Source organism: Enhydra lutris, unplaced genomic scaffold, assembly GCF_002288905.1.
Source record: "Enhydra lutris kenyoni isolate GAN:26980312 unplaced genomic scaffold, ASM228890v2 scaffoldscaffold86, whole genome shotgun sequence".
Lineage (NCBI taxonomy): Eukaryota > Metazoa > Chordata > Mammalia > Carnivora > Mustelidae > Enhydra > Enhydra lutris.
In genome coordinates this window covers 3,621,238-3,687,504 of record NW_019154170.1, presented here as the reverse complement: position 1 = coordinate 3,687,504, position 66,267 = coordinate 3,621,238, and the positions used below count along the sequence as shown (strand labels likewise).

The 66,267-nt window shown below is 60.0% G+C and overlaps 5 protein-coding genes across 6 annotated transcripts in view; 1 reads left to right on the top strand and 4 right to left on the bottom strand.

Moving 5' to 3' along the window:
• LOC111161883 (amyloid beta precursor protein binding family A member 3) overlaps window positions 1–4,307 on the bottom strand; it is a 7,790-nt gene extending 3,483 nt beyond the window's left edge. The window contains exons 1-3 of the mRNA XM_022525938.1: window positions 4,174–4,307; window positions 2,923–3,525; window positions 2,795–2,834 (exon numbers count right to left, since the gene is read on the bottom strand). Coding sequence (XP_022381646.1) covers window positions 2,795–2,834; window positions 2,923–3,498 — 616 coding nt within the window. The 5' untranslated portion in view covers window positions 3,499–3,525; window positions 4,174–4,307. The remainder of the gene's footprint in view (window positions 1–2,794; window positions 2,835–2,922; window positions 3,526–4,173) is intronic.
• Window positions 4,308–5,058: 751 nt separating this feature from the next.
• On the top strand, window positions 5,059–8,350 carry LOC111161878 (mitochondrial ribosomal protein L54). The gene is made up of 3 exons (XM_022525926.1): window positions 5,059–5,198; window positions 5,830–5,995; window positions 6,657–8,350. Exons 1-3 carry the CDS (start codon window positions 5,081–5,083, stop codon window positions 6,787–6,789), a joined length of 417 nt encoding a protein of 138 aa, XP_022381634.1. The 5' UTR covers window positions 5,059–5,080; the 3' UTR covers window positions 6,790–8,350.
• Window positions 8,351–8,362: 12 nt separating this feature from the next.
• On the bottom strand, window positions 8,363–10,589 carry LOC111161879 (retina and anterior neural fold homeobox 2). The gene is made up of 2 exons (XM_022525927.1): window positions 10,170–10,589; window positions 8,363–9,452 (listed from the first exon to the last, which is right to left on the bottom strand). Exons 1-2 carry the CDS (start codon window positions 10,383–10,385, stop codon window positions 9,114–9,116), a joined length of 555 nt encoding a protein of 184 aa, XP_022381635.1. The 5' UTR covers window positions 10,386–10,589; the 3' UTR covers window positions 8,363–9,113.
• A 3,112-nt stretch (window positions 10,590–13,701) lies between these two features.
• LOC111161736 (megakaryocyte-associated tyrosine kinase) lies at window positions 13,702–19,329 on the bottom strand. Of its 2 annotated transcripts, none has more exons than XM_022525632.1 (12): window positions 19,270–19,329; window positions 18,811–18,924; window positions 18,591–18,706; window positions 18,268–18,487; window positions 17,593–17,686; window positions 16,287–16,352; window positions 15,459–15,558; window positions 15,290–15,374; window positions 15,128–15,201; window positions 14,830–15,025; window positions 14,347–14,433; window positions 13,702–14,253 (listed from the first exon to the last, which is right to left on the bottom strand). In XM_022525632.1, exons 1-12 carry the CDS (start codon window positions 19,276–19,278, stop codon window positions 14,014–14,016), a joined length of 1,401 nt encoding a protein of 466 aa, XP_022381340.1. In that variant the 5' UTR covers window positions 19,279–19,329; the 3' UTR covers window positions 13,702–14,013. The 2 variants fall into 2 exon arrangements, with proteins under 2 accessions (XP_022381340.1, XP_022381339.1); XM_022525631.1 differs by having other exon boundaries at window positions 16,299–16,352; window positions 19,270–19,326.
• A 14,145-nt stretch (window positions 19,330–33,474) lies between these two features.
• LOC111161647 (zinc finger RNA binding protein 2) lies at window positions 33,475–65,152 on the bottom strand. Its single transcript, XM_022525411.1, has 19 exons — window positions 65,049–65,152; window positions 54,125–54,338; window positions 53,093–53,210; window positions 52,444–52,668; window positions 52,051–52,340; window positions 49,027–49,209; window positions 47,437–47,665; window positions 46,219–46,376; window positions 45,250–45,369; window positions 43,774–43,898; window positions 43,012–43,144; window positions 42,143–42,333; window positions 39,584–39,755; window positions 37,121–37,259; window positions 36,176–36,273; window positions 35,632–35,727; window positions 34,869–34,980; window positions 34,240–34,337; window positions 33,475–33,654 (listed from the first exon to the last, which is right to left on the bottom strand). Exons 1-19 carry the CDS (start codon window positions 65,150–65,152, stop codon window positions 33,475–33,477), a joined length of 2,985 nt encoding a protein of 994 aa, XP_022381119.1.
• Window positions 65,153–66,267: the final 1,115 nt, after the last annotated feature.

Below are 66,267 nucleotides of genomic sequence, written 5' to 3'. Positions count from 1 at the left end.
CTGCTCTCGACGGTTCAGGAGTCCCCTGAATCAATCTGGAGCCAGTCAGCTTTGCCCACTGTTCGAGAACTCTCCCTTCTCAGCCCAGGACTGCAGGCAACTCCACGGTTCTAGAACTCCCCAATCAGAGCAGGAAGAGACAACTTCCCCCATGTCTAAAATTCTCACACTATCCAGAACCCCAAATGGCTCCTCGTGGTTCCAGAGCTTTCCCACAGGTCCCACCCCACAGGATTCTGCAGGGTCTAGAAATCAGCACCCCTCCAGAACCACATTTTCCCACTCCATGACTCTGTAACTTCCTAATCATGATGGCATTGGCTAGCTCTTCCTATGGTTCTAGAACATCCTCAAATGGTCGAAACACCTCGGCTGTCCCCAGCGAGCCTAAGAATGATCTGAGTAGTCCAGAAAAGAGCAACTCTGCACGTAGTTCTAGAATTCCACCAACCTAGCCCAGCACTGCACGGGAACTCTGCAGTCAAGGTTCCGTGATTCCTGAGCAATCCAGAACCAGATAGTTCTAGAATGTCCTAACAAGGAGCGGTTGCTTTTCTGGTTTAGAACTGCGGGTGAAGGCCCCAGCTCTGGACGACCCAAAGTGAGTTTTATCTAAAGCCCCTTCTGCCCACTATCTTTTGGGATCTAAGCATTCTGGAAAAACAAACAGGTCCACTCAGGGTTTCTAGAACCACACCACCTAGTATGCTAGCAGCCACACACGTTTAGGGATTATGCACCTCAGAAATGCAAACTGGATTTTGGAAATTTAGTATGAAAAAAAAGGTAAAATAATTGTTAAGATGTTGATTATACAAAGAAATGACACCTTAGCTCTCCTGAGTTATTTAAAATGTTATTACTTGGGGCGCCTGGGTGGCTCAGTGGGTTAAGCCGCTGCCTTCGGCTCAGGTCATGATCTCAGGGTCCTGGGATCGAGCCCTGCATCGGGCTCTCTGCTCAGCAGGGAGCCTGCTTCCTCCTCTCGCTCTGCCTGCCTCTCTGCCTGCTTGTGATCTCTGTCAAATAAATAAATAAAATCTTTAAAAAAAAAAAATGTTATTACTTTTTCTGTTTTTTTTTTTTTTAAGTTTTTGCTTTTTATTTAAGCAATCTCTACACCCAACACGGGGATCGAAATCATGACTGTGAGATCAAGAGTCGCACGTCCTCTGACCAAGCCAGTCAGGTGCCCCGTGTTTATTTTTGTTAAAGCAGATAACTAGGAAATTCAAAGTCACACATAGGGGCACCTAGCTGGCTCAGCTGGTTGAACATCTGACTCTTGATTCTGGCTCAGGTCCTGATCTCAGGATCATAGGGTCGAGCCCTGTATCGGGTCCCGCATTGAGTGAGGAGTCTGCTCAGGGTTTTCTTTTTTAATATTTCATTTGTTTATTTGAGAGAGAGAAAGAGTGAGCACAAGCAGAGGGAGCAGCAGAGGGGAAGGGAGTGGTGGGGAGCCCAACGTGGGGCTCGATCCCAGGACCCTGAGATCATGATCTGAGCCAAGGGCAGATGCTTAACTGACTAAGCCTCCCAGGCACCCCTGGCTGGGACTTTCCTTTCCCTCTGCCTCTGCCCCTCTACCGGCTAACATGCACACACTCCCTCTCACACTAAATACTATTTTTTTAAAAAAGTCACACATCACTCACGTTATGATTCTATTATAGCACAACTCTAGAACTTTCTGATTACTCTGGAACCAGACAGCCCTATCCACAGGCCTAGAACACCCCCTGGTCTAGAACTGTAAGCAGATAAGCTCTACTCACTCCATGATTACAAAACTCCCCAGTCTAAACAGCTCTGTTCACCATTCTAGAACACAATCAAGCCCAGGTTCTTTTAAATCTAGAACCACAGCAAAATGCCAAGTTCTGGAACTCCCAAGGTAAGTCATTGCTCCACCCATGATTCCAGCACCTTCTTGGAACTCTAAGTCCAAACGAGCTTCACCTTCCAACAACCATAAAACTTGCTCTTTGACTTGCAGCCCCAGTCTGGGGGGAAATCCTAGAACATTCTAGGTGCCCAGAACTGATTCTTTCCATGTTTTCAGGGCAGAGATTGACAAATTTTTTCTTTCTTTCTTTCTTTTTTTTTTTAAAGCACACCCTGGAGCCTCCACATCTAGCCAGGAGCCCAACGCGGGGCTTGAACTCACAGCCCGGAGATCAAGGCCTGAGCTGAGCTCGAGTGGGACGCTTCAGCGACTGAGCCATCCAGGCATCCCAGGATTGACAAACTTTCTATGCAGGGGGTCAAACTGCAGACAGTCTGTCTCTGTGGGCCAGTCGGTCTACACTGCAACTACTCAACCTGCCCGTTGTAACAGGAAAACCACCGTAGACAATATGTAAATGAATGGGCATGACTGTGTCTCAATAAAACTTTATTTGTGGACACGGAAATGGGAGTTGCATATCATTTTCACACATTGAGAAATGCTGCTCTGTTTTTCTCCAACCACTTAAAGACATAAAAGCCCCTGTTAGCTCATGAGACAAGCCCAAACGGGCGGGTTGGATCTGACCCATAGACGGTAAATTGCCAGCCCCTGCTCTAAAACCCAGCGCTATGAATGCCACGCCTGCCCCTCCTGCCCCCATCCATTCTAGAACATTCTCAACACTCTCTCCCAGACCATCTGGAATCTACTCAACCAACCTTCGAGACTCTCTAGAAGCAACTCCTTACTGGTAAGCTTTGTGCCGTTTTTGGGAGGAACCTGATTGGGGTGATTCTGAAATTGCTAAATCTCTGGGGCCAGGGTGGGCAGGACACTCACCCTCCTGGAGGGCAGGGTATGGCACCGGGGTCTTGGGGCTCTGGAAGAAGATAGAAGAGGGGCAGGACTGAGTGCCCTGGCTTGGTTCCTGGCAGCAGAGGTGGCCTGGGGGGCAGGACAGGCTCTACCTGGGTACTGGCACGTGGTTCTTCGGGAGCAACCAGAGGAATTGTCTCCAGCCAGGGTTCCGGGGAGCTGCTGGAGCTCCTGCTGCCACCCTGCTCGGCAGAAGCTCCCTCCACCCATTCCGGGGCGCTTGTATCTCCGTCTGGGTCCTCAGGAGGCTGTAGCGGGCGAGGGGCAGGGTCCGGAGGCTCCTTGGGACAAGACTGGGAAGGAGGGCATTCCTGGCAGTGCAAAAGGCTCAGCAGGTCGTCCCGGCCGGCCTCGGCAGACAAGAGCCCATGGCCATCAGCAATGTCCCCAGAGGCCAGGCCGTGGCCCGTGGCCACGTGCAAAGGGCAGGGAGGTCCATCCGGGGACAAGCCCATCAGATCACCAGGCAGAGCCTCAAACTGGGGTACCAGGTCCTCAATACTTGGCCCATCGAGTTCCATCTGTCCCAGGCTGCCAGAGCCTCTCAGCACCGGGTCCCACTGGCAGCTGGGGGGGACGTCCTGAGAGGGTGAAAGTGTGTCCCTGGGCTCCTCCAAATCCATAGCTGGAGGGCGCATGGGAGACTGGGAAACTGTCAGGAATTCCATGCCTGGACCCCAGGCTCAGGCCAGCATCTGCAAGAGAGATTCAACGTTAAGACTTCTCGAGTGCCAGCATGGTGTCAAGCTCCAGGTGGGTGCTGTTTGTGTAGAACACAGACTCTAGCCCCCACCACACCCTGCAAGTACGGGTCCATTATGGTCTCCAATTCACAGCTGAGGAAATCGAGATGCCAAATAGGCAGTGGTAAGAGAGTGGCTTCATCCGAGTGGCTCGGAACCCGGGCGTACGCCCCTGGACCTGTCAGCCCAGGCCTCTCTCCACCCGTGGACCCTGTTCCCCCAGACTTGGTTCTTCCAAGTCTTCCCTACCACGACCTGTAACCCAGGCTGAAGACACTGCCTGACTACACAGACCCGTTGGGTGCAGGTCCCCGACACCTCGCACTCAGGACCTCAGCCTAAGACTAGATCCAGGACCCCAGACTCAACATTAGAAATCCAAGACGCCAGAAAGCAGAGCCTAGTCTCAAAACCTCCAAGGCCACGCTCAAGACCAACCCCGGACTCTGACCCGGACCTCAGAATCCAGCCTGAAAACGTAACTCCACCTAAAGCTACGAGTGAAGCCCCCGGTCCCCTCGAGGACCCCAGCCTCAAGATTTCAGACCCTCTTCCCCAGCCGCCGCCTCCAGACCCCGCTCTGCCCACCGAGGCACTCACTTCCTAAACCAGGTGGCCTCGGACCTCGAGGCCCCCCAGATTGTCCCCGGCCTGACAGTCCTCCAGCGGCCGCCGCTCCCGGATTCCCGGTTGCGGCGCCGCCAGGTCTGTCCCGGCAGCGCTCGCACCCACTGGGCTTGCGCGCGCGTGCGGAGCCTGCTGGGAAATGTAGTTCGCCCAGCCAGCCTCGCCGCGCGGGAGCCCTGGGTCCCGGAACCAAGGGTTCGAATCCCGGGCCTCTTTATGCAGAGCGGAAGTCGGGCTGGCCTCTGGACTGGTTTCTTCAATTACAAATTGGGGTTAGTGATCACTGCCTGCCATATACGGCTGTGGGCATTATTCCAATGGATGGCAGATGGGAAGAAATAGGACCGGGAAGTATCAGAGTGAGAGGAGGTCTCTTTCGACCCCAGGGACACCGGAAGCAGCGCAGGGACCCTATTGTAGACGGACTTCCGGTTTCGCTCCCAGTTGGGAGGCGGAGGGCACGTCCTGACATAACTTTCCGTCCCTGAAGCTGGAGCTAATAATAGTACCTACCTCCTACTTGTGAGGACTAAAGGAGATCGCGCTGGGAACGGATTTGGCAAAAGGTCTGGAATATAATGAGTCTTAGGTATTAGCTACTTTTAGGCTTTCAGTAATGGCCCATTAAATAGAATCGGGAATGTATAAAGCGTGACCTTAAAGTGATAACTGAAGAAGGACAATAAGTCAATGAAATATTTTTTGAAAGTCCCCTCTTATCAGTAACAGGGTATCTATAAAAGATTAAAGAAGGTACCGTGGACGCCCAAGACTGGAATACTACATTTCCCAGAAATCTGTAGGAGCCTACAACTCCCAAGCACCCCTTGGCCGCTGTCGTCTCCCGGAAAAGTGCACGTGCCGGCAGTCAGCATACGTCATGGCGGCCAGACGCCTCTTTGGGGCTACGTGGACCTGGGCCGGCTGGCGGACCCGGGAGCTCCCGGTCCCTGCCGAGCCTGGAAGATTCCTTATACGGGGCTATGCCAAGAGACCGGGTGAGCTGGGTTGAGAGGGACCCAGAGGAGAGAAGTTTGGGACACTGGGGAAATAGTGCGCAGGCGCTGGATTGGGAGGGGCTTTCTAGAATCATTGCGCAAGCGCAAAGAGGCAGGCGCTGAGCGCTGTGCGCAGGCGCAGTGTGCGATCCCTGGGAGGGGGATTGCACTCAACTGCGCAGGTGCGGGGTGTTTTTCTTGCTGAGGGGTGGGGTTGTCATGATCTTGGGTCCCAGTCCTGTTTGTGGCCTTAACGGCACTGTGTGATCTTGAGCAAATCGCCACCGGAAGTTTGAGGACGACTGGGGCCCATCCGAGCATTAGGCGCTTGAAACAAAGGCAAAACCTCCCGGGTATGGCCTGGCCTGCTCTGTGTTGGGAGGAGGGAGCTGACGAGGGGTTGGGCCTTCAGGACGCGTGCCACCCCTTCTCTGTGAGATGAACAGAGCTGGAGAGCAGTGATCGGTCCCTCCAAGCGTCAGTGTTCGATGCAGGCCATGTCCCACTTAAAATGGTCTTGGGTGCAGCAGACGGTCTAGTCGGGGTGGGGGGCACCAGCGGTAAGAGGGGCAGAAGGGAAGGCAGGCCTCCCGCGGCCGCAGGTGACAGAAATGACTCTCCCACCCCGCAGTCATGAAGGGGGGCAAAGGCGGCAAAGGTGGTGTGGCCAGTGAGGCCCTGAAGGACCCAGACGTGTGCACAGACCCTGTCCGACTCACCACCCATGCCATGGGTGTCAACATCTACAAGGAGGGCCAGGACGTGGTCCTGAAGCCAGATGCAGAGTACCCTGAGTGGTGAGTGAGCCAGGCTGGAGAGCCCAGAGAGCGCGTGAGGGGGTGAAGAGGGTCTGGCTGATCAAATCTGAGGTTTCTGTGGGTCCTCCCTGGAGGAGGGAGGCAGGACTCAAGACCCCAGTGGGTGGAAGGAGCTTTAAAGGTGGAGGGAATAGTCAGTGCAAAGGCCCTGGGGCAGGACTGCACCTGGTTTGTTAGAACAGCAGGAAGTGAAGGCGTCGCATAGAGGGAGATGAGGCGGGGAGGTGATGGATCTCGGCCCTCACAGGGCTACGGGGGATGCAGGGAAGACTTTGCTCTTGGTCCCAGGACCAGTAGCAGGACATAGAAGCCATTGACTGTGCTGATCCTTAAAGCTTAGGGACAGTTCAGAAATGTTGAGTGAGTGGGTGGGGTCTGTACTGCAGAAGTACAGACAGTGACCAGGAGGCAGAAGACTCTGGGCGTCCCCACCTCAGATACCAGCGCTACTGGGATGGGGCAGCTTTTTCCCCAGCCAGGATCCCAGCTCGGGGTGGGGAGGTCATGCCCAGGGAGGTCACCACCGCCACCATGTGGCTGGGCTGCGGGGCCCAGGCTGCTGCCACCTCTGCCCACGGCGCCCCGGGTGGGGGGCCCTCTGGGGGCGTGCCTTGCCTGATAACTGCCCACGCCACGGCAGGCTGTTCCAGATGAGCGTGGGCCCCCCCAAGAAGCTGGAGGAGCTGGACCCCGAGACTCGGGAGTACTGGCGGCTGCTGCGGAAACACAACATCTGGCGTCACAACCGCCTGAGCAAGAACCGGAAGTTCTAGCGGGCCAGCAGCCGGCCGCCCGGAGTGCTGGGACCTTGCCAGGCCCCGGGGGAGGACCCCGCGGCACGCCTCGGCTTCTCCACCTGGCCTCCACGGGAGACTTTATCTTCCTGGAGAAAACGGGGTTTTCTGAGGACAGAGGAGACCCCTGAGCTGGTGCGCATTTGGTCCCCACGGCAAGGCTGGATCAGGGCCCTGGGGGCGTCCCTGGCAGGCCCTGGATGCTGCTGGTGCTGTCTCGGGCGGGTGGGCAGGGTGGCAGGCCCAGGGGCTGGGGGGTGAGGGGGTGCCTCAGGCCCGCGGCTCCAGGGGGAGGCTTTTCTAGACACCTCTCAGTTGTAGGGGACTCAACGCTGTTCCCAACTCTGCGACCATGGGAGAGAGACTGAAGCGTCTGGGGCGGGCTCTCCCTTCGGGTGTGCTGGGCTCGGGGGTTCCGGTATCCAGATGGCCTGCTCCCTCTGGCTCTGGGTCCTTGTCGCCCCAGTGGGTAGTTCCTGGACGGGGGTAGCTCCAGGACTCCTGGCGGACACCCCCTACCTGGTTTAGCAAGCCCAGCCAGAGGGATGGGACTTCCTTCTCCTTCCTACTAAGGTCACGCGTTCTCTGCATTGGCCATTTGAGCCCCGGGACCTAGGTCTACCCACCGTCCTCCTGTCACCCCACTCGTGCCCGGGGCTCAACCTCTCCTGCGCCCACCCCACCAGGAAATGCATCGGGAGTCTTGCATTGGGCCCGTGAACCTGGCCCACAGCCTCAGTGAGAACCAGCTCCGAGCGGTCCCACTTCTGTCCTGCCTGGCTAGGGGCAGGGGCTCCAGGGCCAGGCCGGAGAGGGTGTGTGATTGCAGGGGTGGAGTGGCGGATTCGGGTACCACCGGGGGGGCTGAACCAGGGCCCTCCAGGCCCCTCTGTGCTGTCTTGTCTAGCGGGGTGGGCAGGGCTGGGGGCTAGTTCTGCCTCCTCCCAGGAAACCCAGAGCCCTCATCCGCTTAGGAGGACCGCGCCAAGCAGATTACCTGCCCGCCCTGGTGGCCCGTCTAGAGCAGGTCCCAACCCTCCCGCCCGGGGAGCTCCACGACTCTCAGGGTAGAAACAGTTGTAATGGTCACAAAGCCGGACCAGACCTGCCTCCTGTCACCTCCCTGCCCGCGCCTTGCTCATTGATCAGCCCCAGGGACCTCCTCCTGGTGGTTCCTCCCACGCAGTGGGCCCAGTCCTGCCCCAGGGCGTTTGGACGTGCCGTTCCCTCTGCCTGGGTGGCTCTTCCCCCAGGTGTCCCCATGGCTCGCTCTTTTACCTCCTCCAGTTCCCTGATGTCACCTCCAAGAGGCCCACAACTGCCCTGTTAAACGTCAGTCCTGCCACACATTCGATTGCCTCTTGTCTTGCCTTCCCTCAGCACTTAAAGCCAGCGGGCGCTTGGCGTACGTGTGTTTATTCAGTTGTGTTGCTGGTCTCCAGCGGGGCTCCGTCAGGCCAGGGGTTTTTATCTGTTCGCCAGCGTGTCTGCACTGCATGGCGGGTGGATGGTTGGGTGGGTAGATGGATGGATGGTTGGTGGGTGGGTGGGTGGCGGCTGGTTGGGCAGGTGAGCGGCCCAGCTGCCACAAAGCAAAGAACGCGCGGCCATGGGACTTATGTATGAGATGCCAGCTGAGCTGAGCTGAGCAGACCAGCTTGAACCCCAGCGGGTATGTGCTGGCGTGAGGACCCAGCAGTGAGCCTGTGGTCCCTTCACAGACCAAGCTCAGACAGGGCGCTGGTCGCCTGCAGCTTCTGCCCTTGAGCCCCTCCCCTCCGTCGTGACCCCTGCTGCCGCGTCCCATGGGGAGGTCCCCTGTCGTGCTGACGCTAGGCAGCCCCAAGCCTGATCACATCCTGTTCCTTGCCCTCCATGGCCTCCTTGTCCTGGGGTCCATCTGAGTTCTGGGGAGGCTGGTCGACAAGCCTGGCCTCTCTGGGCCTCAGTTTCCTCACCCACAAAGCAGCTGTGTGAGGGGTGCAGCGACGGGCCCCGGTGGACGCACGGAGTAAAAGCAGGGGTTTCTCTGCGAGCAGGAGGCCCAAGGGCTGGGGCTCAGCTGTGAAGGACGAGCGCGGGCAGGGGACATGGGTGCAGGAGTGCAGCTTGCGATGGCCTCACTGTCCCAGAGCCTCACCGTGCACCCCACGCCAGTCTGGCAGATGGGGAGGCCGAGGCCCCGGGCCAGGCCATCTCGTTCCTGAGATGGTGCCAGTCTCCCTGCAGGGCCGGCTGGGGGTGGGGGCTCCAGCATGGGTGGCCACGGACAGGCAGAGAAGAGAGGGCTGGGTGGGCCCCACTCAGGCTGGGGGCCAAGCCCTGTCCAGAACCTGTGCGTGCTCCTTGGCCAGCAGCCGCAAGGATGCCTCCTCCAGGGGGAAGCCCTCCGTGAAGGCTGGACCAAAGGCATGGGGCCCAAAGGGTGACTGCAGCCCTGGGCCCGGGCCCAGGAGGCGCGGGAGGCCTGGCACAGCCGGGGGCCCGGGGCCCAGCCAGGGCTCAAGGGGCAGTGGCATGGCTGGGGGGCGGGCAAACGGCAGTCCTGGGGCCTCAGGGAGCCTTGGGGCTGCCACAGCCCCGGAGCCTGACTCCAGACGCTCCTGGCGGCGCCACTTAGCCCGGCGGTTCTGGAACCACACCTGGAGGTAGCGAGAGGGGTGCTCCCAGTTGATGACCCGAGAGGAGGAGCCAGCCCTCTCTTCCCCACCCCGCTGTGTCCTTCGGGGCTCCCAGCTCTGCAGGGTTCTGCCTGCTGTCTGGCTTGACTCCCACCTGCTGCAGTGCCGACATACCGTTACCTGTCTCGAAGGGTCCCCCAAGCCCCCCACCAAATCAGCCCCAAGTCTTCCGAAACTAAGCCCTCCTCGCCACTCCGCCGAGCCCCTCAGGCTCCGCAGCCTCCTTGGCCCTGGGCACCGGGTCCAAGCCGCTCGGCTTGGCAGTGGACGCCCTTCACAAGCTCTGTCTCAGCCGCGCTCTGCCTCCACGGCCACCGGCTCTGCACCAGCGGGAAGTGTCCCCAGTGCAACCTGTCCCACAGCTCAGCTTGCGCTCCTGGATGCCTAGAGATCACCCATTCTCCTTTCTTTCTATTTTATTTTAACGTAATCTCTACACCCAGTGTGGGGCTCGAACTCACAACCTTGAGGTCAGGAGTCACATGCTCCAGTAGCCAAGCCAGCCAGACATCCCAGTCTTTTCTCCTTTCTAACTGGAAAACTCCTACTCAAACGCTAAGGTCCCAGTCCCACTTCCCCTCCTCTGGGAAGTCTTCCCAGCTTCGAGATCTCAGGCCTACACACCAGGAGGGTCCCAGTGCTGCTCTGGCCCCCTCCCGGGGCCGTGGCCGCCCTCACCTGCACGCGCACCTCGGGCAGGTGCACCTTGGCCGCCAGCTCCTCGCGGCTGTAAACGTCTGGGTAGTGGGAGGCCTCGAAGGCCCTCTCCAGCTGGTGCAGCTGGTACGTGGTGAAGGTCGTGCGGTTCCTCCGGTGCTTCTTCTTGGGGGCCTCCTCGCCCGGGCCCGGCCCCCCACCCTCCGCCGCCGGCCCCTCGCCGGGGCTCAGGAACATGGCTTCTCCTCGCCCCACCTGGCCGGGCGGCAGCAGGACAAAAGGTGGTGAGACAGCAGCAGGGACTGCCAGCCAGGGAGGGCAGGGGAGCCCCCGGCATCCGCTGGGCCTGGGGTCAGATGCACCTTCCTTCCGCCTCCCCGCCCCCCTGGCCCTCGGGTTGCTCTCGCTGTCCGTCCGTCTCCTCTCTGTGTGTCTGTCCTTCCACCTCTAGTCCCACTTCCCCACTCGAGCCCTCCCTGACGGCCTCCATCGACCTACAGCTCAGCTTTGGTCGGTCTGTCTGTCCATCCCTCCGTGTGCCTGGGACCCCCAGGAAGGCAGGAGGCTGCCCCCACAGTCCTCCGTCCTGGGGTGGGGGCCTCACTGGACCTCCAGCTGCCACTGCGCCCACCTGCCCTGTACTCACCACCCCCAGCAGCCCGGCAATGGCCCCAGTATCCACGCAGCTCCGGCCCCAGCGGGCCCAGCACCCCGTCTGCTGCTGGCCTGGCCCTGCCCGATGGGGCGGGGAGCGGGCTGGGGTCCAGTGAGGGGAAGATTAGCGCGAGGTGATTAATTGAGGCGGCCCCTCCCGCCCGGGCACTGGCTGCTCTGAGCTGCAGAGGGCGGGCACGGGGGAGGAAGGCTGGTGTGTGTGTGGGGGGTGACCACGGGCCTGGGTCCACTTCCCCTCACAGGACACCAGCAAGGGTCTCCCCTTCTCGGGGCCTCAGTTTCCCTAGCTGTAGAAGGGTGACATCAGGACTTCCCTGATGGGGCTCTCCTGGGGCGAGGAGGGACGCCAAGTAGAGAGCATTGCACAGCAACTGGCACACAGCAGGTGCTCAGAGCCCTCCACTACTATTTTTATCAGCTGGGGCCACAGAAATTTCCTCCCAGACACACAGATGGTGACAGGGGTGGGGGAAGCCAAGGTCCTGACAGGGGAAGGCCATTCCAGTTGGCTCCCTGAGACGCCGAGCTGACCAGGGAGTAGGGGTCATTTTCGCTGGGTTTTGAGGAATGAATAGAAGTTCACTCTTCATTCATTCAGTGAATGCTACTGAGCACTTACTGTATCCTGGGTACTGTTCATAGCAGTGAACAGAACACATCTTGGAGCTGACATGCCAGTAGGGGAGACAGACAATCCGCAAAGAAGACAGAGCATGTCAGGTGCTCCCAAGGCCAGTGAGAAAACCCCAGCAGGGGAGGGAGGGGGAACAGAGGGGGGATTGCTCTTTTAGAGAAAGTCAGCAGAATGGGGGGTGGAGGTCAAGGCTGAGATGGGAGACACAGCTCTGCATGAAGGGGAGGTCACCAGGGAACCACGGAACGTTGTGGAGCAGGGCGGGAGGCATTCAGATGGACGCATCTATTGTGAGCAAGATGGGAGGCTGGGAGGTGGGCAAGGGCTCTGGGGACGGACATGGTGGGGAGAGGGGGGCACAGGAACAATCCTCCGGGAGAAAGTTGGGGAACAGGGAGGAACTGGTGATACCCAGACCCCCATTTTGGGGACAGGGGGATGACAAGATTGTCCCAGAGGCAGTGGCCCAAGAGCCAGAGCAGGTCCCAGGGGAAGGCCCTGAGGCTGGTTTGCCCACCCCAGCCCCCACCCACCCAAAGAGCCTGGTGCCCAAGAGGAGGGGAATCTGGGGTTGGGGGGTTAAGGTGAGGCCAACGAAAGTGTCTGATGGATTCAGAGACACGGAGGACGGGAGGGAGACTGTCTCTGCGGAGGGAGGCAGGAGGCCCAGGCCCGTGTACGGGCCAGGAAGCAAGTGCGAGGAAGACAGGGCCCCTGCCCGGATGTTGGCTCTGTAGGGAGAGGGGCGCAGGAAGGAGAGACAGACTTGTGGGCACCCCCGTGAACGGGGCACCAGGCCCCGGAGGAGTGGGTCCACCTGCGCGCACTAATGGCCTTGGATGAGGAACCAGCTGTGGCTCCTGCTGAGGGCCAGGAACAGGGGTCGGGCCTCAGTGCCCAGCAGTGGGGGAAGCCGGGCAGGGGGCCCCAGCCATCCTCAGCCCAGGCGGGAGGGGTGGCTGGTGCTTCCCAAGGCTCCCTGGGGCCCCGTGAGCCCAGCTGCCCTGTCTGGAGCCCTGAGGTGGGCTCCAGGCTCTGGAGCGGGGGGGCACGAGGCCTGCAGTAGAGGGCGGGTGCGGGGGGGGGGTCCCTAAGTCTGTAATTGCTTCATTACTAACGAGCTGCTCTGTTCTCAGGCTCCAATTAACTAATTGGCCCCGGGTGGGTTAAGAGGCTGCAGGAGGGATCTGGGCCTTAGGCGCTGGGGCTTTGGTGGCTTAGCGGACTGGGCTGAAGGTGCAGACGCTGTGTCAGCTTAGAGGACAGGATTAGGGGCGGGGTGGGGCGGGGCCATGCAACCCCTCCAGCTGGATTGGGTGGGGGTCAGGCCACGCTCAGCCCCACTGGCCTCCCTTCCTTGTTTCTCCCCCAGGAAGAATCCTGAAGCCCCTTCAGGTGCTGGTGGGGAAACTGAGGCCAGAGGATGGGCAGGGTTTCTGGGGGGCACCACAGGCATTCAGTGTGACCTTGTGAAAGTCCTGGAGCCTCAGCTGGAGGTGGGCCAGCCAAAGGGGGAGGGTGTGCCGTGGTCTGGCGATCCCTCCCCAGCCCTAGCTTGGGGGTTCCTGGGGTGAAGACCACCCCAGCCTGGCCAGAGACCCCTCCAGACATCCTAGAAGCTTGGCTGGATGGAAACACCAGTTGAGCTGGGGGGTGACGGTCAGTCACAGCAGTAACTGAGCCTGTGTGCGTGGAGCCCTGGGCTGGTGTGAGCCTTCAGATCCCCACTGCTACCCCGAAAAGATGCCTGCTCATGGAGGGGCTGCTGGAGCCCAGGCTGGGGGACCCCTTCCCCTGCTCACCAGATGCACTAACGTATAGCACTAACGTCCCCCTCATCCTGGAAATGCTCTCAGGTCGGATGGTTGGTCACCACAGGTCAGGGCCACAAAGCTCAGAACCTGGGGGTCCAAGCCCGAGTACCAAATTCTGTGTGGTGTGTGGACAAGAGGGGCAGGGCCACACTTGGCAGCCAGTCTCCCCCGGAGTCACTGGTCTAGAAGCACCACGAGGGCAGACCCTCCCCGGCTCCCTCTTGCCCACCCTGAGGGGCAAGGGCTGGGGCAGAGGCGGCAGAGGCATCACCCCAATACGGCGGTGGGGGTACCACAGTGGGAATCATGGTCCTAAGTAGGTCCGCGGGGGTGGCCGTGATACGGGCCTGGGGGGGGGGTCTCCGGCTCCATCCCTGGGGACCTGTGTCCCTGCGGTGGCTGCAGGATCCCAGCTGGGCAGGGCCCTCAGTGGGTAGACACCGGGCAGCCGGATGGCCGCGGGCTGAGCGATGGTGGCGGGGGGTCCCATGGGGTGCAGGACGCCAAGGGCCGCAGAGAGACTCAGACACCGGCCGTCCTTGGAAAGCAGTCTTTATGGAGGGCTGACCCCTCGCCTCCCCGGTCCGCGGTGCCCACGGGCTGCCTAGAGTCCCCTGCAGGCACCTGCCCCTGCTGCGAGCCAGACGGGCCGCTCACTGGTCCTGACCCTCTTCAGGCCTGGCCGTACCCCCACCCCGTGCCCTTCATTCTCCTCTGGGGCCTGAGGCCCCAATGGGCAGGGTCAGGGCTCCTGGCTTCGGGGCAAGGGACAACTGTCCGCGTCCTGGCCCCCGACCGGGGCCGAGGCGCCTACGCTGCGCAGTTCCCGGGCCAGCTTCTCTGCCAGTTTCCGGAAGGGCGGCCGGCGGGCAGGCTCAGCCTCCCAGCAGCTGCCCATGATGGCATGGATGGGGCCCGGGCAGCCCTCAGGGGGCTCCATGCGGTACCCCTTCTCCACGGCCTCAGACACCTCCTTCAGCGACTGTGGGCAGAGGGCACGACGGCGTGGCTAGGGTCAGGGCCACAGTCGTCAGACCCGCAGGGAGCCCAGAGCCTCCCCCCAGGCCCCACTCACCATCTTGGGGTATGGAGCCCGGCCGTATGAGAACACCTCCCACAGAAGCACCCCAAAACTCCACACATCCGACTTGCTGGAGAACTTCTATGGGGCCCAGGATCAGGGTGAGGAGGGGCCCCAGCTTCCTCCAGGAAGTCCTCCTGGGCTCACCTTCACTCTCTGGTCTCCTCCCAACAGACCACTCCCTCTGAACCTCCCCCAGCCAAGGGGGACTCAGACCCAGTGCAGGGAAGGGTCCTTGGTATTCTCGGGCCCAGGACAGAGCCTGTCTGTTTCAGAAATGGGGAAACCCGGGCCCAGAGAGGTTCACACAAGGGAGAGGCCAAACGCGCTAAAAGGGGACGACCGTGGGTCAAGTGCTCACTGGGGCGGTAGAGCCATTCCCTTAAGAGAGGTCCAGAGAAAATGAGAGCTGTGCCCAGGGTCACAGAGCAGGTGGGACCAGGGCTTTGAGGGTCCCAGGGGCGGTGGGGGGCTCACCCCGTGTTTGAGAGCCTCGGGCGCCGTCCACTTGACGGGCAGCCGGCTTGCGTCCAGCCCCTTCCGCTCGGCTTTGGCCAGGCCAAAGTCGCTGACCTTGGCCACCAGGTCCTCGGAAATGAGGATGTTGCGGGCGGCAAGGTCTCGGTGCACCAGCTTCTTGCTCTCCAGGTATTCCATGCCCTCGGCCACGTGCCTGGGGAGGGGGCGGAGCCCGAGGCGGGGGTGGCTCCGAGCCTCAGTGTCCCCTTGACCCTGGAGGCCCCCCACTCCACCCTGCCCCGGGAGCCCCACTCACAAGGAAAACTGGAGGAGCTGGGGGGTGCTCACGAGGGCCCGGCCCCGTGTGCGCAGAAAGTTCACCAGGTTGCCCTGCGGGGGAGGGAGATGGGCCTGGGGGGCTCGAGGCTGCTCGGCGGCGCCCCCCAGGCCCCGAGGGCACCTCAGGCCTCACCCCCACCTTGCTCACGTGCTCCATGACGATGTAGAGCCCCTGGTGCAGGATAACGCCCAGCAGACGCACCAGGTTCTTATGCTGCATCTTCCTGGGGGGGCCGGCAGGTGGGCGTGAGGGCTCGGCCGAGACCCCGCCCCCACGACGCCCCGCCCCCGCCCCGCCCCCAACTCACGTCATCACTGCCGTCTCGTCCAGGAAGGCCTGGGCGGTCACATCACACTTGATATTCTTCACGGCCACCTTCTGGCCCAGGTACTCACCCTGCAGGACCGCTGTGGGGAGAACGGGCGTAGGAATGCCCACCTACCCCGACCCCCACGCACCCCAACACCGCTGCGGGGCCCCAGGCCCCGAAACCCTTCATGCCTACAAGCTGATCCGAGACAAGCACGAAGCATTTGCCGCTCGGGGGCCAAATTTTCAGAGGGCACCCCGCTTCTGCCGGGCCCCCAAGTTCAGGGACGCCTGGGTGGCTCAGTCGGTTAAGGCCCCTAAGTTCTGGTGGTTTTTAGAGTTTTAAATATTTGGGGGAAAAAATCAAAAGAAGAATACTACTTTGCAACAAAGGAAAATTACAAGGCGCTCCCATGTCAGCGGCCGCAAATAAAGTTTTATTGGTACACGGCCCTGCCCATTCATTTACCTGTGTCTGCGGCTGCTTTCCTGCCACAAAGGCGGAGCTGAACACGGACTCAGACTGTCTGGCCCGAAACACCTGGAATAGGTGCACTCGGGCCCTTTACAGAGAAGGGAAGCTGACCCCTGACCTCAGTAAGCCCCAGAGCCTTCCAGGGGAACAGCTCCCAGGAGGGGCGTTCCAAGCACAGAGCCTGGAGGTGTGAAGGCATCACGCACCACCGCCAAGCGCCTCCCGGAGCTGACATCAGCCCCTCACAGAGCAGACGCTAACCTGGGGATGAATTACTTCACCCCCCAGTGATTCCTAAACCTGAACACGCCCCCCTCCCCCCTTCAGCCTCTGACCCAGGCCTCCACTCACCTCCAAACTCACCCTCTCCAATCTGTGCGCCCAGCGTCAAATGCTGCAGGTTCAGTAACCAGCCAGCTGTGGGGTGGGGACGGGGTCACAGGGGAATGGGCCCCACCTGGCGAGAAGCCGGGTGGTGTCCCCCGCTGCGTCCCAGCCGGGGCACACATACAGCTGCTCCCAGCAACGGCCTGAGACCCCCCACTCCCAGCCCTGTTATCAAGTGCTGGAAAGCAGCAGAGCCTGTCTACCCCAGGATGACCTGAGGAAAGGGGTTATGGGGGGGTGGACCCCAGGCTTGCTCTCCAGGAATGCCCCATCAGGTCCAGGGGGTGATGTTGACAAACCCTTTAGGGCTGCCCTTCTCACTTCTACCTGAACACTGTGTCCCTCCAAATATCCAGAGGCTCTTCCCTTTAAAGTCCTGTACCTCTGGCCACCCAGGATACACACCAAAAAATACAAGAGACACGGAGACCAGTAAAGCTTCTGGAATCTTCTGGCATCGTTTCCAGAATCTTCTAGAATCTTCCAGTGCTCTAAAGGGCCATCTGGGGTCCAGCCTCCCTGATTCCCTGTCTCAAACATGCCTGTGTTCTCCCGTCCTCTCTCCTCTAGTAGGTTCTTTAGTCCCCTTCCCCTTCCTCCCCAAAGCCTCCCCTCCAAATCACAAGCCCTTAGTCATGATCAAGGACAGGGACACCAGCCTCCCCTCGGGGCCATCCCCGAATCATCCAGATTTCCCTGGGAGAGACAGACACCATCATCAGGTTCGGGAGGAGTGGCCGTGGGAGGGGGCATTCGCTCAGGGCCTTGAGCATCGAAGATCTCGTTATTGGCGGGTAGGGGAGCACTTCAGGTGGAGGGAACAGAAAGCACGATAGCAGAGAGGCCAGAGAGGAAAACCAGGAGGCAAGCAAAAGAGGAAGGGTTTGTAGGTGAATGGAGAGAGATCGCTCAGCCACAAGGGAAGGTTCTGGAAGGCAGGAGAGCGACGTGGGTGGATTTTCATGGTAGAAAGTCACTTCTGGAGGCCCAGAGGCAGGGGTCCCATGGAAGAGGTGGCCTGGTGGGACGGTCTGAGGCCAGACTGGGGCTGGGGTTCAGGCCTTTGCCCCAGGCGACAGGGCAGATGATGGGGACACGGAAGCAGCAGCAGGGGTGGGAATTCACTCCTTGTGGGCTTGTGGGCGTCTGTGGGTGCCCCTGCCTGACCTGAGGGCTGCCCCAGGTCTTTCGCTCACAGTGCCGGCACAGCCACATGCTCATGCAACTGTGGTCTTGGCCGCGGGCCCCCTGGGGAGGGGGAGGTCCCTACCTTTGGCCAGCTCCTCCTCTGCTGACTTGGTGCCCTGCTTCCTCTTGGGTTTCACTAGCTTCGTGCAGATGGCCCCCTTGTCCTTGCTGTAGTGCTGCGGGGTGGGGTTGGGGCAGAGGCAGCGGTGAGCCTGGCCCCCTCCACGGGGAGGGGGGGATGGGGAGGGGGTTGGCAGGGAACCCCTGCCTTCTGTGCCCTCCCCAGCGGGGACTCTCTGAGTGGGGCGGGCAGGAGCCAGGGAGAACGGCTTCGCTTCCCACCCAGGGAGTTGGACTGGTTTCCATGGGAACGGAAAGGATCCAAGCTAGGAAACAGGAGGATCCTGGGGAAGGTGGGGCGGTGGTCTGTGGATTAGTGTCGACAGGGAGGTTCCTAGGGGTGCCCAGAGGAAACACCCCAGTCCCTCCCAAGAGGTGGACCCGGAGACCCAGACCAGCTGCAGGGCTGGTGGTCTGCAGGGAACAGCCGCTCCTTCCCGCACTGGGACTGAGCAGGAAGCTTTGGGTGTCCCGGGCCCAGCAGTTGCCGGAATCGGGCGGAGGGGGGTGCGGGGTGCGGGGTGCGAGGTCCAGGTGCGGTCCCTCCGCCTCCAGCGTGCAGACCCTGCGGCTCGGGGGCCGGGCGAGGGGGCGGGGTCCCGGGGTTGGAAGGGGGCGGGGCCTGCGGCGGCCACACCTCCACCATGTCCATGAGGTTGCAGAAGCACACGGCCTCGTCGATGGTCAGGTGACCGTCGCGGTGCAGCACGCGGTAGTGGATGACGTCGCGGCCGAAGCTGACGCACAGCACGTAGTCGCCGGGGTGCCGCGCCGACTCGCGCACCAGGAACAGCCCGTCTTCGGGCGGCTGCAGCTGCTGCACGGCCTCGTGGCCCGAGATCTTCCCGTGGAACCACCTGCGGCCGCGCGGGAGGGCACGCTAGGGCCAGGCGGCCCCGGCCCCCCTGCCGCCCATCCCGGGCGGTCCCCAGACCCACCCCAGGCCGTCCCCATACTCACGGCATGAGGCTGAGCTTGGGGTCGGCCGACAGGGCCTCTCGCTCCCGCAGCGCCCCGGCCGCCAGCAGGCCCTCCTGCCCGCTGGCGTGGTGCTTGGCGCGGTACCAGCTCTTGCTCTGCAGGGAGGGAGCCAGGAGTCGGGGCCGGAGGCATGGGGGGGCCGGGTCCCGGCAGAGACACACCTCACCGCCCGCGCCCAGGCCCTCCAGCCACCACTCACCTCGCAGGCCTCCAGGATCGTGACCACGTCACCCTTGTGGAAGGCCAGCTCTCCCGGCTTGGGGCGCGTGTGCTCACACTTGGTGATGCATTGGGTGCCTGGGGCCCAGCGCCTCTGAGAGGTGGGGGAAGAGGTGGGGGAGGGGCAAAGGGGCATGAAGGAGAGGCCCAGGGAGAGAAAGAAGTAGAAACTGGGCAAAAGATAGCAGGGCAGAGACGGAATCCAGAGGGAGCAGCCAGGACAGAAATCTCACTCAAAAACTCCGGGGCCCAAACCAGAAGGTCAGGAAGAAAAGGTGACAGAAATGTAGCATCAGGTGACAGTGAAAAAGTGTGCAGCACTGGCTGAAGGGGTCTGAGTCCCAGAGGACAGCCCCCCCGACATGGGGCTGAGGTCCCGCGGGTGTGGGCCAGGTGGAGGATGGTCCAGGACCCCAGCGCCTGGGTTGGGTGTACTCACCGTTGGCATCCTGGCTGAGATGAACGCGGGATGCCAGGCACGGAGGAAGCGGGGGCTCACCTGGGGGCAGGCAGAGAGCAGCTGGAGAGCCCCGATCTGAGGCAGACTGGGGCCCAAGGCCATTACTAACTAATCACTTCCTGCCCAGGCCAGGGGGAGGCAAGGGCGGGAGGGCATCCCCATCGGGGGCTCCAGGTGGTGGCTCCCCAAAGCCTCTCTGGGGAGGTGGTCTTTACCCACAGGAGTTCCTTATCAGTCACGGCCATGGAACATCAGCAAGGAAACCATAGAGTCCGGCCCCGCCATTGTCCCGAAAGGGCAACGGGGCCACAAGGTGGGCCCAGAGTGAGTGGCCATAGGGTGGGGAGGGGAGAAGTGCCTGCTGGCTCAGGCCCCAGTGGCCACACAGTGGGTGGGGACCGTGGTGCCACCTAATTGAGCTTGGCTCTTCCTCTTTCCTGATAAGTGGGCAGGGGCAGGGCGAGGAAACAGAAGGTGATTCAAGGTCATTCCCAAGTATCTCTGGACCTAGGGTGGGGCCGGGAGGGGGTGGGGGAGGGGGCATGCAGCCCTACTGGGCTCCTCTGGCCATCTGCAGAGCCTCTCTGATGCCCCCAGTCCCAACACTGACCTAGGACAGACAAGCGGCCTCTCACTGCTGCTGGGGAAGGGGCTTGTCTACCCCCTTCCTCCTCCTTGGACGCTACAGCAGGTGGCTGGGCAGTGGGGATGGTCGAGGGGGACAAGCCTCTGACCCTCCAGTATTACCCCCATAAACCCCCAGCCCCATGTGCACTCACACGCATACTGATCCATGTACACACGAGCACACACAGAAACACATGGGGCTTGGACACAGGTGGACACAGGTACCCACAGGTACGCGGGTATGCAAGCAAAAGCACGTTCACCTAGAGACAGGTGTGTACACTTCTACGCATGTACACACACCGGCAGACTCTCAGACATCCAGAAATGTGTGTACCTGTCCCACCCCCCACACCCAGCGCACACACAGACCCACACTTGAACACCTGGGCGCCAGCCGCGGGGCGCCAGACACTGGGCCACCCCGGCACGCAGAGCTACACGCAGGGCCGCGCACACGCATCTCGGCCACACGCGAACATCCCTCCACGTGGACGCGCGCATACACACACCCGGGAGCTCGCAGACGCGCACACTCGCGCCCAGAAAAACACCCCCACCCTGCGCCCGATCGCCTCTAACCACCCGCTACCCCAGCCGCGTACCCGCTGCGCACGCCGCCGGACGCGCACTCTCGCGCTCACACCGGCCTCTCCACCGAACGCCCGGGACGCCCCCGGAGCCCTCGGGGTTCCCCCCGACACCCCGCCACTGCCCCGCAGTCTCTCCCCTCACCCCCACCTCTCCTCCACCCCCCAGCCACCGCGCTCACCTGTTCAGGGGGCGCCCCTGGGCCGCGCCCCGCGCCCACACCCAGGAGGGCCCCCGCGCGCTGGCTGCGCACCCCGAGGCAGCCCTGGCTGCACAACTTGGAACAAGTTGCTCCGTTTCCTCATTTTGGGGTGGGGGGAGGAGGGCTGGGGGAGCGGGGGAGCGGGAGGCGCCGCGGCCCGGGAGGCCCCCGCAGGTCCTAGCGCCGGCCGCACTGCGGTTTGCTCCGCGAGCCGCCGCCGCCGCCGCCGGCCCCTCCCCGCCCCGCCCCGCCCCTGAGGCCCCCGGCGCCTCCCGCCCCACTGGGGCGGGGGCCGGGGGCAGTCGCCCGCTCCACGCTGCTCCCTGGCACCGTGCCGCGGGGCGCGTACCCCGCCCACCCGGGAAACGGTGGCCTTGGAGCGCGGAGCGGGTGCCACGCACAGGGCGGGGAATGGGGAGAGTGAGCTGACCGTCTGGGGCGATAAGCAAGCCACAGAGCCCGCACTATGCCTCGGACCCTTCGGACTTCGGTACGCCCTTCTCATCCACCTCCTCTGCCAAGACGGTTGTTGGTGCTGGCGTCTGGCGCAGAGCGATTGCTCAAGAATGTCACTGGTCATAGGTTTGTTAGGGTCACCGGCAACATTAGGGGGACCTGAGGAACCGGAGGCCTCCTGGTGGAGCCTGCCCGGGGTCAGCCCCGCTGGTGCCCGGGGTTCTAGGGCCGGCGGCGCGGTCTTCGACCTCAGACGACGGTTTGATGAGCATTTGCTGGGCGCCGGACGGGCCCCAGGGCACGCAGCCCAGCAGTCGCTCCGCTTCTGCCGGCCGAGTCCGTTGGACAAGGCCGGCTCTCGTCAGGAGGCGGGTGAAGGCCCAGGAAGCCCAGGGAGCCCGAGTCCCGTTCAATCTTCTGTCAGCCCAAAGGTCTAAGTGTCTGGCTCCAAGGCATCATGTGACTTCTCAGGACACAGGCCCAGTTACAGAATTGCAAAACATCCCTATTATGGAACATTCTAGAACAAAAACTAGGAAATTGTATGTGTTGAGGTTCTAGAATCCACAGCTGTTGAAACCCACCATCAACACCACTGTATGACTCAACCCAAAGGGCACGTCCCCTCCTCTCTCTCCTCTCCTCTCTCCTCTCCTCTCCCGTTATACTGGAGAGAATAAGCCCACAGGGAAAGTTCCAAAAGGGGACCCTCCCAACAGCTCCGATTATCCCCAGCGAGGGCAGTGGGCGGGAGGAGAGGGAGGGAGAAGACCTCTTTCCTTTGATGTGGTGGAATTCACCGTAAGGGCTGATGTCAACTGGGGGGATATCCCAGCATATTTCCACTAAGCAGGGCTCCCCCGGCTGGGCTGTGGGAGAGTCCCAGTATGGCCACACCTCCCAGCTATGGGCCCTGCTGTGGACCCAGGGCTGGGGGACACTGCAGCCAGCATTCAGTTGGGTCAGGGGCCACCATATATGGCAAACCATCATCACTTGCCTGAAATAGAAACATCAAAGTGGCCACAGGAAATCCAGTAACACGGGTAGCTTCAGACCAGAGGCTGCAGACAGAGGTCCCATGATGGAGGCCTGCCTGCTCTGCTCAGCAAGGACAGGAGCCTATGTGTAACCCCCTGGGAGGCCCTAGCACCCGGAGAGACTTTCTCCTTGATGCAGTCGGGGAGACAGGGAGAGGGTTGAAAGGGGCTGTTTTGCCCCCCTGTGAACTCATACTTAGTGTCTGAGTCATACCTAAGTTTTCCCCAGGACCCCAGGGATCCTTGTCCCACGCTCTGGAAGGCCCTACCCGAGAAGGAGGGATCAGAGGAATCACAGGTTTGCAGAATGGAAAGCGACAGACGTCAGCGGACAGCTCCAGGTTCCCAAATCTCCAAGGGTTAACCTGGAGTGTGGGGGGCCGCCCCCCCTCAGCATATGGGCACGGGGTCCTGAGCTGTTCCTGCCTCTGGGGAGATAGGTTTGTGTCCTTGGTGTCTTTGGGTCAGAGCTACAGAAGGGGTGAACTTCCCACTCCTGAAAGCATTCAAGAATTGGCCCCTTGTGGGGCGCCTGAGTGGCTCAGCAGGTTAAGCCTCTGCCTTCAGCTCGGGTCATGATCTCAGGGTTCTGGGATCGAGCCCCGCATTGGGCTCTCTGCTCGGCGGGGAGCCTGCTTCCTCCTCTCTCTCTGCCTACGTGTGATCTGTCTGTCAAATAAATAAATAAAATCTTAAAAAAATAATAACTTAAGCAATAGAATATCTATCATTCCTTGTAAACTCATTACATAAAAACCTAATCAATATCATCATTTTTTAAAAAAAAAGGCATTGGCCACTGGGAATCTCAAAGACTAAATGGGTATTGCAGATCCCAGAGGTGGCAACCCCCGTTTCTCCTCCTCCTCCCAGGAGTGGGGGGACTAGTCCCTTCCTTCTACCAGCCTGAAGCCAGCTGGTAGCCACACCATCAGACAGGACTCCAGGAGGACCCAGTCCCGGGCTCCTCAGCCTCCAGACTTCTACCCTGTTGACTTGACTCCAGAAATTCTCCGACGCCCCAGGCCACCCGCCTGGTGCAGGCTGGGAACCCAGAAGGCCCTCTCTGCTTCCCCAGCTGCCTCTGCTTTTTCTCCCTGTGACCACTCACCTTCCCCTGCGTGGCTAAGGGTGAAAATGTGACCACGGCCCTCCCCAGCACTAAATCTTTCCATAGCTCCCTGCAACCTGAAGCGCTGGGTCCGGCACCCCGAGCTCTTCCGGTTCGGCTCACAGCCGGCTTCCCCGGCCTCGTCTCCTTCTGCTCCCACAAAGCATGCAACGGTCTGGCAGCTCTCTGCTGCAGGAATTTGCGTGCTTTGGGGCTGGCTGTCCCTTCTGCCGGGAACGCCCTCCCACCTTGTCCAGCTGGCATCTCCAGCGCCCGTGCGCACCGCAAACGGCACCACTTTTATGGGGTCTTCTCGGGTGCCCCCACCTTTCTCAGCGCTTGCTTCCACGGCCCGCAAAGACGCCTCACTGGAGACACCAGCTCTCTTGTGTCTGTGTGAGGGCTGTGGACCGGGTCTGGGTGACTGAGCCCATCAGCCTGCCTAGGAAGGAGGCCAGGCCCAGTGATGTGGGAAACAAAGGCAGAAGAAAAATGATTACATTTCCTTACTACCTATAGCCCCTTGACAAGTCCTTGAAAGAGGCAGAGTGACATTCCTCTAGGGACTCAACGGCCTTGATGTTGACACTTGGCCAAGGGCAAAAGTCAATCCTAGCCCAACCCCCAGGACCCTATAAGCCTACTCTAACATACAAAAATTCCTTTGGAAACTTCTTTTATCTCTACCCCCCAAGACACAGGTCGGCAAGCACCCCCAAGACCCACCGATGTACATTTGAAGGGTTTCGGGACTCAGGATTTACGAAACGGTAAGAAACGACCCTTCCCATAATAGCTACACCCTCAGGATCCCGGAGCCTCGTTTCCAAAATCCCTGGGAGGCTTACACTATCCCTGACCCCTTCCCAACTTGAAAATATATAATGGGTCCCTCCTCATGGCCCCAAGGCGGCTCTTTCTGCCCTGGGGTCCTGTCCCAGGACTTTAATAAAACCACCTTTTTGCACCAATGACGTCTCAAGAACTCCTTCTTGGCCTTGGCTTCAAACCTAAACACCCCACCTCAACAAGAAAGCAGGGACGGAATCCTGCAGGAAGAACTAAAACCCTTGCACGCAGCCGTGCCTCGAGCTCACACTATGACTAGCGCCGGAAGCCACTCGTTGCTTTCTGGTTGCTTCCGAAGGGGTTTCTGCCACTCGTAAGCAAAAAGATTCCTCATACTGAAAATGGGTCCACACGTGGGAGGATGAAATGAACAGACTAGGACAGATGAGGAATTCGTGAGTCAGATTAGGGCACCCTGAACCCAGCTAGGAAGTGGGATCTTCTGGACGTCCCCTTCCAAGAGCCGACAAACCTGCTTTCCCTCCACGGGGTCTGCCGGTGCCATTTTCCATCCCGTGCAACAGAAGAACCCAGAGGTTCCCACCTCCTCTCCCTCCTGAATGCCGGTCCTCGTTTATCCAAATCTCACTGCTCTTCCCATCCTACCTTTCTCCTAGGTTGGCCATTCCGGTGTGTAGAACACCCCCTTCTCCTAACTCCGGGCAGTCTGGGGGGAGCCAATCCTCTCGTTTTAGGATTGGAGCGGCTGAGTTCCCGAGAGGCAAAGCAACTAGTCTGTGGTCACACAGCTGGCTGGGGCTGTTGATCAGGCGTGAGGACTCACTCAACGTAGGCAAAGAACAGAAGAAGTCGTGTAACAATGCACTTCACATATCAGACAGTAGGATTGGCTGCACAGGGACGGAAGACCCCAAGTGCTAGAGGCTTGAATTAGATAGAAATTAATCTCTGAGGGATGCACTCCTGGGCAGTGTCAGGAACCAAGGCTCCTGCCATCTTGCTGCTCTGCCTTCCTCAGCACAGGAACTTTCATCTCTTGAGCTAGGATGGCTGCTCAAGCTCCAGCCCTCCCATCTGCATTCCAGCCAATGGGAAGCAGGAAGCTGGGAGAAGAGTCCCTTTAAGGACTCTTCCTGGAAGACGCATGTGACACCTTTGCTTCATTTCATTGGGTGGAATTTAGCCACACGGCCAAATTTAGTAGCAGGGGAAGCTGGGAAATGTAGTCTGTAAAGCAGGGGTCAAGGAAGCGTCCTCAAAGCTCCCAGGCCAGTTCCCACCTCAGGGCCTTTGCATCAGTTGTGCCTTCTGCTTGGGATACTTCCCCAGACCTACCCAACATCCCAGCACCCTACAGAATATTTCAACCTGCTGACACTTCCTATCCCCTCCCCCTGTAGCTCTGGAGAGCTGCCATGGTGTAAATGACCACGTGTTTTATTTCTTTTTCTCGTTTACTGGCTGCGTCCTCGCTAGAACATCAGCTCTCCAAGGGTGGGGATTTGCGACAGTCATTCATTGCTGTGGCCTTCGTTCCTGGCACACAGGAGATTCTTGGAACATATTTTTTAAGCCAGTGAATATTGGGGAAGGGTGGGGTAATGAGCAGTGACTGACATGTGTGAAGGGAAATACCGTCATTGCACCCATTTCACAGATGTGAAAACTGAGGCTCAGAGGGTTCTGTGGCTCCCCCCAGCCCAGGACACAGGAAGTGGCAAGCTTCAGTTTTAACCTGGGTCTGTCAGGCTCCACAGCCCACACACTGCCCAGCGAGATGTTGGGTATATGACAGACCCCCCAAGGAGTTTTCTAGAAAGCGGATGAGGCAGGCCAGGGGCAGCCAGATGTGGGAACAGCTGAGCTGCTGGGCCCCCAGCGGATCTTCTGTTGGAGCACGTGGCCCGATCAGACTGCCCCAATTAGTACCCCTTTAAATTTAGCTTTCTCCTCCCTGCCAGGGACTTGGGGATTCGGTGGAGGAACATTCCGCTCTTTCGAGGAAAATCGCTGCATCGCTCATTCTGCAACTGGAGACATGGTCTGACGGGCCCTTCTCCACTCACCGGCTCCTCCAAGAGACCCTTACTGACCACCCATAACGACCCCCCGCCATCTGAGCCCACACCACTGCCTGTGACCCTGTCTTTCTCATTCCTGTGGATTGCCCTCCTGTCTTGCCTTGGCCCCCTTGACAAAACGTATGTTCCATGAGCAAGGGCAAGGACGGTCTCTAACTTGGTCAGTCATTTGTCTCTGGAGCCTGGCACATAGCAGACTCTCATGTAAATTGTTCGCAGCCGATCAATAAGCACTACGGAACACTTTTGTTTTCTAGGACTTGTTTTGTTATTTTCCTGAAGTTAGTAATTGCCTTTGTTTTGTGTGTCTATGTCACTCTCTTTCCCCCAGGCTTTCCAACAGAATGAACTTCTCCCCTCGGGACCAGCTGCAGCCGGGCTGTACTCCTGGCTCTTCTCTGTTTCAGCACTTGGGGATTCCTAGGGGGTAGCTCCTGTTTCTGGGGTCCAGATCTCCCTGTTTCTTGGTTTTTGCCCTCGTTTTGGGAATGTGCACCCTCTAGGCATTTCCAGGGAAGGTATTTTCCCTCCACTCTCCCATGTGATTGGTGCTCTGGCTGAGGACACTGTGCTGGTGGTGGCTTTGCCTTGTCTTGTGTCTTCCAGCTTCCAGTCTTGGCCAGTTGAACAACCCGAAGCTATCCTGTTTCCTCATTGTCTGCTTGTCACATTGTTTCTCTCTCTTTGGACACTTGTAGAATCTCCTTCACCACATCCTGCACTTTCAAAGTGTGGTTTTTGGGTGGGGTCTTTTTTTTTTTTTTTTCTGTTACCTTTTGTGCTGGGCAGTTAGTGGGCTTTGTCATGTCTTCCATTCCTAGCAAACTTTCTCAAGTGATGTCCCTGGTGATTTCTTCCACTTTGGTGTCTCTCCTCTGTCATATATTGGGCTTCCCACCTTTTTTCTTTTGTCTTCTTGTTCTCCTTTTTTTCCAAGCCTGCCAGCATTTCCATTTTGACTATCAGGTTTTTAACTTCCAAGGGCTTTTTCTAGTTCTTTGAATGTTCTTTTTCCTTCCTTCTTTCTTTTTTTAAGGCATCTCCACACCCAGCGTGGGCTTTGAACTCACCTCCCCGAGATCAAGAGTCACATGGTCCTCCGACTGAGCCAGCTGGGCACCCCTGGAATGGTCTTTTTTTGAAAAACAAATGTAGAGCTGTTTCCCGTCCACTGTGTCTTCTACAAGCTCTCCAAGGATAACCTGCAGAAGGGTTTCTCTCCAACTGCTTCCTTCTGTTCTGTCTCCTTCCTCCAACAAGTTACTTTTTTTCTCCTCTTTTTGTGTTTTAGTCTATCACTAGCTAGAATTTATGAGGCACGTGCTGCAAAGGTGGTAGGGGGCCCCCCTGCCCCTAGGGTGGCTTCAGTCTGGGTTGAGTACGAGACACTGGTCTCGGGAGTCCCAAACACCAGCAACAACTGCTCTGAAAGCTAAAGGGGTCACTGTTCAATGTGCGACTTCCATCTTGATCTCCGGTTTCCACCTTTACACCTGTCCTCCCCCATACCTGCGTCCCGGAGGCAGAAGCTTTCTGGGCAGCAAGTGTGCAAAACGGCATTTTACTACCTGAGTCCTCCCCCAGCTCTGCAAGGCTGGTGCTGCTGGTTTTGATTAAGCTTTACAGAGGCTCGGGGAAGCGAAGTGAGCTGTTCTGACCCCTGCCCCCCAACCCACAGCTCACATGTTCGAGGACCACAAGGAGACTGGAGTCACCCTCCTGCAGGAAGTTACAGCTTCTGGTTCTCTGGGTCCTCCCAGGGAAGGCACCGAGTGCTTGCTGACTGGATATGGAACACGCTTCCACACTCTCGTGGGTAGATCTGCGGAAGCCACGTGAATGGCGGTCCATGGCGCGTGATAGATGTTCCGTAAACACGTGTTGCGTAATTGAGAAGATGGGAGAACGGCCGTGTGACGGGAAGACATCACAGAAGGAAACCAAACTGTTACACTTCGGTCCATGCGAAGGAACATATTTTGGAAATGAGAACGCACAGTCCCTGCTTGGGGGCGGAGAACAGGGCTCCTTCATTTAACGAGAGGGAGACTGGCAATGCTCTGGGGGAACGTAATATTGCCCACGGGAGTTTCAGATGCCTTCACGCACTCATGCCCTTTGATCGAGAAGTTCTATTTTGGGATATCTATGGGAGAGGCAGAATCCCAACCGTACAAGAACGTGTTTGTCGCACTGTCGTTTATAATCTGACAACAGTCTAAGTGTCCACCAGTAGGGGGTGGCTAAGATTCGGGTACTGTCCTTTTGTGGAATACTATGCATCTGTCAAAAATTACATCTCTTCCGGGACGCCCGGGTGGCTCCGTCGGTGAAGCGTCTGCCTTAGGCTCAGGTCATAATCCCAGGGTCCTGGGATCAAGTCCCGCAACAGGCTCCCTGCTTAGCAGGAAGATGCTTTCTCTCTGCTCCTCCTGCTCGTGCTTCCTTTCCATCTCTCTCTCTCAAATAAATAAGTAAAATCTTTTTAAAAAATTACATCCCGGGGCGCCTGGGTGACTCAGTGGGTTAAAGCCTCTGCCTTCGGCTCAGGTCATGATCCCAGGGTCCTGGGATCGAGCCCCGCATCAGGCTCTCTGCTCAGTGGGGAGCCTGCTTCCCCCTCTCTCTCTGCCTGCCTCTCTGCCTACTTGTGATCTCTGTCTGTCAAATAAATAAATAAAATATTTTTTAAAAAAATTACATCCCATCATAGTAGCCAAAAAAGTGGAAACAACCGAAACGTCCATCAGCAGATGAGGGCCTGACAAGATGTGGGCCGCCACACACGGAGTTTCAGCTGCGGACAGGAGCGAGGCCCCCACACACTGCCCTGGGGACAGACGGAGCCCACGACGGGCAGGGAGGGAACCAGACACAGAAGGCCACACGGGGTATGAGTCCACACGTGCGACGCACCCAGACCAGGCTCCTCCACGGACAGGAAGGGGGCTGCGGAGGGGAGTGGGGCGTGACTACTGATGGGGGTGAAGCTTCTTTTTGGGTGACGGAATGTTCTGGAATGAGATAGTGGTGATGCTTGCAAAAACTACTGAATTGTACACTGTGAAATGAAGCAGTTTTATGTTACGCGGTCATTGCCACAATTTAAAAATTACGTTGTAAGGTCTGCAGAAGTATTACATCGGACAAAGTATCTGAGCGCACTGAAACCCCCCGAGAAATCCGCGTTGTGACAGAGTCAGGGGGAGGACAGCGGGAATCCGCCGTACCGAGAGCCGCTCCGCACCCAAGAGCGTGGGAGACGCCGGAAGGAAGGAAACACGGGGTGTTTGGGCTGGTCCGGGTCACTCCTCTGCCGTCGTTCTGAAGCGTCGCCTTCTGCATAATGGAAAACCCAGCGCACTCGAGCTCTCGACTGCAAAAGCCGACGTAAAACTCACCGTCTTTACCATCGTACCGCGTCCAAGCGCGCGGCTCAGCGGCGGGGAGCTCGCGCACACTGCGGCTCAGCCACCCCCACCGTCCTCTTCCGGAACTTTCCATCCCCCACACGGAGACTCCGTCCGGTGAAGCACGGACTCCCCACCCCTGCCCCAGCCCCGGCTCCCACCCTCTCCTGTCTGTGTGGACGCTACTCCTCTGGGGCCTTCCCGGGAGTGGGGACATGCGGGACGGGTCCTTCTGGGTCTGACTCCTCTCGCTGAGCCCCGTGTCCTCGGGGTCCGTCCGCGTCTTGGCAGGGGTCAGGGTCCTTCCTTTCTTCCATAGTCTGGGTGGAGTGTACCAAGTGTGTCCATCTATCTGCTGACGGGCACGTGGGGCACGTGGGGCACGTGCGCCCTGTGGCCTGCGGGGACACCGCTGCGGTGACATCGCGCTGTAAATACCTTCGTATTTCCCAGAGCTTTCTCTCTGGCCACTTGAGCAGACACACGGGGCACTGGCTCGTTCCTCAACCCCGCCCAGGCCGCCTTCTCCACCGCAGGAAAAACCCGCGTCCTCGGTCCGCTCGGCAAGTCTCCGGGGCAGCCAAGCCCACAGAGGTCCAGGGAGACCTCGGAGGCGCCCCCCCCCCCCCCCCCGGGCAGCCCGGGCGGCCCCGCCCGCGGGGGCGCCCCCCCCGGCCCCGGGGGGGGGGGGGGGGGGGGGTTCAGACCAGGACGCGGGGGGGCTTTCCCGACCGCCCTCCGAGCGGGGTGGCAGGTGTGCCCGCCCGGTTCCGTCTTGCGCGGCCCGCCAGGCCCCGCTGCGGCCCCGCCCACGCCGCCGCGTCACCGCTCCCACACTCACCGTCTCCTAGCAACCGGGCTCCCGGCCAGCGGCCCGCAGCCCGAGGTCTCCCCCGTCTCCTGCCCGCCTGCGCGCGGCGGCTCGCTCCGGGGTCCTCCGCCGATGGGGGGACGGCTGGAGAGGGAAGATCAGAAGCGACCCCTCTTCGGGCTTGCAGGGAGCTCCGTTCCCCCAGACGCTTCATCCATCTGGACCCAAGGCTTCGCTAACCAACTGCTTGAATTTTATTTTTATTTTTTTGGAGTTGCTAGGGGGGAAAGATTTAACTCCCTGTCAACAGGGTTGGTTTTAGACCACTCGGTGGTGAAGATACTCTCTGTCTTCCCCAGGAGCCAGGGGTGGGGACCAGCGAACCGTGGGTTAAGGGGTTTCCCAGAGCTGCCCCTGGCGGGAAGCACGTGCAGGTCATAGCAGCGGGGATGCGCGGCTTTCCACGAAGGTGCAGGTGTGATGGTCGCAGCCACCAAGTCCTCGCCCTGGGGGCCAAGCCATCCTCCCTTCCCTTCGTCCTGTCGCCCCTGCCTTAGCTGAAGCCTGTCGCCCAAACCAGGACAACGGCCTCCTGGGATAAGACAGCAACGAACAATGTCCTCCCAGCCAGGAGGCACGTTCCTCTGACAGTGAGACTCCTCTCTGGGTGTCAGCGCGCAGCTTCAACCATTTAACACATTTATTGGATGACCACTATGTACTCAGTAGGTTCTAGACCCGGGGATACCACAGCGAGTGAAGTGAATGCACTCCCTGCCCACAGAGAGTTTCCATCCCTGGGGGAAGGCAGGGAACGCATGGTTTGCAACCAGTGGTGTGTGGTGAGCAGAAGACAAATATGGCTATGTGACAGGGTGAGGTGCTCAAGAAGTCTGTGAGGAGGTGACATCTGGGCTGAGACCCGAGGGAAGGGAGGCATCGTTGGCCATATAGGTCAGGAAAGAGCTTACCAGGTAGTGGGAACAGCATGTGCAAAGGCCCTGGGGTGAGAACAGTTTGGCTGGTCTGAGGACAGCAGGGGCTGGTGGGTCTGAAGCGGAGTTATGGAGGAAGAGGGTGGCAGATGGGCTTTTGTGGGGCTTTGTCAGGATTTGGGGTTTTATCCTGAGCTCCTACTGCCAGAGGATTGAAGCAGCAGGTGGGTCACCGTGATGGCAGGCGGAAGTGGGGCACAGAGGAACCCGGGAGGACTCCCCAGTGGTGGTGGTGAGCCTGGGGAGCTGGTTGAATGGCAGAGCCACAGACAGATGCAGGGGGGGTGGGTGCGGTGAAGCTCTGCTGCAGGAAATGGAGAAGATCGGGACCCTCCCCTGTGCCCCATCCGTGGCTGCGGGCAGGACCAGCTGAGGGGCTGGCTCTGACTCCTAGGTGTTGCCAGAGTGCCCACAGGAGGCAGGGGGGCTGGGCCCCTCCCCCCAGGAAGGAGGCCCAGGGCTCCAGAGGCAGAAGAGAGCGGCCCGCCCTCCCTAGGAGATAGCAGTGGTTAGACAGGGGCCGGCTGCTTCCGGCTTGCAACAGATAACGGCTGGTTAGTACAAGGCTGGGCTTCGCCTGCACGAGGCGCTGACGGTCCCCAGCCCCGCTCTGAGAAGTGGGTCCTGGTGTCTCTCAGCCCTGGTCTGTGCACCAGCCTGTGCTCTGACACGTGTCACTCCCCATGCCTCCTCCTCTCTGCTCCCTGCCCTGTCGCCTGTGCCTCCCTTCAAGCCTTGGGGGCTTGAAGCTGTGAACTCAGCCTGGGACCAAAGCTCCCCGTGTGAACCGCCCCCTCCCCCCTGAGGTTTGCAATGAGTATTTGGGAAAACTCCAAGGAACCCTCCATAGGGGCCCTGCAGGTGGAAAGCCCCCAACCCCAACTCAGCTAAACCACCACCTCCTCCTCCAGGAAGCCCTCCGGGCCCCCCACCTTCCCACTCAGGGGCCCACTGTTCATTTCTGGGACCAGGCCAAAATGGATTCCTTGAGCAGCTGTGGGGCACGTGCGAGATGACTGCTTCTCGGGTGGGGTCCCCAGGGCACACTGGTGTGGGGAGGGCCCGAGGGACCCACATGTCGGGGTGCAGCCTCCGGGCGGCCCAGCTCCTCGGACTTCTCCTTGCTGCTCACACCTGTGGCCCGAGTCCCAGAGAGAGAGGCGGCGCCCTACTCGGAGCCCTATGGGAGCAGCTGGAGGGCCCCACAGGGACACCTGCACCCCAAGGGAAGACCGCACAGTCCACGCCAACAGACATGATTTATTTACCCCCGGCCCCTGCGAGCTCTCGGGCGGCCACGCTCCTGCCATCCCCTAAACACAGAAAAGGAACCGAAGGGATCGATCGAGCCCAGATGGGCTTTTCTCCATCAGGGTCACTGGGCAGCTGGACAAAACGCCGCAACAGAGAGGGAGTCTGGCTGCATCGGGGTGGGGGCTGGGGGTGCCCCCACGCCCACCAGGCCCAGCCCTGGGCCTGCATCGGCCGCACCCGAGTGGGAACAAGGGCAGAGCCCAGGCCTGAATGCAAAGTGGCAGACAGCAGTGTTAGAAGGCGCTCGTCAGTACGGGGTCAGGGCCGGCTGTGGGTCACGGACATCTCTGGGGGGCGAGGGGAGCACCCAGCCTGCGCCCTCACCACCGCTGGGCTCCAGCACCCTCCCTGAGGGTCCAAGAGCGGGAGAAACACCACCAGCTCAGGCCCTGCAGACCTCTGGCGGCTGGGGGGTCTCTAGGCTGGGGGCCTGGCTGTGCCCTCAGACTGGGCCCCCAGCCCCCTGCTCTCCCTGGCCTGCCTCCCCAGCCGAGAAGGCCCTTCGGCAGGATTTCAAGGGCATGAACAGCTGCGGGATCCAAAGGAAACACTTCGGAAACCCACACAGGCAGGGGCCGCAGTGTGGGGAGGGGGCAGCCCCCTGCGGCTCTCACGCCCTGATAACAGGGTTTCACTGAGGACTGAAACACAAGTGTTTTTAAAGAAACCCATGGAGAAAACATGACGTTCCAACGTCGGGATGAATCCAGGGACTCACATGCAGGGGTGAGGCTGCTCACGCGGGCCCCTCTTCGCCCGGCCGGCCCTGCTTCCTCTGGATGTCACCCTCGGGGGCCGCACTCGCCTCCCGCAGTCTCTTGCGGAAACGCGGCCCTGGCCGGCTTCTGGGGGGCGGCAGAGGCTCCATGCCCAGGACCGCGTGGATCTGCCGGAACGCCAGCAAGCGCAGGGCGTGCTGGGGGCAGACAGCCGGTCAGCACCCCCACCCCTGGGCACCCCGCAATGCCGCCTGGGCTCTGGGCGCTTCCCACGACCGTGGAAGAGAGGTAGGGGGCTCCCTGGGGTCAGCGGAGGGCAGGACACTGCCAGGACACCCCTCAGGGCATCAGCCCCTGCCCGCCCCTCTATGGGGACCCCAAACCCTGCATCTCCCGTTCGCCTCAGATCCCAAACAACCTGGCGCTTCCTGTTTGGGCCACGTCGTAAGCGCCAGGCCCGCTATGGATTCCGGGCCGCTGGGAGAGCTAACACCCCTGCCAACAAAAGGGAACCTACAGCCGGGTGCTCAGGGCTGGCGGCGCCAGTCACGCTGGAGGCCACGGCTGGGTGTTGGCACACCATGGGCAGGGGGGCCTCGGGGGGCACAGGGGAAATGTCCCAGCCAGCGAGGCCCCGGGTGTGCGGCCCTGAGCTGGGCTCCCCCGCCCCCAGGAGCAGTCCTGTCACCCACAGGCTGCCCAACTCTGCAGAGGGGAGGGGGGGGACAGGGGGCCACCCCCCCGTGCCCACTCCTATGGAGTCACCGGGGCCGCTGTCCCACCTGGGCACTGGCTGTGATGTCCTCGCGCTGCTGGCATGTCATGGCCCCGAGGGCATCCCTCTGGTCTCTCTCGCAGGGATCCTGGAGCCCAGGCCCATCTTGGCGAGGGGCAGTGGGAACAGCAAAGGAGAGAGCAGCCCGTGAGAGACTGCCGCGACTGCGGGGTCCATCCCCGCGCCCCTTACACTGTGTGACCACACAGATGGGTCACTGCTTCGCTTCCACTCTCTTAACCTGCTACCATCCTGCATCACTGGAACAACCTGGAAACCCCCTTTCTGCATCGAACATCTCAACCGCCGGGCGGTGTGGGGTCTCCCCTTGGCGGTGGAAAATACACGGCATGAACACCCCTGCCTACAGCCCGTTATCCGCGTTACCCCGGCCGTTTCCTTCGCCAAGATTCCCGGGGCGCTCCAGAAAGGACAGGAGGACCCCCGAGAACCAGGGCTGTGCTGCCCCAGGGCGGGACCCTCTTCTGCCCCAGCCCGCGCCCCGCTCTCCTCCGTGGGTGCATCCCCGTGCCTCCCCTGGAGCCTGTGGGTCTGTCCGCCCATCCTCCTGTCTGCCTTGAACGGGACTCCCGAGTATGCTCTCGTGCTCTGGGCTCCCCGGCCGGGGGGACTGACCTGTCAGGAGTGTCCCTGAGGCCACACACTCCAGGACACGCCTCATGCCGTCCCCAGGACTGAGGGGCCCCGACGCACTGCTCAGAGCCTTCTCTGCCAGCAGCTCCATGGCCTGGACAGTTTGGGGACAGGAGAGACACCATGACTTGGGGGGAGAGCTCTCGGGGCAGCTGGCCTCCCACCTGAACCGGAGTGAGAGCAGCAATGATGGGCTGGGTGGGGTCTCCGGGGACACCGAGCTCCTTCCCTCAGGGCCACTCCCCCTTGAATTTCTGCAACAAAGGGGGACCCTTGGAGCCTCCCCTCCCTGGGGCCTGGCTGAGCACAGATGACCTCGCTCTCCACATCTCCGACTCCTCAGCTAATCCCGGGCACAAAAACACCACGGGCCAGCATCCCAAGGGTTAAAAGAACCGCTCTCTGGGACCCTGGTGCATTTAGCTGGGGATCCCAGTGACCCACCGAACTGCTCTGGCACACCCCCCGCCCCAGGGAGCCACCCTGCCTGGAGTGGTCCTGCAGGGACACGCATGATCTTGGGGGCGCTTCTAGACTTATAGGGAAACCACTCCTCTCGGTGTCAGCATGGACCTCGTGTCCCTAAGGGGCTGGTGTCAAGAGCTGTGTCCCCGCTGCACACGGGACAGGGAGAGGAGGCTGGGATGGGGGCACAGGAGCTGCTGCTCAGGCGCTTGGACAGCCCAGCCCTGGGAAGCTGGGGGCATGTGTCTCGGGCAAAACGAGGCCTGTGGTGCTGCCTTACCCAGTGCGGCAGGGCCCCCCAGGCGGGCACACGCCGGCGGAGGTCACGGAGGACCCTGAGCACAATCACGCACGGCTGCAGGCCACTGGCGCGAGCCTTTGAGAGAAGAAGTACACCGTCGTGTCAGGGAATCACGTGCACGGGGCCCCAGGCACAAGGGCGGATGCTCAGGGCTGTGAGCCAGGCCCAGGAGGGACTCATTGGTGGGGAGGGGGCGGCACAGGCCGGCTGGCCTCCAACGTGGCAGCTGGGAGCCGAGTCCTTTCCCCAAAACACCCCACGCTGACCGAACGGGCCCCATTCGGAGCCCCCAGTAGCCACCATCGGGTGGATCTGGGGCCGCGACAGCCCTACCCCCAGAGCAGCGAGCACTCTGCGCACACTCCTGACATGAGTGTCGGTTCGTGCTGGGCAGGGGGACATAGGCCGGCCGGCCAGCCGGGGCCATGCCGTGCAGATGGCTGCCCTTCCTGGTTGTACCCCAAGCCCACTCCCCTGAGCAACAGGGCAGACCCCCCCCATGCCACCGCCCCCGCCCCCTGACCTGGAACCACTTGGCGTGGCGGAGGGCAGCCAGTGCCTGGAGGCTCTTCTCCAGGCTCAGGACGTCGCCTGGGTCCGGCGGAGGCACCTGCATTCCCTCTAGAAGGAAAGAGCATGTGGGCATGGCGCCCTTTCCCCGTCCTCCTCCTGCCTCACTGGGCCGTGTGGCCCCAGCCCTTGGGTCTCTGGAAGGTCCAGGGCTCTGGACTGTCTCTCCTCCAGGACACTGCAAGGACCAGAGAAGTTATTTCTCTGCAAATCCTCTCCCTCTGCCGTCCCGTGGTGAGCAAGTTATGGTTCAGGTGGGAAGCTATGAATGAAGCCAGGTTTCCAGGCACTTCCAAGTGCATCACGGCAAGGGAGAAAGTAGGTCAGATTCTAACAGGTGTCGTCATTGATGGCGAAGTCCCCAAGTCTGGGAGCGGGACCTTCTCCTGCCTTCTTACCACTACCCCACACCCATCTCCTTGCTGCAGGAGGCCCTGGATCACAGACAGAGGTCAGGCGATGGAACTGAGTGTCCCTTGTGCATAAATATCCCGGACCAACCCCTCCTTCAGGCTGAGATGGGGCCAGCAGAGGTGTGTCTGGAGAAGGGGCTTTCGAAGCTCCCTTCCAATGATAGCCAACCGGGCCCTGGACCCCCACGGGGGAGGGACACAGCGGGGGTTCCTTCTGGCCAGTCCCCTTCAGCGGCCTTGGACCACTCACACTTGCCCATGTGCCCCTTGTTCATGTGTCTGAGCAAAGCCTAACGGGGCTTTCAGCTAGAATTTAATGATGTTTTTCTATCCCCGGTATTTTTTTTTTTTTTATAACTATGACAACTGGTAACCTTTTCCACCAATGGTTCAAGGGTACTCCTCTTGAAAAATTTAAGTGACAAAAATGAACTGACTTAAGAAGGTTCGAGAATGACAAATTTGGAAGACAGGCCTGGCCACACCTTGTTCCATGGAAGGGTCCTCCCGCATCAGGGGCGAGGTGACCGACACAGAGACCCTCATTCCGGGCTCCTCGCAGGAGGAAATGATGATGTTGTCTTCGGAGTCAGAGGAGACCTCATACTTGTCTTCTGTCACCATCTGTGAAGGGCGAATGCAACCTGAGTCCGTGTCACCCCAGCTGAGAACCACAGGTAAACGAGCAAGGATAGTCGAGTGCTGGGCCCTGTGCTGGGGGCCTGGAACTGGCAAGGGATTTACATGTAGCCCCCACCCTGCAGGAGCACACCTACACAGCAACGCGCACAGATAACAAACCCAGTATGTAGGGGCCTTCATATGTAAAGAACACCCACAGATCAACAACAAGGCCAGCAATCCAATTAAAAAAATAAACTGGTGTGCGACATAACAGGTAGCTTGAGGAAAAGAAATAGAAATGACCCTCTTTATGCAACAACACAAATTTCTCCCATGGTAAGAGAGAACCAATTAAAACTATAACGAGGTACCATTGTCCCCTGGGAGGACAGACCTCAACAGTCTGGGCACAGCTGGGCTGGCGAACCCAGCCATCTATAATCTGCTGGTGGAGGCTGACCTGGCAACATTTACCAGAAGCATCTGGCCTCACGCCTTTGGCCAGCAATTCTGCTCCTGGAATAAATTCTCACGTGTGTACAAGGTTACCTCCTTGCTGGAAATGACCTGAATGTCCAACTACACGGAGGGGCGCCTCAAGCCACATAACGCAATGAGGCTCCTTAAATATGCACAGGGGGTTGGACCCTAGAGGTGCTAAGTGAAAACAGCAGGGTGATTTTGCCAGTGGAACAAGCTATTATTTGGGCACAGCAGGGGAGAACGGGGAAAACCCATTCAGCAATTGGCCTCCAGGCAAGACCCAGGCCCCCTCTGGCTCTGGTCGTCACCTGCCACAGGGGCCCAGGCACAGCCCGCAGCCCTCACTGGGGGTACCCTGCAGGGGTCACCCTCACAGGCAGGCCCTTCCAGGAGACTTTAGAACCAAGGCACATGGTCCAGTGCGCACTGCTCAGAGAGGCCTTATGGCGTACCTCCCCTTGTTTTGAAGTCTCTGAGATGCCTGGCCAGGGCGCCCCCGAGCTGTGTGGAGCTCCAGGCAGCTGTCTCTACACCCCTAGAAATGCTCTCTGCCCCGGCTAAGCCATCTTTCCCCACCTGGCCGGCATAGGGGTGCCTAAGTCAGACTCTGGGGTCAAATGCTTCCCGCCCCTCGGGGGGTGGGGCACTGCCAGCTCAGCCACAGCCTGGGCTGCCTTTGTGAGGCTGCATCTGAGCCACACTCACAGCCCTACAGTAGCTAGCAGGAAACCACCGTGCCATGGGTGCGAAGGAAACACGTGTTTACTGATTTATTTAAATCGTTCTTTATTGATTTATTTAAATCTATTTTTATTGATTTATTTAAATCAATTTTTATTCTCAAATAAATAAAGAGCTGGTGCACTCATCTGCGAGAGTGGGGGTGGGAGGAGCAGCAGGGGCGGGAGAGGGAGAGAGCCTCAAGCTGTCTCCCCATTGAGCATGGAGCCCGTCGTGGCGCTCGATCCCCTGAGCCCAAGATCATGACCTGAACCACTATCAAGAGTCTGAGGGTTAACCAACTGAGCCATGAAAAGGAGTATTTAAATCAGCCAAGTGGGTGTGTGTCACTCCTCTGCTCAAAACCCTCCTGTCTTCCCACTTCCCTGAGAAACGCAGGCCTACCTGCCTATACGGCCTTCAGGCCTGGTGTAACCCAGGCCCCCACAAATGCAGGTCCTTCTACATGGACCACTGCTCCTCCATCTTTCAAGGCCTCCCCTGGTCTCTAGCTCCCACCTAGAGGGCCCCATTCCTATCAGGACACATGGCTCCCCCCATCCTGTCTGATGTGCCTCCCCCCGTCCCTGCCAGTGCTCCTTCCTTGGCATCTGATTTCCATTTCTTCACAAGTGGCACATTGGATGCCAGCTTGCTCGTGACCAGAGTGGGGGCCCTGGGGGGGAGGCTTGGGTCTGTGCGGCCCCCGGTGCTGGATTTTCTGGGGATGCAGAAAAAGACTCACCAGGAAGGAGAACCACCCCCCGCCCCAGTAAACTTGGTCCTCGGCCAATCACGGTCTCTGCTGAGATCGTCCCAGGACAGTCCAGAGAAAGGAGCCCAGGTCCCTCCCACAGTCCCCAAACAGGTCTTCACAGGGCCAGGCTCAGCTCCTCTCGCCCCTGTAACGACTGGTAAGTCGGCATCTGCAGTGACGGGACACTTTCCTCCTTCCTTTTACCCTAGACTCGCTTTATAAAGGAATCCCGGAGATCGCTATCTCGTCAACTTTTCTATAAAAACAACCCAGTCTGGGTCCAACAGCCCATCTCTTGTTTTTTCAAATTGCCTGGAAACAAGGCCATCCCGTCTGGCGGCCGCCTGGGCCCCGCGGATCTTACCGGGAGCTGCTGGGGCAGTTGCTCCGAGATTCTCTGCAGCAGGGCGCGCGTGGGCTTCTGCGAGCACAGCAGGGTCAGCCGCACCTTCCTGTCCCCCCGCAGCAGAAGGCCCTTCGCCAGGAGGCCAACCCGCATCACACCCTTCAGGACCCGCACGGAGGGGGAGCCACCACTGTCAAGACAAGCCCGCAAATGTGTGAGACCCGCAGGGGAAAGGGGTCGGGAGAAAGGGCCGCTGCCAGGGTCCCCCCGCTCCTGCACTCATGGGCTCCTTGTGGGGCCTCTGCCTCAGTTTCCCCATCTGTGAAATGGGCCTGCACCCCTGGGGACAAGCCTACCAAGTCGCACGTGCCCAGTAAGGACTGCTGCTTTTTACTCCTTCCTGATAATCTGCATTCTGAGGAAGGCCACCAACGGCCATCCCCGTGGCCCCTGGTCTCGGCCAGCTGGTGCCACCCACTGGTCTCAGCCAGCGGGGGCCCTGGGCTCTGTGTCCTCCTAAGCGTCTCCAAGGTCACTGTGCCCGCACCTCAGCTCCTTGGCTGGGAGCCTGCCCTCTCCCCTCAGGCCCTGCCCCACAGCACCCTGACCCGGGCCCCTGCTCGCCCTTCTGAAGCCCAGGCCAGCTTGCCGGAGTGGGAGCCTGAGCTCGCCTCTGCCCCACGGCCCCTCCTGGCGCTGCCCCTCTGCAGGGGGGGAGGTGGGGGACACCCCAGCTTCTCCCAACCCAACCCCCAGCCTCCCTTGGTCCCTGTGCTCCAGCCCCATGAGGCTGCTCCCTTGCTGGGCCCTCTGCCCGGGCACATTCATCCCGCGGCTCCAGGAGCGGCTGCTGCTCACTTTGTAACACTCCTGGGGAGAGGAGGAGCTGTTTTTGGCTTTGGCTTTGGTTTTTTTGTTTTGTTTTGTTTTTAAATTCATTTATGTATTTCTCTTTTTTCTTTTTAGGTAGGCTGCACGTGAGGAGCCCAGCGTGGGCTTTGAACTCACGACCCTGAAATGATCAAGACTCAGATGCTTAACCCACGGAGCCCCCAAGGTGCCCCCATGTATGCATTTCTTGTCGGCTTCTGGACCACGTGTGCTGGAGCCCAGCGCCCCCCCTAGAGGACTGGGCCGGGAGGCCACTGGCACCATGCGGATGGGAGATGGCTGGACCGGGGCAAGGACCAGGGAGGGCAGAGGGCAGGGGATGGGGTGGGGGGCGGGCTGCAGGCGAGAGACTCAGAGGCTCATCGGTCAACCTGGATCTCAAGTCACACCCGCTGTGGAACCAAAGAGCCCCAAACCCACAGTCTGATCTCTGTGGAGCCGGCTTTCCTGGCGCCGGTGTAGGACTGCTGCTCAAGTGTGACAGCACCACGGTTCTCTCATGTCAAAATGGGACCCGCGCTCTCTGGGGCCAGCTCCTGGCCTCTGGGCTGCCACCGCACACGTGATGGGACGGAAACGTCATGTGAAAGCTGGGGGAACGAGGCCGGTTTTGTTTTTCCGAGCACACGGCATTTGAGAGGTTTCGGGAGGGGGAGTGTGGGGTCGTGAAGGGGCGGCTCTGGGACGCACCTTGTGGAGGCCGATCTGTGGTCACCGGACCGCACGAGTCTGCAGGGGCTGGGCTGAGCGCCGTGGGCGTGCACACACAACACCCACGTCAAGCTGGAACGGGACCCTGCCACCTTGCGCGAGGATGCCAGTGGGGGGCTCGGTGCACCCCTGCTTCTATGACCACGCGGGTGGAGGAGGGACCCTCTCCCAGAGAAGGCCAGGGGAGCTCGCTCGCGAGGGCACGCGTGCACTCCCCCAGGGTGCAGACACTGTGCTAACAAGGAACTGAGTGGCACCAGCCAGATGCAAAAGGAAGGACGCTGAAGGACCCCTCTGCCCTACGCGTGCGGTGTCCAGCACAGGTGGAGCCCCGGGGACGGGCAGTGCGGGGTGGGGGTGCCAGGCAGGGGCGGGGGCGCATGGACTTTAACAGGACGGATCTCCGCCAACTGCGGAGGCCGACCGGGGTGACGGGCACACAAGGTCGTCCGTGCCCCCGGAACGGTCCCTGCCAGCGTGGCTGAGACGTAAGCTGCACGGCGTGTTCAAGCATCATACAAGGGCGGCCACCCAGAGAGAAAGGACTTGGAAGACGGACTTCGTCCAGATCCCAGGTGGAGAGGCCTCCGTGCCCCACTGCCACAGCGACTATAACAGTGACTCACGCAGGCGCTCGGGAGCTCTCCCACTCGGGGATCTCACGGACCCTCAGAGGAAGAGGACGGGTCAGAATCACCCTCGGTCTCCCTTTCACAGATGAGAAACAGACCGGTTCCCCCTTCATGAGGAACATTTCTAGATGCACCTTCGATAAGAAGTGTCCATTTGGGGAATGTTCTGCCCGCAGGCTGGGAAGTCCCAGGGACCTCGGAGAGCTCAAAGCTGATCAGAGTGAGGCACCTCGCCCCCCTGCCAGCCATGTCCTGTCCAGAACCCCAACCCTCCACTCGGGGGGCCTCCCTGCCCCGCTCAGTCGGCCCGGGGCCTGGGGAACGGAGAGTGACCCCCCACTACCTGTGCTCACCGCCCGCGTGCACTGGGCTTCCGGAGTTCTCCTCGGCCAGCGCGTCGGACACCAGCTTGAGGGCGCGCTCCGAGTGGGAGACGGCCTTCTGCACGGCCAGGAGCTCCTCCTCCGTGGGGTAGATGGCCGCGTGCTTCCACAGGACGTGCCGGTCATCGCTGGACTCCGGCCGCCGTGCGGACTGCAGGGAAAGACGGGCTGGTCATGAGCAGGCAGCGAGGCCCCGGGCGCCGGGCGCACAGGGGACAAGGTGAGCGTCAGGCCTGCTGAGGCACGGCACATGCAGCAGGGGGCCCTGGAGAGCCCCCAGAGTCAGGCTGGCTTTGGGGGTGACAGGCAAGGGGCAGCAGAGAGCCAGGCGAAGGAAGGATGGGGACCCACGAGGCGGTGAACTGGCGAGGATGTGGGACTGCGTGGGGCCTGTGGGCTCCCCTTTGGTGATGTCCTTCCATTTCGGAGTCAGAGGCTTTGCAGCCAACTCAGCGGGGCGCCTCCCCCCAGCAAGGTGGGAACGGGAGGCTCCCATCCAGTCCGGTCCCAGCCTGCATGGACGGATGCCAAGGGCTCCGGAGGGAAGTGGTGACCTGGGCCTGGGAGCCAAGAGAACTCCAGTGGCCGGTGACGAGCCCTGGGCCTGGGGTTCCTGCTGGTGTCCAGTGACAGGGCTGGGCTGTGACCCTCAGGCCCTGCCAGCTCCCACCCCTGGGCGCCTCTCGGGGGTCGTGGCTCAGAGTCGTGCTCCTCGCTCCTGGAGCAGTCAAGGATTCAGGTCCTTCTAGGGAGGGTCTGAGAAGGCTGCCGCCCCGCGGGGCCTCCACAGCGGGAGGCATTCTGGCACAAGGACAAGGCCACCACCCACCAGAGGTGAGCCGGGCGGTGCCCCCGGCCTGCTGGCGAGGGAAGGAGAGTGCTGGTCGGGCGAAGAGGGTCCAGGCTGCTCATCGGGGGCCTGAGGCCCCTCCTCCAGTCGCCTCCTGCACAGCTCCTGGCGCCTGCAGGGACCCAGGGGGAAAAGCTGCTCGAAGCGGCTGTGGGACCCCAGGGCTTGCCGCATCACAAGCGTGCCTTCCAGGGGCTGAGCGAGGCTGGGGCTCCAGGACCACCAGAGAGGGCTGTCGCCACCTGACGGGGCTCCCAGGGCCCATGACACGGGCGGGGCCTGCCCCAACGCCCGCCAAGGCCCAGGGAGACTGAGCCGAGGCGGGCCGGGAGGACAGAGGCCAAGGGCAACAGGTGGGGAAGGAGGGGGTGACTGCAGCCCCAGGTCTGTCCTGAGCTTTGTTCCCCAGCTCAGATGCTGTCCAGATCTTCCGTCAATCAGACACTGCATAAGGAAACGCTTTCAAACTGCTCCAGAGGGTGGAGGAAGGCGTGACAAATGTGTTGGTGGTCAGGGGACGCCGGGGTCAGGGTGCACAGAGACCTGGGGCTTCCCTGTGAATGGGAGCCCAGAGCCCTGCCCCACGGCTGCGGGGTTGTGCTGTCCTGCGTGACTGTCTCCCCCGAGGGCGGTGTCCCCTGCCCACACTGCAGGGGCAAGCTCCTGGGTCCTCGGGACCGAAAGCGAGCGGAGGGTGAGGGCAGCCCAGCAGGGACCCCGTGCGCCTAATTCCCTGCATACCAGCGCCGCATCTCCTCGAGCCGCTGCCTGCCCAGCTGCCTCTGCTTCCTCAGCCTGGCCTCCAGAAGCTTCCGAGCTCTGTGGCTGGGCTTCACTGCGATTGGGAGATCTGGGTTCACTTTTTTCTGGAAAGGGCAGGAAGGGCTGTGAGACGGGAAACCTTCATTTCGACAAGTGCCAGGAGCCTCAGGAGCCCCCACGGCCCACAGCCTCCTGCCGGCTGACTACACAACGGGGCTCCATCCCCCAGAGCCTGGATGCTCCAGGGACCCACAAAACAGGGAGCTCCCGCAGGGAGTGCAGCCGCAACACAGCAGCCTGGGAAGAAGGGAATCCAGCCCCACCGTGGACGCCCTCGCTGACCATGGATGGGTCGCTGCAGAGCCAACGTCAAGTGCGTATTTCTAATCAAGCTAACTCAGTGGAAACGCCGTGAGACCCAGCAATCCGCGTTTTCAACGGCATCGCAGATTCTCCCGCGAAACGTAGTTTACGGTGCTTCCCTCATCGTTCCCAAACACAGCGCCGTCTAGGCGGCCTTTGCTCCTGCCAACGGCCCACGTGTCCATCGATGGATGGACCAATACACGGTGTGTCCCCCACACACAGAAGCGTCCCTCGGCCATGAGCAGGAGCGAGGCCCCCACGCGCTCCCCCGGGGACAGACCCCGAGCCCACGACACGCAGGGAGGGAACCAGACACAGAAGGCCACACGGGGTGTGAGTCCATGCGGGTGACACGCCCAGAACAGACTGGTCTGCGGACTGGGAAGGGGGCTCGTGGGGGCTGGGGGTGACTGCTAATGGGGATGAGGCTTCTCTTTGGGGTGATGGAATGTTCTGGAACTAGAGAGACGTAAGGGTCACAGCTCTGTGCTTACACCGCAGTAAAAGCCAGGAAACCATAATCTTCATTTGGGTGAACTGTGTGGCACGTGAGTGACACCCCAACAGAGTAGCTAGGAGAGGGGTGTGCACGCAACAACTCATCCCACTGTCCCGCGAACCTGAGACAGGGGCCGGGGGAGGCAGCTCTCAGCCCCTCCCCCGGTGCAGCCCCCGGGCCGAAGGGCCCACAGCCAACCCCGGGTGGGGAGTGGAGCAGCCCAGCCAAGGCCCTGTTGGTGCTGGGAGTTTCAGCACCCATCTCCTGGGCCCCTCGGAGGAACGGCTCCTGGAGGACGGTCACCCTGCTGCAGCAGGGGCCGCTGGGTCACGACCTCTGGCCCCCAGGCTCCCGTCGCCCCCATGCCCCATCTCAGCTGCATCTGTGAGCCTGTTCCATGTGCTTAGGGACCCCTCCGGCAACAGGTGGGTCCAGAGCCGAGAGACGCCATGGGGATCCCAGCCAGGGCCAGGTCTGCCGCAGTCTCCAGGGAATGTGGGGGACAGGCCCCCAGGGCCCGGAGCTCCTGCTAGGGGCGTGGGACGGGGTGCAGGAAACCTGGCGGTCAGACCCCACCCCAGCCCGCACACCTTGTACTGCAGCCGGTGCCGCCGGCCCCTCACGTGCGTGTCCCTGGCCGTGGCATTCCCGACACTGCAGTCGCACAGGCTGCACTGGAACCGGACCACCTTGCCTTCCTCGTTGCGCACCTGAAACACAGCGCTCTGCTAAGCTGGCCGCCACCCACGCAGTGCGCCCGGTTCCCCGGGCAGGGGCACACCCCCCGTCCCCTTGGGGACACCGGACCATTCCAGGAGGCCTGCGCGCTGGTGTCCCAGCGCCAAGCGGGCTTTGGGGGAGCCGGCATGTCACCAACACACCCTCCAGTGCCCCAGCTGCCCTCGGCCACTGTCCTGTCCTACTCCTCCAGCCCGCTCCCCACCCAGGGGTGCAGACACCTGCCACCTGTCCACAGAGCCCCTGCCTCGGCTCCGTCCTGAGCTGCAGCCATCACAGGCCCTGCCATGCCCCCTGAGGCTTTCACGCACCTTGTCACCGCCTCAACTACAAAATGCCAGGGCTTCCCCGGCGGGGCTCCTATCTGGGGGGGCAAAAGTGGCTGAACACAACCAGAAGTGCTAACGCGCCCACTTCCTTTCAGCCAGTGAGGGAGAGCCCGGGAAGCAGGGAAGCGGCCAGGGGAGAAGGCTTCCAAATCTGGGTCTAGAAGCTGTTCCAGACAGGCCTTGCAGGCTCCGGGCTCCAGGGCGGTGGCCACGGAGGTCGCACACGGGCTCCTGATGCCCAGGGATACCAGGCCTCTGTGTGTCTCAGGCCTGCCTTCTAGGATCTGAAACCCAGTGCCTGGACCTTCCAGTGAGTTCCGTAAGATGTTGTGGCTCACCACGGACTGCACGTGGACAGGTACGTACATCTCAGATGGAGACCCGGGGCGCGGTCTTGAAGCCTGACCCCAGCTGCAGTCCCTCACCACAGCCCGGAGGGGGAGTGGGGGCACGCAGACGGCCCGGGGCACCGCGGAAGCCCGGCACGGTTACCTCTTCCAAGTAGCCTGGGCCCACTGGCTGCGAGGCACAGCTTCCAGAAGCTTCTGCAGAGTCTCCTCGGGCAGTTGGGCCTCCAGGACCATCTGGTGCAGGGCGTGCCCGTTTGCCCTCTGGGGCCCTGCTGCCCACCACCTGCGGCTTGGAAGGCCCTGGAAGGAAGAGCTGGGCTGCTCACGATCTGCGCCAGCCAGAAACCAGGGCCGGCTTCCCGTCCGCCCACATGAAGGGTGGAATGAGATGCAAACCAAGGTCTCCCGCTCCCCATTTAGTCCCTCTTGACGTCAGTCGGTCGGATCCCCGGTTCTGAAAGGCCCCTTTCATGCCAGCCTGGGTCTCAGCTAAGAGCTCCAGCCCACCACGCAGCTTTTGGTGCCCGTCTGAACGCGTCCACAGGGAGGCCCAGGTGGCAGGCCTCTTGCGGAGCAGCCTGTGGCCGCCCCTCTCTTCCAGCTGGACCCAGAGTCATGGTCAAGCTAGCCCCCTTTTGGCATGGGCTCCCCAGGGAAGACGGGTCTCTGTCGCCGCGCCGCTCTTCGGTTTGCGGTTCGTGTCGTGTGGTGACTCCAAACACAGGGCCACTGAGCCTTAAAATGAATCCTCCTCCCCCTTCCTGGGTAAAGCCGGTGGTGAGCAGAGCCTGGGGCGGCCCTGGGTCTGAATCCCACCTCCACTGTGCGTGAGGTGGCCCAGCGCCAGGCATGTGACCTTGCCTCACCTCTGTTTGTCCCTCTGCAAACCGGGAACCTACTTTCCAGAGTTGCGGAGGGCAAACAGGCAATGCCACGAAGCAGTCGGCGGAGTGTGTGTCTACGTGGGCCCTAGCTGCTGCCCCTCGATCCGCGCCCCCAGGGCAGACCACACCCAGGGGAGGTGGGGCCGCAGGTGGGGGACCCAGGAGCCCGCCTCAATTTCCTGAGACCCACATAATTCATCAGAGCCCACTCTGTTCACCCTGAGCACCAGGGCGTGAATCCTGCCACGACCGCACCACGGGCTCTGTCCATGCTTCCTAAGGGTATGGCCCAAATGCGGCTGGAATGCGGCAGAGAGAGGCTGCCTTCCCCCACCCCGGGGCCTCCATCCAGGGCCTGGGCCCTCTGGAGAGAGGTGATGGTTAGCACGCATGCCACAAGGGAAGGGGACAAGTGCTTCTTTGAAATCCCAGCGTGAGGAGTGAGTCAGGGTGTGGCGTTGGGCTGTGACACGTACCCACACTCGTGGCCTTCAAAGCCGCCGGTCTCTTGGTCAGTGCTGGCTTGCTCAGGGTGCACGCGCTGGGACCGGCAGGGGCTGGGGGCTTGGCAGAGCCCGCGGGGGGACTCTCCGCAGTGAGGGGGGCCGGCTGGCTGGTGCAGGTGGCCTGGGTCGAGCTGGAGTCCCCGGGCACGGGTTCTATCGCAGGGATGGGCTTCCCCAACTTCGTGTGTAGCTTCAAGACCTGGAATAGACCCAGCCCCAGCCCCCACCCCCGTCAGGGCCCAATCAGACCTGCGCGAAAGGCAGGAAGAGCACCTGGTGTCTGGACGGTGCGAAGTGCGGGGAGGGAGCGCGCAGGTCCAGTCCCAGGCCCCAGCAGCCTGCCCTTGGCTCGCACGCAGGCATCGCTCCTGCTAGAACATGCTTCCCGCTTCCAGGCCCCATTCACTGCACTCCCGGAACGACCACCTCACAGCCGGCAGCATCTTCACGGACAACCGCCTCAGAACTGTCTCCCGGCTCCAAGTCTGACACTCACAGCCCAGACCTGCCCCTGCCCAGAGCTGGCCACAGGTTCTCCCCGGCCCCCAGAACGGCCCTGCTTCCTGGGTCCCAGCTCTCCTGCCGGCACCCCCGAATAGCCAGGCCCGTGCCTCCCCTTCCCCCACTCCTCCTCCTGCGGCTTGCTTCCCCTCTGTGCGCCTGCTCTCGCCTCTGCGGGCTTCCTGAGTTCGCTCAGGCTTCTGAGAGCCTGCTCTGGCTGGGACGAAGGAGGGGACAAGACAGGCCCTTAGGAAGGTGATCTGAGGGTGGCCCAGCTCTGCAGTGGGGAGATGGAAGAGGGCCAGCCACGGGGGAGGGTGGGAGCAAAGGCCCCAGGGGCAGGAGGGAGCGTGGCAGGTTCTGTGTGGGGCCCTGAGACAGGGGCCTTCCTAATCCTTCTTCCCTTAACTACATGGCTTAAAGCTGGCGTCCCGCCAGGCTTTCCTCCTGCCGGCAACACACACCCCTTAAGCAAGCAGTACCTTGCAGGTTATCAATACCATTTGGGAAGGGTTGCTGCTTTTTAAAAAGTTCCCGCTGGAGCGTGGCAAGGGCAGACCCTGGGCAGAGAGGTGGGGTCTCCCTCCCGTTTCTCAGGCGGGGGAATCCCATCAAGTTTCTCCAAAAGCTGACATAATACAGGCACTTTCAAGGCCACAGGAAAATGTTCACATTACGATAGTAATCAATACTACAAACACAGGTATTAAATTACTCCCTGTCAATTAAAACACTGCTATCAACATCGACACGAAAACTTACTGGCTGAGCTGTGTAACTGAACCGGATCGACATCATTGTTGAATAGCAGACCCCAAACGGAACACGCAGTTTGACCTCATCAACACCCGAACCCTCGTTTCTATAAACACGTAGATACCCAAGACCCAGAGCGGTCTCCCCGCAGTCTGGGGACAAGGCCGTCACGCCGCTCCACGCCTTGGTCCGGGGGCAGGGGGACACCCTTCAGAGGAATGCAATGGCCCGGGGCCCCGCAGGAACAGCTTCCTGTCATTGGCGGTGGCCCCCTCGTGGCTGTCGGGCCCCAAGGGCTCCTACCTTCTGGTGCCTGGCTCCCCGGATGTGAGCGGCGTAGGCGTCTGCCCCTGTGCACGACACGGCACAGAGCCCGCAGCGCGGCCTCCCCTGCACCCCACACGGGCCGCCACTGGCCTGGGTGCCCGCCTTCTGAGCCGCCTCTTTCTTTTTGTGCTTCTGCCCCTCCAGGTGCTCACGGTAGGTCTGCAGGCAGAGTGAGAGAGGTCTGAGAGATGTGTGTGTGTGTGTGTATGCGCCCGCACGGTTCACTCACGGGGAGACCCAGACCGCCCCCTGCTCCGATCACCGGCCGCGCAGACGCACGAGTGCCCCTTCGTTAAACCCAGTCACCAGGCCAGACGCTCAGCCTGGACCACAGAAGGTTTCTTTTTCCTCTAAAAATGGGTGAGCTGCTTTGGCTTCAGGGGCTCCTTGGAAAAAAAATGCTGGCTTTTCAGGATCTGACCTCAGAAACCACACGAGGACATCCGCTACTGAACTGCATGGGGCACGTTTGTCAGAAGGCGGCTAACACACGGAGCGGGCCAGGCCAGAGCAGGTGCGTGCGTCACAGGCCCTGCAGGCTGCACCGCCGTGCCCGAAATACCGGATGGCATCCGGCAGGTGACCAAGCTCTTCGTGGCATCCCACACTCCCCTCCGGGAACCCTCAAGACGAGGCCAGCTGCAGTGAACACGCTCCAAGCGGGTCAGCTCAACCCACGCGCCCTGACTATGCCAAGACTCGGGCCAACATGGTGACACGGGCCAGTGACACGGGCTGGTTCTGGAGCAGACCAGGGGCAGAGACAGTACTTACTGGAACTCAGGAAACTTCTGAACATTGACCTGAGCCACAGAATACACATGCACACACACACACACACACACACACACACAGACCGGGTAAAAGCCCGTGGGGCAGAGAAAAGCCTGGAAGGGTAGACCCAGTGATGCTAATGGGAAGCTGCCGCTAGTGTCGCGAGTAAGGCAGCCGGCGTCCTACACGTGCGCCCGTTAAACCCCACGGCTTCGACCAACCACAGTCTCATTTCCAGTCCCAGGTCCTGTGTTCCGTGCCCCAGGCCTTCCCCTGACACGCAGAGGCCACAGCGAGTGGCAGGAGATAACCTATGGCATGTGCAGCACAGGGTCCTAAGCTCAAAGTAAGAGGAACCGTTTGCAACTGTCTTCCTGCCCCGGGACTCCCCACCGCCAACACGTGTTCAGCGTGTGAGAGGGAGACCAAGAGGGCGCGTTGGGAAGAGGCCCGTCTGTGCTCCTGCAGCTCCAAGGGCTCCCCCTGGCCCCACAGGGCTGGCCTGGAGGCTACACGGTCAACCGGGCCGTCCTGAGAGAGGCCACCTAGACAGATACCTCGAGAACAGGCACCAGGACTGCCAGGGGCCACGGGGAGCCCAGGGACGGACACCCTCGCACACAGCAGGCACAGGGCAGGGGGTGGGTGGGTCAGTGCTCGAAAGTCTCAGGGTCCCAGCGGCGGTGGCGAGCTGGCAGCGCAGCAGGAGCCCGCCCGGGGGGTGAGTGCACACAGAGCCAGACACACGCGCATGTGGGGACAAGTGAAACTGCAGACATAAGGGTAAGCAGGAGCCTCGATCAAGGTCAACACCCTGGCTGGGAGACTGGCGGCCACTGGGGAAGCTGGGCTGGGGACACAGGGACGTCTCTGAGTCATGATTACATCCGCCTGCAACCTACAACATCCTCCGTCAAAATTCCAATCTGGGGGCGCCTAGGTGGCTCGGTGGGTTAAAGCCTCTGGCCTCGGCTCGGGTCATGATCTCAGGGTCCTGGGATCGAGCCCCCCATTGGGCTCTCTGCTCGGCGGGGAGCCTGCTTCCCGGCCCCTCTCTGCCTGCCTCTCTGCCTACTTGTGATCTCTCTCTCTCTGTCAAATAAATAAATAAAATTTATTTAAAAACTCCAATCTGAAGAGTGCTACAGACCTAAGCAAAAAGCTGGGAACGAGAGGTCACATTTCTGTGGCGCACTGCACGCGTGGGGACATGCTCGGGCAAAGCCTGTCACTGCAGCTGTCCCCGAGGAGACCAGCTCGACACCTGCTCCAGTGACAGGGAGCGCAGGGCTGGGCTCCCACCTACCCCACAGCACTCGTGTGTTCCCTTCCTGGGGAGCGTCCCGCACTCACGCAACACAGTGTTGTGAAGGGTCTAGAATTAGGAGAGGCTGGTGTTGGACCCGTGAGAGGAACCAAGAATCCCAAGATGTGGCATAAAAGTCACGCAGAGAAGCTGAGATGGGAGCAGAGAAAACTAACCTCTCTTTAACGAGCGCGAGTCTCACTGCAGAAAAAGCGTACATGAGGTTCAATCAAGAGGCCTGGAGAGACGCAGGAGATAGCAAAGGGCCCTGGCCCGCCTGGGTAAGTGGGGGCTGGATGGGGGCTTCCAGGGTCTCCCCACGCACCCTGATGGCTTGCGATCCTGGGGTCTATGCACCCCTCCAGGTTCCAGCTTTCTCTCAGAAAGACGACAAAACTAGCACGTGATTCTTGTGAAGGCAGGGCCCTCGTGTCTGATGACCTTTCCAGAGGATGAGCTGGGTTACCTGGGAGTGTGGCTGGGGGATCTCCCTTAGACAACGAGCACACACGCCCGCGCGCGTGCACGCGCGCACACTTGCTTCCGTCCACCCAGGGCCCTGCAGCGAGGCGCGCCACCCCCAGGCGCCTCTTGGAATTGTGTCTGTTGCGTCTGCCCCACCGAAGGCTGAGGAAGGGGCTCTGCCCACCGCCGTCCACTCAGGCAAGGGGAGCCCCAAGACCCCGATCCTGTCACCAACAGTGTCGTGCCTGCCCCTCTGCCTTCCACAAGCAGGCGGGAAAGGCAAACCTGACGTGCACTCGACGCTGCTAGTTTACTAACAGGCCTTTGGGGACAGGCAATGCCCCTGATGTCTGGTTAGCCAGGTGGGGGAAGGGGGCTCTCCCAGGCTAAGGCGGGCAGCATGGTCCCCAGGAAGGTCCTCTGGGCCTGCTCAGCAGGTGTGGAGGGCAGCTGACCTGGGGACCAGCACAGCTGATCTTACAGATGTCACAGTAGTGAAGCGGGGGCTCCCTGGGGCCACCCTTGGCTTTCGACGCCTTGGGGAGAGCCAGAAGCTTTCCAGAGAGGCTGCTGGTGGCAGAGCTGGCCCTGGGACTGCTTCCGGGGCTGCCCCACAGGGAACCTGGGGGTGTGGGGAGTGGGAAGGGCAGCTGGGGAGGCGGTGGCAGCTGGAGGGGCAGCGGTGGGGGACACGGAGGACCGACTGCCGAGTGCACCGCTGCTTCATAGCTCGGATAGGCAGGTCCTAGGAAGCAGAGAGAAAAACCAGACATAGGGAGACAGGTTGGTTTGGAGGATGTTGCGAGAGGCATGGCCTGTGCCCGCTGGTACACAGGAATGCATCTTACCCGTGTCCGGGGCAGAGGCAGGGCTGCAGGAGGTCGGGGCATAGGAAGGCAGTGGGGAGACAGAGGCCATGGGCAGAGCGCTGGTCGCCAGTGGGTAGGTGTAGTTCTCGGTGTAGCTCAAGGCTGGGGCGTTGGCTGGCCGCCCTGCCGTGGCAGTGGCTGCTGGCTGTAGGGGCTGTGCTTGGCTGTACCCTCCGCCGGGCTGGACAGAAGGTCCTTTAGTCCCTGGAGGGCAAGCAGAACCTCTCTGCAAAGCCACCCTTTACCACAACCCGCAGGCGGACAGCGGGAGCCACGCCGCCCCGTAACTGTGCCAGTGGCCTCCCCAGACCCCTACTGGCCACAACCGCCTGCAAGTCCAGAGCCCCCGGCCCTCCCATCCCGAAACTCCAGGTTGTCAGCAGAACTCACCTCCTTCCAGGGGGGAAAGCCTTCCCGGAATAAACCTGGTTAGCTCCCCTTTTCGTTCTGCCTCTTTCCTTCCCGCCCTCTCTCCCCCATCCCCACCGCCCCCCAAGCCTTCCAAGCATAGTGGAGAAGAGAGCCCGAGACTCCCAGCCCTCCTGCCGATCTGCAGAGTTTGGAGTGTGACCTTGCGGGGGCCCCTCCCCGCCCCCTGTAAAGCCAGTGGCTCCTTGCGGAAACACACCTGGCTGGCAGGCCGTGGCCGTGAGCTGAGGCTGGCGGGCAGCGGGCAGGTAATACTGTTTGTTCTCGAAGCTACCGTAGCTTCCGGCATCTGTCGGAGGTCCGTAGCTGTAACTGTCCTGCGAGGGGGTTACCAGAGCGACACAAGAGTCGGGGGAAAGCCTCTCAGGGCAGGGTGTGCCCTCGCTCACCCCACGCGTGTGTGTTCCCAGGGTTCCTGGGCTCCTGCTCTGAACCGGGCCGTTTCAGGAGCTGGGGACAGAGTGACCAGTGACACAGATGTGGCCGCTCTCGTGGAAATGTTACCATCTGAGAGCAGAAGTGCTCTGTGGAATGCCTAGCTCGGAGACAGCTCCTCGGAGGAGCAGTGCAGGGACGGCCGCTGTGCAGACGTGGGGGCGGGGCTCCGGGCGGGGACAGCCGCGGGGCGGGCTTGCAGGAGGAGCAGACGGCTGTGAGCACAGCGGCTGCGGCCAGGAAAGGGGGCCGGGGGGACAAATGGGGCCAGGGGTGCAGGGAGGGTCTGGGTGCGGTGCCAAGGGGCACACAGGGTGTTGCGTGGAAGAGGACGACGACAGTCAGGTGAGGCCAAAAGCAGAGGCCAGCCCTGGGGTGCGCAAGAGCATGGGGGTGGGCTGGAGGGGGAGTCCCAGAAGTAAGGGAGGGAGGAAGAAGGTGGAACCAGACAGCGTGAGCTTTGCCAGCTGGGCAGCCCGTGGTACACCCTCTGACATTAGGGGGTCCCAGCGGTGGGTGGCAGAGGCTCAGGAGGGTTGGACCATGTCCGGCATGGGACACGCTGGCAATTCCAAGTGGAAAAGCAGCAGCCAGATCTCTAGTCCCGGAGCCCGGAGAGGGGAAGTTGGCATCATCAGCACCAGAAATGCCCAACGAGCACAAGCCCATCCCCTGCTCCCTGTCAGGGGCAGGGAGGTTAAGTCCGTGTCCCCGTCTGTGTGCCTGTGCGGGGCGCCCACTGCACGTGCCCCCTCAACGTTATCCGGTGCTAGTCAAAGAAAGGCCAGGCGGATACCTGGTAGGAGGGAGCCATGGCGGGCGCCGGGGCGGGCTCCTGGGGCGGGCTTGAGTGGAGCTGGCACCCGCCATACCCCGCTGGGGGGACAGGCCTGGGGGGCAGGGCAGCCACGGGAAACGGTGGGGTCACAGCGGGACCCATTCCAGCAGCGGGTCCCGTCGAGAGGCTGGCTCCAGAGGTGGGGAGGGGAAAAGCCATCGGAGGCCCGGTGCTAGAACCACAAACACACACAAAAGCCGGCCACATCAGACGAGCTCAGGTGCCCCCAGCCCGCGGGCGTCGCCGCTCTGGATGCCTATGGTGCATCCATTCTTCCTGTGACTGACGTTTCTTAAGACCTTGCTACAGGAGCAGGCTGGGGTTTCAGCACTTTTCACAAAATAACACAACGTCCTAACAACTCTGCGTCAGGGACCCTCCTTGTCCCCGTTTGCGGGAGAGGAAACTGAGGCACAGGAAGTGGCAAAGTCAGGGCCTGAGCCCCTTGGTCTTCTCAGCCCACCTGTGTGGGCAGCAAGCTCTTCCTGGACATCAACGTTCTTCAATGGAAGCTGGACTTGAACGGCATTTTGTGACCGAGGGATGAGTGGGTCCCCCAATTACTAAAATGCAGATCGGTGAACATGAAACTACAAACTCGTAGTCACGAGAACCCGCTTTATTGCCAGCTTGCTCTGCGCGGCGCTGAGGCCTCTGTCTACGCCAACACATTCTCCCTGTACTGCCACAGTGAAGTTGTCGCCATGTCTGTCTGTCTGTCCGTCGGTCCCGTTTCTGAATGTGGAAATTCTGCAGATCAGTGACACAGGTCAAGCGCTCGATTCAGACCCAGATCTTCGCGACCCGAGCGCCCCTCACTCTCCTAAGTGTCAGCCACCGAGTAGACGGTCCTTGGGAAAGTCCCTTCGTCTGGGAAGGTACCGTCAAAGCTTTTAGCCCCTCACGGGTCCCATGAAGCTCCCGCAAACCAGGGGACGACCCCAGGTGTATGCATGGGGCTTGGGGCAGGCAGGCCTGGGGACAAAGGGACCGCAGCCAGCGGTGCTCACACACCTGGTACCTTCACACACGTTCTGGCCCAAAGCTAGCCACACTATGACAGCCAAGCTGCCCCGTCCCTCTGAGTGGCTTGCTGCCCATCTGGGACAACACGGGGAACGCCCTCCAGGCTGAGCAGAACGCCGAGGGTCAACCACACAGTCAAGTGCAAACGTACCTCGCAGGAGCTGGGGGCCTCACCCCTGCCTGGGGCCCACCCACCCCCTCCCTGGCATGTCCGTGCCCCTGGCAACCAGAGCACAGCATACACCTACCCGTGTCGCCCTCCTGCTTACAAGCCTCCAAGGCTCTGAGATGCAGCCCTGATGCTGGTGCTCCCCGTCCCCTCCCGGAAGTCACTGCTCGAATGTCACCTCCTCCAACAAGCCCTCTCTGAGCCCGTCTAGGACAGCAGCAGCACCCTGTTCCCCCTCACCCCGCTGGAGTTTTCTTCCCAGCACCACCTGATCCTCTCTGACCTGTCTGTGCCCTGGTCATCCCCTCCCCCACAGCACAAGGCCACAGGGGCACAGGATGGCAGTGTCCCAAGGTCTTCCCGGGCACTGCAGTAGCACCCAGCACACGGCAGGTGTGCAGTAACAGCGGTGGGAGCAGGTGCGTAGAGGGGTCCCCGGGGGCACGTGTTTGGGAAAGGGCGGGTGGGGGCAGCCCCGCAGTTCCCATCGACTTCCAGATGCAATCGAAGGCAGCGTCCTGGACCCCAGGGGCCACTCCCGGGTGCAAGGCCACCATCCGAACTCGAAATCTGCAGCTCTACAGCGAAATGACGACACAAAGGGAAGCCAGCTCTGCAAGAACCCAGGATGCCTTCCTCTCCCAGGTGAGACGGAAGCGCCCCGAGCACTGTGCGAGCCGCGGATTTCCCCAGGGAGCCGCGCGTGCGATCGGGGCTCTCTTCTCCCCATCTCAGAGACTTTCTTGGCCAAAAGCTGGTGGAGCAGGCGGCCGGCCAGTAATCTGAATCCCTCGGTATTAAGGCCTCTTTACTACAAAAATATTCCGAGCCTAGCACATAACAAGGGCACACCCTGGGGAGCCCCAAGCCTTCCTATTTTGCCATATTTGCTTCAGAACTTCTTTAAATAATGAAAACTGAATCATCCCCCATCAGATTTCCTTCCTTCCTTCCCCGCCGCCCCCGTCTGGGGTGGGCTGTGATTGTTAGACTTTTACTACCTGGGAGCAAGTCTTCATGCCGCACAGTGTCATTTCTTAGCGTCGGGTTGTGTATGAAGCTACGCCCTTACTCTGCACCCTACCCCGCCTCCTGCTTCTCCAGCCCCGACATCCCCAGGCTGCTGGAAGGCACCAGCTCCATAAAACACTTGTGTTCCCTTCGTTTTTAACTCTGCTGTGTCCCACGCTGCCCTTCACTTGGGCTAGAGGGCCCGAACCTGGCCCCACATTCTAGAGCCACATGGTCCAATATGGTGGCACTGGCCATATGTGGCCCTATGCACTTACAGCGTGTGGCTCCGGTGGCTGAGGACTGGAATTCAACATTTAGTTTCATTGTAATTAATTCAGGCTTCATGAGCCACAGGTGGCTAGTGGTGACTGTGGTGGAAAGCACAGAGGGAGCATTTCCACCATCACAGAAAGACCTATGGGCCGCACGAGAAGTCCCCCCCACACACACACACATTTACTGAGATGCACACAAGCATGGAGGCCCCTCCCCGGCTTGTGACTAAAGGGCCTCCTGTTCAGGCCCTGGAGAGACCCTTCTCCCGACCTCTTGCTCTAGAACATGAAAGCAAAGTATGGTCTACACTCATACATAATGGATTATCTGCCCTTAGAAAGAATCCCGACCCTGCCATGGCGTGGAGGGACCCCGATGACACTGGGATGTGAGAGGAGCCAGACCCAGAAGGACACATGGTGCATGGACCCCACTCCCAGGAGCTCCCCAGAGGAGTCCCCAGAAGGACACATCGTGCATGGACCCCACTCCCAGGAGCTCCCCAGAGGAGTCCCGTCCACACAGAGAGATGGTGGGAGCCAGGGCTGGGGCAGAGGGTGGGGAGTCCGTGCTTTGTGGGGATGGGGACTCCTTTTGGGGAGATGGAAAGTTCTGGAAACAGAGGGTGGGGGTGTTCGCAGGACAGGGTGAGTGTGCCTCATGCCGCTGAGCTGTGCGCTTAGAGACGGTTCAATGGTACATTTTATGTCTATTTTGCTACAATAAAAAGAAACCTCATAACCACTACCAGTCACTCCCCACCCCCCATATTTTGTCTTAACGTTTAACAGACATGTTTTAATATTTTAAGAAAGAAACTTTTAAAGATTTTATTTATTTGAGAGAGAGAATAAGAGAGAGAGAGCGTGAGAAGGGGGAGGGTCAGAGGGAGAAGCAGACTCCCCGCCGAGCAGGGAGCCTGATGTGGGACTCCATCCCGGGACTCCAGGATCATGACCTGAGCCGAAGGCAGTCGCTTAACCAACTGAGCCACCCAGGCACCCAAGAAAAGAAACTTTTTAGAAACACATGAAATATTATGTTGATTTTTCCATGTTTTATATTTACTCAGTGTTTTTGATGCAAATACACCTGCTTTGGACACTCCAGCTGTAACTGCATTTTAAGGTTAGATCTTTTAGCTCAGCCTTTCTCAGCCTTTCTTAAGGGAGAGTCCAGCAGAAATGAAGGCCTCGCACCCCCAGGCGTCCGTGTAGGTAAGAATTCACATCCCTCTGAGGATCCCGGGATGGCGCCGGCTGTGGCCCGTCCCTCTAGGGACTCAGGCTCTCTGACCATCTCCTGTGTTCTGCAGCTCTGAGGTGGAACCCCGATCAGGAAAGGGGCTGTGCTGGTTGGCTCCGGCTGCTGTTACAAGGTCCCACAACGGAGCAGCTCCAACAGTGCTGTGCAGGCCGGAGGTCCAAGATCAGGCAGCTGGTAGGGCCGGTTCCTTCCCAGACGTCTCTCCTGGGCGTGTAGACACCGTCTTCTCCCATGTCCTCACAGGGTCGCCCCTGGACGTGTGTCTGTGTCCCCATCCCCTCGTTACAGGGGTGCCAGTCATATGGAATCAGGGCCCACCTTTGTGACATTTTAACTTCACCACCTCTTTAAAGACCCCATCTCCAAACACAGTCCTATTCTGAGTGAGGTCTTGGGGGTGGGCACTTCTACATGTAAGTTTTAGGGAGGACGCGAGTCAGCCCACCGGTGACACCTGCTTCAGGTCATTATAGCAGCAAAACTCAATGACATATGAAAATCTTGGTCACACAAACATCATTCATGCTGAAATAAAATAATATAAATAAATTAAAAATAAATTTTACAGCATATACAATCATTTACGAATTTATTTTATTTAAGACATCAAACAGCACAAGTCCCTCAACAGAATGCCCAGACATGCACGATAATAGAGAAATTCAGTCATCGCTGATGTTTTGCCAACCAGGAAAACTCTGGCCTCCGTTTTCTGGCCGCTGGGAAGGTTTACTTCTCGAGGAGGGTAAGATGAAACACACTGTATTTAACTTTCTGCCAGCTTGGTTTATGAAGTGTTCCGGCGTATGGTACGCGGTCCACCGGCACTTCCGAGCTGGGCCTCCCGAACTTAAAGGCGGGTTTGAATGGGTCACAATTCGCTTGCCCAGCTTCCTACTGGTGCACACGGACAGCGCGCACCAGGTTACGTACTGCCGTCAGACATCATCCCACTGCTGCGGCTTCGCACAGGGACGCTGACCTTCGCGGTTTCTGCAGGTCAGGAACGCAGGGGTGGCTTGGCTGGGCGCTGGGCTCCCGCTCTTCCTGAGGTCACCAGCAAGGCGGGGGCCGGGCCGGCAGCGTCTGAAGGCTGGACTGGGCCGTGGGCTGTGCTTCCCGCACACTCCCTCAGCCAGAGGGCAGTCTGGTGCGGGCTGTTTGCAAGGGGCCTTGGAGCCTCCTGCGCGGGCTCTTCCCAGCACGGCTTGCGCGTTCTCAGACACAGCAGCCGGCTCCTCCCAGGGCGAGAAGCGAGGCGTCGGGCGCGGAAGCCAGACTTGACCCAGCCTCTGACGCCAATCACGAGGCCGCACTTCAGCCGCGCGCCATTAGTTAGAAGTGAATTACCGAATCTAACCCACACCCCAGGGCAGAGGATTAGGCCCCGACTTTTGAAGGGAGGGAAGGGTTCATGGCATCTCTTTAAACCACCAAACGTTATTGGTGATGCTGCAAGGTACCAGCCATGTACGTTCCACATACACCTCCTGGTGCCGGCCTCCTCTCGCGGCTTCCTGCCCAGCCTGGCTCCCACCGCACTGACCACAGACCAAGCACAGCCCACAGAATGGGGCCAGGATGGCTGTCTCAGACCCACCGCTGTGTCCTCACATAACTGGAATGACTTTGTAGGAGGCCCTACCTCCAGTCCCAACGGGGGCTGGGGGGGGCACAATTCAGCCCAAAGCACCCCCTTAGCATCCTAAAACAGGACAAATCTTATGAGCGGGTATCTTGGTGACTCCCCATTGCTTACTGCATAAACCCCAGCTTCTGCCTTACATCTGAGAGCCGCGAGCCCACTGCCTAGCCTCCTGCCACCCCCCAAATCCTCTGGCCCTCAGGACACAGCACCGTTTCCCGGTCAGCCCCGATGCTTTTCTCCCATTTCAATGTCCATACCAGCCCTTCTCTCGGGGCTGGGGGCGCCACATCCCAGCCCCAGCCACCACAATCCCAGGTGCCCTTCACTGCAAGGCCTCTTCTGGCCTTGGGAGGTGGGGAAGGACTCCTCCTCACCGTCACATCTCTTCTTTCCTCCTCAGGGCTCTCTAAACACTTACGATGGGGCTTTGCAGGGCAGTCGAGAGGAGTCAACGTGTGACGAACAACGATCAAAGTGGTGGCGGCCCGGAAAGGGACCGTGAGACCCACCGCATCCTGACCGGTGGCGCGGGACACCACAAAAGCACCTGCTGGTGTTTATGGTCTGGGAGGGTAGAGCACCGCCTCCCTTTAAGTTAGCTAAGGGAGCTCCAGGAGGACATGGAGCGTGGGACGCCCCTCGGGCTCGGGGAGGGCATGAGCTGTGCATCTCACACCCACTCTCAAGAGAGGCTTGGCACAGCAGTGCCCAGGTGGGGAGGAGAGGGGAGAAATGGGAGGGTTTTAAGCAGGGTTTGGCAAGGGACTGCCACATCTGCCCACTGCCTGCTTTTGTAAGGCCCACGGCAAAAAAATGGTTTTCCCACTTTCAAATGGCTGGAGAAAATTAAAGAACTATTTCATGACACGTGAAAATTATGTGACATTCACAGATCAGAGTCAAAAACGAAGGCTTCGGTGGCACACAGCCACGCCCACTTGTTTGGGTACTGTTCCCGGCTGACTTTGCCCTAGCGGCAGCCCTGGCGTGGGGGAGCTCAGATGCCATATGGCCTGGTGTTAGGGAGCGAACGTCTGCGTCTCCCAGAATCCAATGCTGAAACCTTACTGCTCAGTGCGACAGTGTTAGGAGGCGGGACCTCTGGGAGGGATTAGGATTAGACGGCGTTAGGAGGTCGGAGCCTTCAGGAGTGCCCTTGAGTCAAGAGGGGACTGCTCCCCTCCCCCTCCTCCATGCAAGGACACAGCGGGGAGGCAGGTCGTCTACAACCCGCCAGGGGGCTCTCACCAGAACCCAGCCCCCTCCACCAGCACCCTCGGCTCAGCCCCGGAACGGTGGGGGGTGTGTTCCTACTGTTGACAAGCCGCCCCCAACTACACAATACACACAAAGCTGCAAGTATCTACTCTGGCCCGTTGCTGAAGAGGTTAGCAGATTCCTGGTTAAAGCAGCACTGGTCAATCGGTTCCCTCTAGATTCTGCAGGCGGGGCTGCGCTGCGTCTGAAGTCTGCGGCTGGAGCGCGGCTGGCGAGCAGACGGACACTCCCACCACCACCCTGTGGCATCTCCTCCTCCACGGCCAGCCTGGGGGCCTTCCTGCAGCAGCGTTCCCGAAAGCTCTAGAGGCTGCAAGTCCAAGATCAACGTGCCAGCAGGCGCCGTGTCTGGTGAGGGACTGGGTGGAGGACAGGGTGACAGAGCTCTGTTGCGGGGGCTGGGGGGGGGCTCTCTCATAAGGGGACTCATCCATTTCATGAGGGCTGCACCCTCATAACCTAAGACCCCCAGAGGCCCCACCTTCCGCTACCATCACCTGGAGGACTAGGTTTCAGTTAGAAATCCTGGGGGGCCCCAACTGCAGTCTACGCGGCATCACTTCCACAGCAGTCCGTTGGCAAGACACGGCACACGGAAGCCCAGACTCAAGGGCCAAGGAAACAGATGTCACTTCCAGATGGGAAACGCAGCACGGTCACAGCAGAAAAGGTGAGGACACAGGAATGAAGGACAGGGACATTTTGGCAACCGACCTGCCACACTGAGGTTTTAGGAGTTGACTGAGCCAAAACACAGCTCGTGGCAAAGACCTCCCACAGGCAGTTGCCAAAACCTAGGAAATCTGGCGTAGGGGTTCTCACCTGGGGTGACTTTGCCCCTAGCGAACAGTGGGTGATGCTGGGACATCTGCGGTTGTCACAACTGGGGTGCTGCTGGCGCTGGGTCAGCAGCCACAGATGCTGCTCCACCCATGGGGCCCACCCCAGAGTGACCTGCCCCCATGTCAAACGTGCTGCTGAGAAACTCAGACCTGCAAAACAGGCGAGGACACCAAGGTCTGGAGTGGGGGATCGAGCCTCGCGTTTGGGGGAAAAGCAGCCCAGGCCAGGAGAGGCAGCTTCTCCTTCCCAGGCTCGCTGCCACACGTCCAGAGGGAGACCACCCCGCCCCAGCTCAGGCTCCCCTTGATGGGAGGTCACTGGTCACCTCACCTCTCAGTTTCCAGTCAGGCGGAAGCGGAGACTTCCTTCCCTCCACTCCTTGGAAATGGCAGTTTCGCCTGCAGTCACCCTGGCTTCGCAGGCCCCAGGTTCAGAATCCCTGCTGGGATAGCGGGAGCCAAAAAGCAGTCGACAGGGTTACACGGCAGGTTTACGCTGGCCCCGGGCGATGCGGCATCTCTCTCGGGAAAGTGATCAACTCCTCCTGCACGCGGTGGCACAGACCTTCCCTTCCAGCGTCAGCACTCAGGCACCTCCAGGGCTTAAAATCCACAGGCTCAAGGGAGACATTCCTTTCAAGTAAGATGGCAGAGAGGAGGCCTCAGCACGAGAGGGCTGTGCGCAAGCTCGGAGCGGGAGTCACAGAGGTCTCAAGCCTGGGAACCGGGAGGAGAGCCACAGGCCAGGGGGATGGCTTCAGTCCTGCTCTGCTCACTGGGGTCCTGAGCAAGCCCCTCACTCTTCCTTGCCCGCGGTGTACTGGCCTGCAGAACGCGAAGCCTTCTCTTGAGACGGCAGGACAAGTGAGCAGGAGCTCACGCGGCCCAGCAGCCCGCACAGGCCGGGGGTGCCGGATCTCCCGATTTTAAGCAAGGCTGGAAATCAGGGTTTTTCCGCTGAGTGTGGGTATCAGATTCCCCGCACGCCGTCTGAACTCTCCCATTTTTTATTTTATTTATGGGTTCGTCAGAGAGAGAGCACGCGCGTGCAGGAGCAGGGCAGCGGCAGCCCGAGGGAGCAGCAGACTTCCCGCGGAGCAGGGAGCCCGACATGCGGCTCATCATGGCCTCAGCCGAAGGCACACTTCACCGACTCAGCCACCCAGGCACCCCTATTTTTTTAATGTTTTTTATTTAAGTGATTTCTACACCCAACATGGGGCTCGAACTCATGAGCCCCAAATCAAGAGTCACATGCTCCTCCGACTGAGCCAGCCAGGCCCCCCAAAGTCTCCCGATTTTTAAACGCCGGCAAGCTACCTCAAGTAAAGCAACGAGCCTCCCGCCCGGGCCGAAGGAGGCGAGTGTGAGGCTCAAACACGGTGGGCAGGCTGCCGACTTCCCACCCGTGACGGCCGGGAACAGGAATAAAAAGCCACAAACCTGCTCCCGGTGGAGACGGCCGCAGCCCGGCGCTAACAGAGCTGGAAGCTGCTGCTCAGAGCGCAAGGCCGAGGGCCACCGCCCCGACAGAGAGGTTTCCTGGTCTAAGTGTTTGTCTCAGGGAGGCAGGGTGTTAGGGAGCGCATCATCTAGATCAGATTTTAGAATGCAAGGATGGCAAGACCCGCTGATACCGTTTCGCTCAGTCACCTGACAGACAGGGCCAGCGAGGGCTGGAGACGGAAGGGACGGGGCAGAGGAGGGCCGGTTCCGACCAGGGCCCTCCTGAGTGACGTGCTGTCGCCTGCTCCCACAGGCTCACCATGAAAGGACGCGCGGACCCGGGATGTGGCCCTCACTCAGAAGGGTATGCCTGAGCAATGTACAGCAGGTCATGACGCGCTCGGAGAGCTCCGCCACACACCGCTTCCAGCGGCCCACACGCGGCAGAAAAACGTACACACACACACACACACACACACACCCAAACACATTCAGTGTCTGAGGGAGAAAAATGATTTTCCCGCAATCACAGTGGGTGCGAAACCTCGGTATCATCCTTTTCTCTCCAGATCCTTCCTAGAACAAAGCTCTTCACCTATTCGTGGACCTGCCCTAGTCCTAGCACTGCCCCGTGGCGCGCGCCAAGCCCGACTGACGTTCCCGCCGAGCACCCGCAGCCGGAGCGCTCTCGTCAAGGGGCACCTGCGCTGCGGCGCACCCCGACCGCGGTTCTCCAGGCGCATGTGCGGCGATTCACGAGGCTGAGGAACACTAGGGGTTCAGACGGCCTGCGGGGAACCAGAGACCCGCTGCTGCTGTGGTCGCTGGAGACATCCATAGGGAAGGACACTCCTGAATCTGTCGGGGAGATCGCGTTACCTCACGGCTACACGCTCACGCGAACAGCCGGTGATCGTCTCGTTTGGCACTTTGGTTCACGAGGCTTTTACATTCAAAATATACATTTCACATACACTCATACTCATAACAATTCAGATTTTAAAAAATATTTTATTTTTTTAAAGTTTATTTAAGAGGCGCCTGGGTGGCTCAGTGGGTTAAAGCCTCTGCCTTGGGCTCAGGTCATGATCCCAGGGTCCTGGGATCGAGCCCCGCATCGGGCTCTCTGCTCAGCAGGGAGCCTGCATCCGTCCCCCCCTCTCTGCCTCTGCCTACTTGTGATCTCTGTCAAACAAATAAATAAAATCTTTAAAAAAAGACTTTAAAAAAAAGTTTATTTATTTAAATAATCTCTATACTCTATAATCAGGGCTTGAACTCATGACCCTGAGATCGACTCACATGCTCTTCCAAATGAGCTAGCCACGGGCCCTACAGTTCTGATTTTTTAGCAGACTTTTTTTAAATTTTTTATTTATTTATTTGATAGAGATCACAAGTAGGCAGAGAGGCAGGCAGAGAGAGGGGGAAGCAGGCTCCCTGCTGATCAGAGAGCCTGATATGGGGCTCGATCCCAGGATGCTGGGATCATGACCTGGGCTGAAGGCAGACGCTTTAACCCACTGAGCCACCCAGGTGCCCTAGCAGATTTTTTTAAATTACGAAAGTTCTGGGGCATCTGGGTGGCTCAGTCGGTGAAGCCTCTGCCTTCAGCTCAGGTCATGATCCCAGGATCCTGAGATGGAGCCCTACATCGGGCTCCCTGCTCAGTAGGGAGCCTGCTTCTTCCACTCCCTCTGCCTCTCCCCCTACTTGTACTCTCTGGTTCTCCCTCTCTGTTAAATCAATAAATAAAATCTTTTAAAAATAACAATAAATAAATTATGAAAGTCTTATTACCTTCTCCATGAGAAATGTTCATTTCAGATCCAGAAACCCACAGAAAACATTTCAACGTACTAAAAAGGAGTTTGATAAACTAAACCCTTGGGTCTTGAGAAGATGACAGAGACTCACTCCCCAGCCCCATCTGCAACCTTCTTTAAACTGTGGTCAAGAGCCTCCAGCTCTGAATCAGGGCCGGCCTGGCTCCTCAAGGCAGAGCCACTGAGCAGCGCCATGTTCCGAGGCAGGGATTCCCGAAGCTGGTGATGGGCGTTTCCTGAGCCTCCAGGGTGAGCCGGATTCTGGGCTTGGCAACTCTTCCATCCTTCTGCAAGGGAACGTGGTCGCCACATGGAGGGTGGCCACAAGGTTAGCCTGCCAGGCAGATGCTTCAAAATGCTGTCTTGATGACATTATGCCGGGTAAGCCAAAGAGAAAGCACTCTGTGTGCGCCCCCCAGAAGCAGTGCAAGCCAAAGAATTTCCAACCAGGGCGACGATGGCCACGCCCGTCTACTCCTGTGAATCCAGCGGATGAAAGCCAACGTTTGGGGACTGGCGCGGGGTCACGCGTGGTTCCAGCCCTCTCCTGCTGCTTTCAGAGGTAGAGAAACCCCCACTGTCACCTGGTCTAACACATGTACCTCCTGTGTCGACAGAGGGAGGCAGGACTCGACAGCCAACGTGAGGCTCTCATGAGCAAGTACGACAGACGTCCAGTTACCAACGCTGGGTTCAACCAACGACGTTCCAATGAGAAAGGAGCCGCTGGCGGGGCGCCTGGCGGGCACGATGCCTGGCTGGCACAGTCAGTTAAGAGCCCCACTCGCCGCTCCGGCTCAGATCGTGAACTCATGGGTCGTGAGACAGAGCCCAGTGTTGTGTTCCGTGCTCCGTGGGGAGTCCACTAGCGATTCTCTCTTCCCTCTCCCTGTGTCCCTCCCCCACTCTCTCTCTCTAGTAAATGAATCGTTAAAGAGAGTGAGAGAGTATCTCAAAAGCTTATTAGAAAAAAAAAAAAGAAAAAAAAAAAGCTTATTAGAAGAGAGCTTCACCTGACGGGAAATCAAGCTTTACCCCAAAGCCAGCTGCGGCCTCACTCAGACTTCACCGGAGTGCGAAGGCAGAGGCAGCCAGATGTCCCGTGCAGGTGGACCCTCACAGAACTGCTGAACCAAGAGGGAAGGAAATGGAACAGGGGAGGCCAGACTGTCCTGTTCCACTAGTGTGGACCTCCAGCATACAGCTCCGAGTTCTAGATGCTTCCATCACCAAAGTGACTTAAACACATACAGAACCATGCTGGAGTTCCTGAGCTGCTCACACTGAAAACTGCACTTGGGACTCATGAA

What these genes read in the sequence shown, in the direction of transcription:
- LOC111161878 (XM_022525926.1), top strand. Translation starts at nt 5,081, where the DNA reads ATGGCGGCCAGACGCCTCTTTGGGGCTACGTGGACCTGGGCCGGCTGG. An exon ending in GGGCTATGCCAAGAGACCGG is followed by an intron (nt 5,199 to 5,829) that starts GTGAGCTGGGTT and finishes CCCACCCCGCAG; the next exon opens with TCATGAAGGGGGGCAAAGGC. An exon ending in GATGCAGAGTACCCTGAGTG is followed by an intron (nt 5,996 to 6,656) that starts GTGAGTGAGCCA and finishes ACGCCACGGCAG; the next exon opens with GCTGTTCCAGATGAGCGTGG.
- LOC111161879 (XM_022525927.1), bottom strand. Translation starts at nt 10,385, where the DNA reads ATGTTCCTGAGCCCCGGCGAGGGGCCGGCGGCGGAGGGTGGGGGGCCG. An exon ending in TGCCCGAGGTGCGCGTGCAG is followed by an intron (nt 9,453 to 10,169) that starts GTGAGGGCGGCC and finishes CGCTACCTCCAG; the next exon opens with GTGTGGTTCCAGAACCGCCG.
- LOC111161736 (XM_022525632.1), bottom strand. An exon ending in AGAGGAGGAGCTGGCCAAAG is followed by an intron (nt 16,353 to 17,592) that starts GTAGGGACCTCC and finishes CCCACCCCACAG; the next exon opens with CTGGCTGGTTACTGAACCTG. An exon ending in GACGAGACGGCAGTGATGAC is followed by an intron (nt 15,375 to 15,458) that starts GTGAGTTGGGGG and finishes CGGCCCCCCCAG; the next exon opens with GAAGATGCAGCATAAGAACC.
- LOC111161647 (XM_022525411.1), bottom strand. Translation starts at nt 65,152, where the DNA reads ATGGCGCTGCTCAGTGGCTCTGCCTTGAGGAGCCAGGCCGGCCCTGAT. An exon ending in GCCCAGGCTACTTGGAAGAG is followed by an intron (nt 45,370 to 46,218) that starts GTAACCGTGCCG and finishes GCTGTGTTTCAG; the next exon opens with GTGCGCAACGAGGAAGGCAA. An exon ending in CACGCGGGCGGTGAGCACAG is followed by an intron (nt 39,756 to 42,142) that starts GTAGTGGGGGGT and finishes TTGTCTTGACAG; the next exon opens with TGGTGGCTCCCCCTCCGTGC.